Here is a 72,089-nt window from a genome sequence, read left to right on the forward strand (position 1 = left end):
TTTTTATTATCCAACATCAGATTGATTGATAGTCCAGTATTTACAGTAGCTGATTTGTTGAATTGAATTTTCTATGACAAGGCTAATTATTATTTTATATAATTATAATAATTATATCAATTTTATTTATAAAAAAAATAAAAATAGTATTGGAGTATTGTAGAATAGACTTTTTTTTTTTTTTTTTAAAGAAAAGACATCTTTACTTTAAAACGTGAATATAAAATATATTAATGATATACAAATTCACAATTTATTTTACAACTTAAATAAATGCTCAAATGTTAAATATATAAAACACACTGGGAGTGAATTGGGATTGCAGTATTCCTCTCAAACACTGGAGGTCGCTGTTGTACATATTTCACATGATAATAATAATAATGATGATGATGATGATGATGATGATGACATCACCTTGAACTTCCTATTCCGTCCTTTTTCAATTTGCAACTGTAGCCCCGCCCTCGCGAGTCGCCTCTATTAGTGAAGGCGATTATTAATAGAGCAATTCAACAAAGTTAACTCAACAAGTCAACTTCAGCTGCAGACTTCAGTGGAGTTAAACATGATTCGGCTCTTTTTCTCTGTGAATTAGTCAACTGTGTGTGAGACACAGAGGATCCGTCAGGATTTGAAACTATTTAAAGAGGATTTTTTTTTTTTTTTTTTTTTAATAAATAAATACTTTTTTGAAGGACTGACGCTGTCAGGGTTTCAGTGATGGCGGGATGTTGTGTGTCAGCGGAGGAGAAGGAGAATCAGAGGATCAACGAGGAGATCGAGAAGCAGCTGCGCAGAGACAAGAAGGACTCACGCCGGGAGCTGAAGCTGCTGCTGCTGGGTGAGTCAGTGATGGAGTGATGGAGTGAGGGATGAACCACAAACAGCAGAGTCTGTCACTCACTCACATTTCCACAATGTAAAAAAACAAAAAACACGTGTGTAAAGTCAGTCTGAATGAATGACACGTGTCATAAAATGATCTTTTTTTTGTTATATTTTGTTACACATGCAGTTATTTTATCTTCCTGCTGCTTCCTGAGTGAGTGACCACACCTGGACATACAGGTGTCATGACAGCATCAGCAACATTACTCTTCTTTATTATTATTATTATTATTATTATTACTACTACATTATAGCTGTTATTTCATTATAACAGACAATGAGACATGATGGTTATAATTCCTGAAATGACCTATAAAAATGACAGGTGAACAAAAAAAACCTGTAAAATGAGTGATCACTATTAATAAGAGAGTAAGAAAGCTTATAAGAGAAAGTAGTAACAATTAACACTTACTATAAAGTAAGGAGTACTAAACAGGAAATACAAAGGTTTTAACGTATTGTTTGTTGTTATGTTACCGCCGACGGTTTCAAAACTATTTTGGGTTTAAAACATTTAAAAGACGCGAGGAGGACCCAGAAGTTTATCTATCTCTTCTCCTCATTTCCTTTTCTCCTTGTCCCTCTTTCTTGGCTCCGGATGTGGCACAAACTCTCTGTGGCAGCTGCGATCCACACTTTTACACACTGTTTTTAATATATATTTACTGTACATTTGCCTTATTTGCATTATGCCACATAAGGAAAAGAGAGATTATTTGTTTACAGCAGTGTTCACGGTTCAGTTCTCTCTCCAGAGTTTTGTGTTTAGAGATTAAAGTCACTCTAATCTCAGAAATCGGACTCTAATCTCAGAATGTAAACTCTAATCTCAGAAATTAGACTCTAATCTCAGAAATCGGACTCTAATCTCAGAATTTAAACTCTAATCTCAGAAATTAGACTCTAATCTCAGAAATCGGACTCTAATCTCAGAATTTAAACTCTAATCTCAGAAATTAGACTCTTATCTCAGAAATTGGACTCTAATCTGAAAAATCTGAGTCTTTTCTGAGAATTCTAACTCTAATCTCAGAATTCTTTCTCTAATCTCATAAATTGGACTCTAATCCCAGAAATTAAACTCTAATCCCAGAAATTAAACTCTAATCTCAAAAATCTGTCTTTTCTGAGAATTCTAACTCTAATCTCAGAATTCCTTCTCTAATCTCATAAATTGGACTCTAATCTTTATTTATTTAGTTTTTTTTACTTTTTTCAAAAGATCTTTTTACTTGTGGCACTAATACTCCTCCGTATCCTAGCCATGCACGAGAGCTGGTAGTTTTAGTGTTTTACAAACTCAACTCGGTTATTTTTAAACGTGCTATAGAAATACATTTGGATTGGAATTAGTTCCAGGTCACCGTCGTAATCCTTCCATCCACGTTAAATAGTAAAAAATGACTGCTGGCTGCAGTTACAGCAGGTCTGCAGTCCCTGTCACAGTCAGAGGTCAGTGTTGTACCTGACAGACGTGACTCACTGCTGCAGGCGCGCCACATGCAAACAATCATGCAAATCCACGACGGAGTGGGACCTAGCCATGGCTTTGTCCTCCACCGCCTTCTCTGGCAAAGCAGACGAGTGTCAGGTGGCTGCACAGAGTGGTGCTGCACAGAGTGGTGCTCCACATCCCCATGTCATTTGTTTCTCAGCACCACTGTCCGCTGCATTGGCCAATGCATTGTGGACGATGGTTAATAAACATTTGACTGTGGATTCTAGGAGCGTGAACGCTGCTGCACCAGGATTACAGTTAGAATATAATCACACCACAGTATATTATCATTAAACTGAGGTTTTTTCTGTTTTTTTTCTTTTACAATGGAGGATGAAGATTTAAGATTTAATTCCATTTTATTTGTATGGTGCCAAATCACAGCATACTATAGGTTCTATAGAGCGAAGAGAAACCCAACACTTCACACAATGAGCAAACACTAGGCATCAGTAGAGAGGAAAAGAAACAGACTCAATAATGTTCCGCATCTGCCTGGACAGGTTGGGGTGAAAGGACAAATGGGGGGGAAAGAAAGGAGGGAGGGAAAGGGAAAAAAGGAGCACATTTGAAAAAATATCTATGTCAAGAGAAGACGAGTGCACCCAGGGACGGCAGCTTTGGATAGAATTTGCCAACAAAACAAGAGTTTGGACTTGGACTAGTACTCAACCATTGTGATACTACATTTTGTTTTAAATGGTCTCATCAGAGTGACTCTCAGTTCTCAGCAGGTTTCATTAACTTGAGCACAGTCCTCACGTCGGCACCGAGGCAGAAAGAGTGAGCAACACATCGCTCTCTTTTGTCACTTCAGTTCAGCCTTAAACATGACTCTACAGCACATCGTGCACATCAAGCCTCTGGTCATTTAGTTCACCTGCAGATATCCGTGCAAAAACACTTGCTGTAAACGCACTATATGACATATTTGTGAAATATTGCACCTACAAGGGTGCATTTTGTCTTATGTTATTTCTTCTGCCATGAAGAAAAATTGTTCTACAGTTTTGATTTGGTTTTCATATTCATATAAGTAAACAAAAAAAATAATACTATAAAAGGGTGAACAAATTGTGCAGAGATGAGGAAACCAAAAAGGAGGCCATGGAAGAAATCTTCCCAAAATAACATATATATAAATGGGTAAGAAAGGGCAAGAAACGGCAATAATCATACTTCAACTTTACAATATAATATGTTATACTGCATCACAGAAGGATCCTATTTTATAATTACTTCACCTATATAATCAATAAGAAAATAGTTTTAATATCACGGCTAATTTCATAATCATATCTAGGGTGGTTAAGTCACAGATGTTGGATAATTAGAAGGTTAATCACTTTTTAAACATGTATTGATTTTAGTATCTTTAGCTCCATTGCTTCACAATCAAAACATATTCTCTTTGTGTGATTATCTCGACTATACAATCGTAAAAATGACTACAAATCAAATCGAACAAACTCAATAATTAAGTGATGATAATGACGACAGTTCCACCTTCACAAAAGCACAGCAGACCAGTGCCAGCTCATGATTTGCCTGGCGTCAGGAGAATTTACCCGTCTGTCCGTCTTGTTCAAACCATCTCCAAGAAACTTGACTTGTAAACAAGGTGCATTCAAATGCAGAGGATTTGTCTAAGCCTCGTGTTCACGATGTCGAGACTTAAAAGTATTCACGAGGCCATGCAAATACATCCAGGAAACTCAACACAGAGCTTTAACACACTTTTGCCGACACACAAACAGACACGCACACACACGCACACACACGCACACACACGCACACACACACAGAGGTTTGTGCAGCATTCGGAGTGAGGACACTTTATTTAACCAGGTCAGAAAAGTCTCATTGAGATTAAAGTACAAAATTCACATATCTGTGCTTTAACTTTTACTCCTCTACAGTTCCTTCTCTAGTCTCCTTGAGCTGCTATAGTTTTCACCCATTCAAAATCTGGACTGTACCAATCTTAACAGAAACAGAAACAGTACAGAATATGAATGTGATGCTGCGTCTCTCTGCTGTTAGAGTGTCCAATCTATTTCTATCGTCAGCGACTGAAATCTGACGTTTAAATGTCACGTTAAGCCCGTGTTTGCTCTCAGGTGGGATCTTCTTTACCGGCAGACGTCCTTTTGACAGTCAAATGTACATTTGAATGGCTCGGCTTTGCCTGCTCATCCCTACGCCAAGTGTTTTACTGGAGTTCGTCACAGCAAATGTTTGCTCTCGTGGTTTTTGACTCTTGGCAACGAGCTGCACAGAAACGTGCGAGACGTCGTAAAGCGGTCACAGGTGTATGTGTATTTGGCTTATTTTACTCACATAAAAAGGTGCGTTGGAGCAGGAGAACCTACATCTTTGAATACTGTGCTTCTACACCTTTTAAATGAAGACATTAAAGGTGCATTATGTAATAAAACTGGCCATAAAATCCTCCTAATATGTCACAGAGACTCAGGAATAATGTTCATATAACAAACTGAACTCACCAACAACAGTACAGACAAAATATTTGCATTTAAAAAAATATTTTGCAGACTGCAAATCTCAGCTGCCGAGCAACCACGGGTTGCCAGTTACGTCGGAAAACGAAACCTAAAAGACCTCTGTATATTGAATTTGAATGTAGTAACCGTTTTTGGCCACATTCTTACTTATGGCACCTTTAACCATCATCATATTTACAAAAAAAAAACATGGTCAATGGTCAGGACATTGACACAAGAAGTGATAAACCACATTCATCCACATTACACACGCATAAAAAAGACCGTAGATTGTATTTTTAAAGGCTTGACCGTATCCCGACAGGTACTGGAGAAAGTGGGAAGAGCACCTTCATCAAACAAATGAGAATCATACACGGAGGAGGATACTCGGCTGAAGACAAGAAAAGCTACATCAAACTGGTTTACCAGAACGTTTACACGTCCATGCAGGCCATGATCCGAGCCATGGAGCCGCTCCACATTTCCTTCTCTGACCCCCAGAATAAGGTATGGACAGAAAACACCTGAAATGAAAAAAGAGACGTTAAAAAGAAAGGAAGGAAACGCAATAAAATAAGTCTACAAACGTAGAACTCACTTTGGGTCTTGGTGTGTGTCCTGGTGTGTGTCCGTGTTCTCAGAACAATGCAAACTCAGTCCTGGATGTGGAGGTGGACAAAGTGGAGCAGCTGGATCACGCCACGGCCATCAAGAGTCTGTGGAGCGACGAGGGAATCCAGGAGTGCTACGACCGACGCAGGGAGTACCAGCTGTCCGACTCCACCAAATAGTGAGCATCGATTGTTGTTATTGCCGCGGTAATGTTCACACAGGGAAGCTGAATGGGGGGTTTGTCAATCCTGGTCCTCAGGGAGCCACTGCCCTCCATGTTTTAGAAGTTTCCCTCACTCCAACACACCTGATTCAGATAAATGGGTCGTTATCAGGCTTCTGCGGAGCTCTCTGATGAGCTGACTGTTTGAATCAGGTGTGTTTGAGCAGGGAAACATCTAGAATGTGGCCTTTAACAAGCATCAAAACTCAAAAGCTTAAGTTTAGTTTGTCCCCGTTAGCTGTCGTATAAGCATGATGGGCCAAAATGGCAGGTTCTGGAGATCTAATCCCAACAAAAAAAGTCATATAATCACGTGATTGTACACTTAAAAAAACCCAAGTCGAATTATTTAATATTACATTTCTGCCAAAGGAAATTAATTCCACCTAAATTAGACAAACTGTACCTTTAAAATGGGTTATACACAAAACATGTTATCCGTTAAAATTGGGCATTTTTGTAACCAGTGTGAAATATGACCTATTTCTTATGAACCTAAGCATAAACAGATAAATAAGGATTGAATAAGGAAAGTAAAAGTCAAAAGTGTTGACATCAGTGCTCATGAAAACCAACCATCTCTTCAGCTATCTCACCGACCTGGAGAGAATTTCCCAGCCGTCGTACATGCCCGACCTTCAGGACATCCTCAGAGTGCGAGTGCCGACCACGGGAATCATCGAATATCCCTTTGACATGGAGAACGTCATCTTCAGGTGAGATGAGACTCGGCAACGTTTCTGTCACATCTAACGACCGCGCGATCCCCTCGTACAAATGACACGACTTATGATGGCAGGATGGTGGACGTTGGGGGTCAAAGGTCAGAGCGGAGGAAGTGGATCCACTGCTTCGAGAACGTCACCTCCATCATCTTCCTGGTGGCGCTCAGCGAGTACGACCAGGTCCTGGCTGAGTGCGACAACGAGGTGAGAGGTCACACTTTATGATTTACACGTGTCGACAAAACATCGTTTACATCTTTTTCTTACTTATCTTTGTTGAACTCTTGTTTCAGAACCGTATGGAGGAGAGCAAGGCTCTGTTCAAAACCATCATCACTTACCCGTGGTTCCAGCGCTCGTCCGTCATCCTGTTCCTGAACAAGACCGACATTCTCAAAGAGAAGATCGTGTACTCTCACTTATCCACATACTTCCCTGAATTCACAGGTTTGTTCATCATTATCGTCGTCGTCTTCTTTGCTCAGTACGTTCACACGCACAGTTTAATCAAGCTAAGTAGATCGTAGTCCGACTAAGACAGGCAATCGGACAACTTGCAGAATATACATGCGGAGGAGGAAATCTATTTATTGGCCGTGTAAGTCTGACTCCACCTCCGTAGGTGGTGCTGTAACTCTCTATAAGCTTTTGGGGAAAAAAAGGACATTTTGGTGCCCAAAGCCAAGTCTGACTCCAGTCAGACTAAGCGTATACATGCAAGAGAAATCAGACTATGAATTACATTATCCAGGTACGTTAGTCCGACTAAGACTAGCTCGATTTTAGTCGGACTAAGGCGTTAACTAGCTCGAGTTTAGTCAGACTAAGGCATTAACACCAAATTATTGTCTTAGTCCGACTAAAATCGAGACTTTTAACGCTCATGTAAACACACTGAATGTTTTCGATGGATTCAATTCGACTATCAACTATCATCCGGTAATCCCGCCTTCTGCAGCTTTAATTTTGCAAATGCCAGGGTCTGTGGAGTAGTAAATAAGAATGTACCTGTTCAACACACGTTTTTGTTGGACAATTCAGAGAAAAATCTGCACACCGTCACAGAGAAATATCGTCTTCTTTGCCTGTGAATTGCAGGACCGCAGCAGGACCCGGGAGCAGCTCAAGAATTCATCCTGAAAATGTACCAAGAACAAAACCCGGAAAAGGACAAGACGTTGTACAATCACTTCACCTGCGCCACGGACACGGAAAACATCCGCTTTGTCTTTGTGGCGGTCAAAGACACCATCCTCAGACACAACCTGAAGGAGTTCAATCTGGTGTGAAATGAAGGAGGAGAAGAAGAATGGAGATAAAAAAAAAAAAAAAAAAAAAAAGCTGCAGGAGCCAAAATAAGTTAAAGACTTTTTAGGCTGAAATATTTTTCAAGATCTTCTGCACCTGTGCACATCCAGCCGAAGCCGATAAGACGACACATAACCCGATTAATTATAACTTTTCTGTAGAGATGAGAATATGAGCGTTAGTGTGGACTACTTTCTTACAGTGTGTGACAGTTGGTATGACTTCCCTTAAGCCGTGTGATTAAATATCGTCTATCAAAGTTGTTTTTTCTTCCCCTTCTCACACTGAGCCACCGTCGTCATCTTTACTCAGGAACATCAGCAGCCACCGAGCTCACCGTGGTTCAGATGTAAATAGTCTGGAGTTGTTACTTAGAGAAACTGGAAATTTCTATTTATCTTATGTCGTTTTCAGTAAAGAAACCGTGTATGTATAGAGTTTGATTTGCATGTTTGAGATTCTGTGGGTACAATAAATAAAAGGAAGAAACTGAAGTATGAAACACATATTTTATTTGATTTATTCTTTTTTGAAAAGAACAAGAATAAAGTGTTAAGCCACTGCAGTGAATATTTCCCTCCTCAAATCCAGAAATGACGACATGGCAACAGAGATATTTTTTTTACTTGTATTAAACTGTTTTAAGCACCCCCCCAAAAAACAACTAAAAGCAAACCATTAAAAAGAAGCATCAAAGTCAAGATTAACTTAAGAATTATTAGCATTCATTTCCTCTGGGTTATTCTTCAGCATACAGTAGTTCACATTGCATATGTGTGGTATAAAAACATAACAACCTGCAACGCCATTAAACAGATTATTACGTGGGAATACATATATGTATGCAAGTATATACGTATACACATACATTTATGTATACATATATATTTATGTATACATAAATATACATATGTATTGTATTTATGTATACATACGTATACATACATATAGTAAACCCAGTAGTTGGACAGGTATAAGTATATAGTATAAAAATAGCATGCATCTCTAAATCACACACGGATCAATGAACAAAAACAATGGATAAAAATTTCAAACAAAAGAAGTAATGGTGTGCATTATGTAAATATGTATACTTTATTTTATTGATTTATTCAATTATCTGTTGTCTTAAAGCTAAATGTTCTAGAACGATTATTTGGCTTTAATATCATTCAAGCTGTTTGCTAGCAGCGTTAACTCTGACACACACTTCAAAACATATATGTGTGTATACACACATATATAAATATATGTATATGTATATACATATATAGATCTATATATGTTGCGTGAAACTGACTGACATCGACTTAATGTGCGTTTGACAGATCATGACGAGCCAAACTATGAAAAAATAGAATTCTTTTTAATTTCACCAGCATTTTAGATTCAAAACACATTTTTACAAGATGACGTTAATGTGTAAACCCAGGACTAAGAGTCGATTTAAATAGAATAAAATGTTAAACATCTGTCACACGTGTGCAAAAAAGGACAAACGAGTGCAAACGGAGCAAACGAGTGAAACGTGATCAGCTTCCATTCATTCCGAGTTTCTGTGGTACATCGATGTAGGACAAAAGGTCAGCCGTTCATTCGTTAGCATGCACACGTACAAACTCTCACCCCTCTGAACACACGCAAACATTGGACAGACATCATCTTTGCCGTATGTATTTTGCACTTCTCACACATGGAGGTAAATAAAAGAAGCATGCTGTAAAGAACAAAGGCACTGACACCCACACAGACAGACTGTGTTTGTGTATGTGTGTATATGTTTGTTTCTTTTTGTTCTTGGGGGTTTTTTTTTGTACTGCAGCTGGCGTCCATAACGTTGCTGCCTCACTGTCCTCTTTTTTTTTTCACAAACGCGTGTTATACTTATTTTTATTCCCCTTGATGATGATGATGATGCTGATTCAGTATTTGGGTAAAGTCTCTCTCGCGTCCTCCAATTTGGCAAGAACCCACTGAATTTAAAGAAGAACCAGAGTGACGTTATCATCAATAAAGCAGAGACGTACCGCACTGCACCAAACCGAACTGTACCACGATGGAAACACGGCTTAACATAAGATGAACATACCTTGGCGATCTCTGGAGACTTGAAGTTTATGATCTTTCCAAACTCCCTGGCATGGAAGACTGACTTTACTCTTTCCTGCAGGACACACAACAAGGTTTAAAGCTGCAGTGCGGAAATGTTATCGCCCTCTTGTGTACTTCTGAGGAATTGCCAAACACTGCTAGTCAAAACACACACACTCTATCCAGACTTTCGTTTCCACAGTCATTGGTAAGTTATGTCTTTCAACCAGATTTCTCTTAGACAACAAGATAAGTTGTGCCTCTTCTAAAATGTCATAAAATACATCAATTATATGACTAGTTTGTTCAGAATCAGGTGTATTTATCACAGATCGTTTGACGTGATTTCCTTCTCATACATCCCTGCAGCAGCACGGTGCATTAACAGCAGTAGAAACTCAGCACAGAACAGCATTATTTGTCCAGAATGTATCCAGGAAATTTGGAGCTGCGTGATGGAGGAACAGCAGGAGTGTTTTTTTTCCAAGTTCTCTAATTTGAATATTTTCTGGTTGGGGAACATCCAGATTTCCAGATGTGGTAAACACAGTTCATACACATTTTCAACATTTTATGGACCAGAAAAAAAATCACTGAATCAGTCAATAATGAAAATAACAGGTAGTTGTAGCTCTATTTGGATGTAAGAGACATTTGCTTCTATTTAAAGTGTATGCGCTAAAGCTTTCATGCAATAATTTGCTGAATATTATTATGAAAAATACTCTTGAGAAGAAACATTTAGGGTTAATACCTTGGCCTCAATGCGAAGTCGCCGGCTCTCTATGATGATTGGCTCTTTGGTGAACTCCTCAAACAGATACTGCCATTCACAGGTCAGCTGACCAAACGTGCCTTTGGTCACAAAGAATATGCCCCTGAAGCAGAAAAAGACAAAGATAGAATTAAAATTAGGAGAAGAACTTTAAATAAAGAGCGATCAGAAATATTACAGTGTAAAAAAAAAAGATAACCAGCTCACCTCTTGGTGATCATGAAGAAGTCAGACTCATTGACCTTGGCGTGAGCAAAGTATCTGTACTTGGCAAAACGTCCGTTCTCAATTTTCTGAAAAAAGACCAGGTGAACATTTAAATAAAACAAAAAAACAATGTCTAAACTAAACTAAAATATGAAAAAAACAAGACATAACCAGAAGCTACCGATGACCGACTTAACTGGAGTGGAAGTGAAACATGTTTGTGGAGGGAAAATCAAAAGATGAATCAAAGAAAAAGGAAGACATTTAAAAACATTTTATTGACAACAAACAGACAGACAGGTTGATAAAACAACAAGACAAAAAAATGTGATGGATTATTGTGTGACGACAGGAAAGATTTCCTTGGTAACAGTTTCTATGAAGCCAATGTCTATAATGCATTATAACACATTATAAACTAGGAAACATACAGTTACATTGTGTTATAATGTATTCATAACATTCAGAAATGTTACTTTCATTGGATAAAGGTGGGAAAAAAAGCAGTAAGGTTAAAGGATAAAAAATAAAGACACCATTTAAGGTAATAAGCCACTAATAAACATAAAATTAGAGCTGTTTTTTTTCTTCTTCTAACTGACAGACAGACAACAAACTGCAGCTGTCACTTCTATTTCCTAGTCTTTATCCTCATCACCAATATCCTCTGAGGCAGTGCTACGACATTCACTGAGGGCCAATCTCATCTGTGGACACGACAAGAGAAGATTAGTCAGCTTCCGAGCAGAGAGAGAACCACAGTATGTTTCTGTCAGTGGTCAGCTACAGGTCACAGCTACAGCAGCACAGGCTCATGACACTGCTAATGCACCAAGGGTTTACTGAAGGTATTACAGGAAGTTTAGAAACTAGTCAGAAAAATTATACATCAAACCTGAAATTGCTTCATTTACCAAAGAAGTGAGAGAATGAGTGGCCTCTTTTAATCATTTTATACCTATTTTGCTGTCAATGGCTTCCCATGTATAAAAGGAAGAACCATAAAGACAGTTTAACCAGCTACAAACTAAGTGTCATGACAATTTTTGAAACAGGAAGTTCACAGAGGCTCATATTGGACGACACCAGCTGTCAATCACACTGGAGTCCACTCACATGTGCAATGCTTTGTCCTCAATGTTCCTCTAAACGGGAACAGGAATAAAAAAAAAAAAACTGATACCATGAACTCATGAAAGTATTTACCGACTCATTTTCTTTTCAAACTGAGGTCTTTTTACAACCGGCGAAGTCGCCCCCTGGTGGCTATCTGTTACTTCCATCCTTTTTCCTGGTCTTTTCCAATTATAAAACGTCATACAGTGTATGATTAAATCACAGGAGAAACAACACATAAAGGTAATCACCAACACTGAACAAAGGCACGTTCATTTGTCACCTTTCTGTAAAGTTACCACTTAATCCTGCACATAGAATCCTCACTGGACTTTGAGCAAAGTAGTGCAGCTCTGACATAAAATACTCAAATGCAAAAAAACCTTCAACCCACTCCATCCAGCAGGACAACACAACAACACAATGACCCACAGCCTAAAGCTTGTAGATTTTATGAAGCAGAAGTTTGAAACAAAGAAGCAGAACAAAGGGAGGACGATGATGTCAAATCAAAGGCTAAACACAAAACTTCTCTGGCAAACCTAAGCTACAAGCCGAGAGCTGATGATGCAGATGTTTTTTTCTTCCCTACCTGGAGCATCTGACTGCCGAAACCTTCCTTCTCCTTATACGGTCGTATGACGCCGTCCTCGTGGATGAAGCGAGGAGGACGCAGAGACTGAATGTCCTGCGACGTCTCGGCAGCTCTAAAAACAAGATGACAACACAGAAAGGCTTTGTGAGACACAGCTTCCTTTTGCACTAACACATAAACAAAAATCTGCTTCTGTAAAAGTTTAAGACACAGTTTGACAACAGCAAAGAAACAACTGAAAATGTAGGACGTTTATTATAACTCACTAAAAACACTTGCCTTAATATTATTAAGGCAAGTGTTTTTAGTGAGTTAAGAAATATTTTAGATTGAAATTATATCTGAACTGTCAGTTTGTTATGGTTTGGTTGGACACACACCTCGCTACCAATAATGTTTTTTAAAAGCTAAAGGTCACTGATGTACATATTTTACATACAGTAGATCAACTTTAACAGTTCAAATACAGGATAACTGTACCTCTTGATTCCTTGGAAAGTACTGCTGGCCATGTCTATAATGCCTCCCGTTGGTCTGGCTACTGCACCGACCAGACCCTTCCCAACACCTTTGAAGAAGCCTGCGACGCCTTCCTCCTGCGCTCCTGGAAAGTCAAACATCGACAAATATGATCATGCTTACGGGAAATTGACATGATAATTGGAGGCTTTGGGGGCAGATATAACTGCAAACAGTGACAAAAAGTGTGGACAAAGTGTGACTTAAGTGACTTTGAATGTGGCTTGAATGGTTGTTGGTCTAAGTATTTTAGAAACTGCAGATCTACTGACATTCTCATTCACAACTCAGAAAATATTCCAAAAAAATATATGAGAAAATATCTAGTGACCAGCATTACTTATTAGACAAAGTCAACATACCTTGGATGGGTTTGGTAACAATCCCTGTGATTCCACTGACAAATCCCTGAGAAGAAACCAGAACAGGTTTATCAACTCATTCAGCCGATTTACAGTTTCAGCAGCCCGTGTGAAACATGTGAAGACTAAATGCTGTACATACGGACACCAGTCCTTTTCCTCCTCGGGCGAGTCCTTCCTTCAGGCCGCTGGGTTGTTTGTTCATAGTCTCTCGTCTCTTCTGCTGGTATTCCTCATCCATAGTTATGGCAGCGACGCCCTTTGCCATGGCACCTGTTATTCTGGAGGCCGCGCCTGCTATTCCCCCTGGACGACAGAAATGTACATTTGTGCTTAAGAAGAAGAATTGCCACTATTTTACCAGTATATTCTGCTTATACTGAACAGAAAAATAAATGAGTGTGGTCTAAAATTGAGGCCTGCGATAAATATAATGTGTACATAATGCCAGTAGCATATACCTAGGATATAAACCCTATTGATGCTACTGAATTGTATCAGCTTCCATTGTATCGAGATAAGATATTCAGTGCTCACCTACTGCTCCTCCAACCAGAGCCTTCACCCCAAGAGCCATTCCTTCAACAAACTCCTCTGGCCCCTGAATGGCTCCCTGCAAAACCCCAGAAGAAAATAACACATGAAGACGCCACTGACAACACTGTTATGAGTGTTTAAATATTGACCTAAATGTAAATTTGAAACCTAGACTAAACTGAATAGTGCTTTTAAATAAACTGCTACAGTATTAAACTAAAACAAGCCGACAACAAACCTAAACCTTTTATATAACTTTATGTTTTTAGTGCTGATTTGCAATGTACCTTGAATGCATCTTGAATCTGCCTTTGAAATCTTTACCAGAAAATGTGATTTACTTAATTTACCGGTGAGCAACACTTTCTTACTTGATAGGGCTCATAGAAGAAGGCCTCCACTCCCTCAGACAGACCTCTGATCAGCCCAAAAGGGTTTCCAAGCACATCCAGGCCAAGTACCAGCACATACATCTGTTTAATAGCCTGAAACACAATAAAGAGTTCTCATACTGGATACCTCATCTTACTTAAAAGGAAAACTAATAGTAAATGACACAGAGAAATGCATACGTTGCCACTTGTGTTACCTGCTTTGAATAATGTCTGATGACCTCCCACTGTAGCTGCTGAGTGGTGCAGAACTGGAAGTTCAACTCAAAGAATGCCAGTCTTAAAGAAATTGCATATAAATCAGTCAAGATGTGGTATCAACAACAAATTTAACAAAAAATAAACTAAGGTTTCGTGTGTGGTCCAGGGTGTTTTTGTGCATTCTCACTTGAAGACGACATCCTGCGCGTCAGTGAGAGTTGCTCCGATGCTCTTTAGCAGCAAATTGAGGGACTGCACAGGGATAATTTCTCTGTCCCTCTTCGATTTCAGCCCGTCTTCTCCTCCCGTGCTCAGAGAGAAGCTCAAGTGCAGCTGAAAAGAAAAAACATACTTTAATTTGTTAAAGCTGCAGTGTGTGATATTTGTTTGTTTTTTGTTCTTTTTAGTTCAGGTGTGATTCTGCCTCTGTTTGGTCTATGTGAACAGAAACAATGTAACATTAAGATCTGAAATAGGCTCTGCCATGCAATACTATCAGAGCTGACAGGGCAGCAGTTGTGAGTATACAGGGGCAAGAAGCATTTATCCCGTCAGAGTTCAGTTTTGTCATAACCTAACCTGTTAGCACATCTAGTACATCTACTATCTTGCTATTACCTACGTCTGTCTTGACATTAAACCAATCACTTCCTGTGTGCAGCATAAGAATGTTGAAAGGCTTAATAAGCATTGTGTGACCTTCTCACTCCTTACATCTGTTTACATATACAATTTACACACTACAGTTTTAAGACAGATAATCATTCTAATCAAGATCTAATTTTCTATCTTAAAAGGGGTGTTGATGAAGAAGTGCAGCAGTGAGAACATTTAAGAACATTAAGAAAACGAGCATTTTCACATACTTTGATTGGGGAAATGTGAAAGTACTCATAGAGGCTGATGGGAGAGGTGTCATTAACAGAGGCGTGTTCCAGTTCTGTCTTGATATACTCAATATCCTTGTCGAAGAGTTCCACCTACAGGAAGAAAAACAGCTCAAATAAACATGACTCTGAACAACACAATGAGCATGTTGACCGTGAGAGCATGAGCGTGTGACACTGACCTCTTGCTCTGTAGTTACGATGCTGGCATTCTCCGGAGTGAACAGGTCCAGGATGGCATACAGGAAACCCAGATCGACTTTCAGATCCATCTCTTGAATCAACACTTTGAAATACCTTAGGTGGAGAGACACCTTTGTTAGACCCAATCTTATAAAATAAGACTTTAAGGAACAGAAAAAAATATGAAAATCTGTATTCCCTGCTACAGGGAGGAAAAGTAAATAATCATGTGGGGGAATGCAATGAGAATTACTTGATGCGAGAGATATCAGAGTGCCCTGCTGCTCTGGTAACAATGCTGATATCAGTCAGAGGTTTGGGTTCTGGAAGAAAAAAACAAAATAGATAAGAGAGACAAGAATATTGCATTTAAAAACAACAAAACGCTAAATTAAACATAAATCTGAGACGCATTAACAAACCTGATTCCATGGCGATCGATTTTGGCAGTTTCACGGGGTAAAAGACAAAAGGGAAGATGGCTCCTGGCAGCTGATTCTGGATCTGCAGGAGGAAGGATGATGTAGGTTCAGACAGAAATGCATGTGTTTTATACTAAGTATCGTTCCAATCAGCATTCATAGAGCCATTATAAAACAATAGATTGTAGGTCAAAAGGCTAGGAAAACCAGCGCCAACCAACAGCGTTTACTTTACAATACTCCAAAGTGAAGCTGCTTCTTCTCCTGCTACTATTTCCTGACAATTGGACAACTCTGTCCATGTAAACAAGGAAGTTGCAATTTCTAATCAAAATGTGTTTTTCTTCTCTTCACCTGTATGCGATGGATCTGGACTCGGTAGGCACTCTGTCGGGGTGAGACACTGTACTCCAACTTGACGCCGGGCAGGAAGTGCCTCCTGAGAGGAGCGTTACATGGCTGCAGCATCCGCATATCCATGCCTTTGGGGGTAAAGGACACCTGAGAGACAAACACCAGTCAAAAATACACCACAAAAATGTTTAACCCTGAAAATACTTGAATGCCGAGTAAGCGATTCCCACATTCTTCTTGTTTCTGCCGTACTTAAGTTCTCCTCCTACATTTTTTATTCACACACACATCAACAGTTTCCTGCTGCTATTGCTCTATATTCTTTCAGAAATAAAGAATATTCAGAGAATTACCTGGAAGTTGTTTTCCAGATCAACGATGGCATTGTCCAAAGATCCAGATTCAATGTAATGTTTGAAGCTGGTCTCCAAAAGCTCCACTTCTTTCGTGGTCAAAGTCTTCCACCGGCCCTTCTTCTTCGGCTTTACTTCCCACACCACGTCAGAGCTACAACCAGAAAACAGATACAACAGGATATAAACCGTGCACATACTTTGTTTATATCTGTGTTTACACAGCTATAATACAATTTATGATATAAAAAAGTCCAGTTGTTATACGCAGTAACCAACCACTCAGGTCTGACCATTTTAGTACATGTTTATAACACATTTATGCTAGGTTATCTTCTACCTTGTGATGCCAATAAAGGAGACTTCCTGGCAGATGCTGCTGTTGACCAGCGACACGCCCATGTTCTGCAGCGACAGGATGATTTCCTGTTCAGCCAGTTGAGCCTTCTCGCTGTCGCAGAGCAGCTTGTAGATATTTTTCTCCTCAGTAAACAGCAGAACACGCTGGAGTCCTTTCCATCAACAAACAAATCCAAACCATCCTGATTTAACACTTGCTGTGAACTGCTCGTTCTTCATTGTACAGAGTTGAGATTGTGAAGATACATTTTAGTCTTAATAAGATTGTGTTAAGTCTGATTACAGAATGTCTTTCTGGCAGTCCTGAGGATTTAATTTCAAGCTCTTTGTACTTTACCTTCATAAAAGGACAACACAAACAGTTTTCCCTTGTTGTCCATGTCCTCAAGCAGGTCCTACAAGAAAAAAAAGAAAGAGGATTGGGCACATGGTTCAAACAGACATGACAGTGTCTTCTTTATTCACATTTCCACATAACAAATGAGTAAAACTGGGTACCTCCTCGCTCTTCAGCACCCCACTGTAAGAGCTACACTTCCAGCAAAGTTCTCGTGACCCGGTGGGTTTAGCCCAGGTGTAGTGCACAGCTTTACCAGGACCCAGTTCCTCCTGTTCTGTGGTCGCCTGAGAACTGCACGCACATGAAAACCCACCCACAGTTAACATCAGGAACATCAACTACTAAAAAAGAGAAATAAATAAAAATCAACTGAGACGACAGTGAGCAAATAATTAGAAATGGACAGGATAACAGTACAACAGAGCCCAGCCACCAAGACACAACCAAATCCAATCCAAAGAACCCGTCCGACAGAGCACGCAAACAACTCCCACGAATAGACAGAAATAAGACACAACAATGGCCAAATACCCAGAGGTCCCCAATACCCCTGCAGGAGGTTTGGAATATGAATGTTCGCAATGTCTCTGACACGACAAAGCAGACATACTGTAAAGAAGATGAAATAAAGCAAGAAAGAGTGAGTGAGGGAGCCATGACCTAAGGAGATGGAGATGGAAAAAATATGAGAACACGAGTCAATGCAACAAAACAACAGGAAGAAGCAGGAGGTGCGATTCCTTTGGCAGAATCCCATCCCGTCAGGAGCATTCCAAACTAGTACTTCTACAAGATAAAAACCACTCGAAAGGGGACCAAATAAACAGTCATAAATGAGTTCAGATGTATAACCTGCTCCTTTTGCTTTTAATCCAATGATCCTCAACATTCCAGATCAGTGTATGTGTAAAAAAAATCATCAAATACAGTGCAATTGTTTTTTTTCCCCACAAGGCCTAAGCAGTGTTTAAATATTTGCAAGACAAGGAGCAGATTACACATATTTAGACAGTTAGAGCAGAAGCAAAAGTCTTCGCTTGTCTTCACCTGCACTCTTGGACCTGACCACACTCTGCACTCAAGTGACCTTGACGAGTTCATATCAAGTGACTTTTAAGAACACCAGCGATTTATTAGTCACTTTAAAGTTGTTCTGCGATGCTCAGAAGAAATATTCATGTTATGCTTTAGTCTACCACATGGTGTCACTCTTAGCTAAATAAAAAGGTACCTGGATTATGTATCTGAGGCTCATACAGTCATGACGTCCAACTTTTACTCAGCAATAAACAAATAAGTGCAACTTGATGTGAGCCTTCCAGTTTTTCTACCCCTCCCGTCTTATTTGCTCGCCTTCCTCTCCCTTGAGTTCAGAGTGTGTCATAAGAGTTTCCCCCTTTTCATTTTTTTCTACCTGTCCTCCTCCAGTGAGAAGGAGAGGTCGAGCAGCGAGTCAGCCACCCACGAGGTTTCTGTCCGGGTGCTGCATGACCCACAACACAAAAACATAAGCGGCTATCAGCAAAAACCAAATACTGTTGGTCATCATAAACTAAAAGGTTAAAAGGACGCTGCAAAGGGAAGGAAAAGTAATTTGACAATTTAGCAAAATACAGTACTATATCCCTGAAATGCAAATATGAATGATGGTGCACTTCTTCAGCTTTAGGAGAGTGAGGTACATTCAGACTTCAATTCATCAAGACACTTGCACATGCAATCTGTACAGCCCAAGAATCATATTTTGAAATAAATCAGTGGGAAGTGTTATGTAAGAACTCTTTAAACTCACATTTTTAAGACAGACGGTGGGCTTTTATGTCTTAAATTCAGCTTCAATTAAATGATTATGCATTTCATTCTCAGCATAAAAGTTTATGAATATTTTTTTGGTGACATCATGCCTTTATTTGTTCATGCATCCTATTTACTGGCCCATCTGTTTTCTCACCTCTGATGAAACTGAAGAGTCTGGTCTTTGGTGTGGTTAATGATGAGGAAGGGGGCCGCACCATCATGGTAGTCTGAGAATCGGATTGTTGCCGAGTGGTCTGATAAGTTCACAACGACAATGATCCCGCCCACCTGCGGAAAACAGGAAACAAAAACACCAGACTATATTGTTTATTTTGTTCTGATAGATTCAATAGATTCAATAGATTGTAGTGGAAAAAACATTATCCCTGTGTTCTTTGTTTACTCACAGAGTTGTCTAGATGCAGCAGCAGGCAGTTCTCCGGTCGGGTGAAGTCAATCGTCCGAGGAGGCGATAAACAACCTTCTACTTTGATCTTTAGCCGCTTTGTGTCATTTTCAGGCCAGAAAGGAATTGACGACTAAATGCAGAATCAAACAAAAACAGATAAATATTTTGGTAAATGTTACACAGCCAGTAAATCAGTATTTCACAAACCTGCTCTGACTGTGCCTCAGTCCAGTTGTCTTGCCCCTGCTCACATATGAAAACACTGTGCTTGGTTCTGTTCACCAGCATGTAAAAGGGCACAAAGGTCACGATGCGGGTCAGACTGAAACTGCTCGCATCGATCTTCACACCAACCTGAGGTCAAGACAGACAACAGACAGTTTGATTACACAACCTGCCATAGATTTAAGTAAAATTCAATTGTGTTTGAATGAATGTCATCATCTGTGGTAAAATCCTACCAGGTAGTCTTTGTATCTGCCTTTACATTTCACATCCCCATGGCTCCCGACTGTGTCCAGGGAAAACTCGTCAGAGGCATCACTGTCGGAAATCATGAGGCGGACCTGAAGGATGAAAACGTCATAAACGGTAAGAATTTACAAAAGGGTATGTGATGTAATGGAATGTGATAACTTTTTGGTAGGGAATTAATCAACTAAAAAGAGAACAGCTTCGGCCACGCCATCAGCTCTCAAGTGTATAATCACTGTTATGGTACTGGTCCAAATAAAAACCGAGATAATTTAAGAGTGACTACAAAAAAAGTCTCTTAAAATTTGTTTATTACACAACTTCAGACTTGAGGTAAAACCATACTAGACTATGTCCATCTTTTATATACAGTACTAAAACATAGCTTCCCCTCACCTTATTGTTTTTCAGGAAGAACCGGGGTTTGAAAGAGAAGAGCAGGGGCATGTCATAGTCCATCGGGTGTTTACGGTGGATATCATCAGCCACGTACTGCAGTAACCTGCCCGTCTTGTTCACCATCCAATATGGGGAGTGGATTGCAATCACCGTCTGTCCGAGGTCATACTTAACATGCACTGCTATATCCAGCTCGGCCCTCTTTATCTCCGTCCCTTCATAATCTTCGTCATTCTCTCGTAGAGACTGGAACACAGTGAAGGTGATCTCTTCCTGGTTACTCTGGAGACTGAATCACATAATCATTTTAGGAAATGAATTACACCCAAACTATCTCAAAATAAAGTGACTGATACTTTATAATGTACACGTGTACATAAAAGAGCATTAAGTCAGACCTGTACTCAGAAGACCAGTCCTGAGCCAAGTAGTCGATCAGTCGCAGACCGAGTTTTGACTGGTTGATGACTGCGCTGTGAAGTTGGGCAGAATGACCCGTTTTCAAAGTAGCTTCAGGCACAGAGATGTCATTGTTCTGTTGAAGAACAGACAGAGAAACTATCTGAGCACAACAGTGACTTTGAAGTATTATATTTAGACTAGATGACTTCCATATGTTTACAATCGTGTCTTTGTGGTAAAACAATATTATTCCCCCAGAAAATTCCTATCTACCAGCAGCTGTTGCCTTCATCGGTGACACGGAACAAGTTACAAAAGGTGCATAAGATATATACACTTGGTTTGAAAGATGTGCGTTGTGATTCTGATACCTACCCTTAGTTCGTATGCGATGGGGTAAGGCAGCAAGTTGCGCAGCAGAATGGAGGGCCAAAGGTGAAGCACATAGGGCACGTCGAAGTTATTCTCAATATTCCTTGTGTCTTTGAATGCCACGTCGTCCCTTTCTGGCACAATGTTGACCGTTATCTTGCCATCCGGGTTTGCACTGCGAAGGCAGGTCTGCTGAAGGGTCTCGGGCTGCTCCTTGCTGATGTCTTCGTAACTGAAGCCTTCTGAGCACTCGAACTGAGGAACCTGATCGTCGGCACCCTCTTCGATTATTGGCTGAAGGCTCAGCTCAGACCTGAAGGGGGCAGCAGACAGTGGATGTGGGTGAAGGGGCGTGTAGTTTGTTGTAAGTGGGTCAGTAAAGAGGGTGTGTTTTAGAGAGACAGAAAAAAAAGAAAAGTTGTTTTGTATGAGTATATATGTTCAGGCTTGTTTGTGTGTTTACACTAACCGGTATGAGTCCAGAGGCACAGAGAACTCTTCATTTGGCAGAGCAGTACCCAGACACAGTGATCCCTCCAAAACTTTGAATGGTATTGTGAAATGATTGATAATCTGTATGAAAGGAGAGAAAAAGAAAAGTATAAACCTTGAGATTTGTAGCCTATTATCATATTCTTTTAGAATTATAAGTGTTTTGTGTAATCTGGAAGAAACAGCATATCATCTTGATATATATAGTATTTGCAGCTTCTCATAAAACAATCTGCTTAATTGATGTGAATAAATATTTGATTAGAATAGTCAAGGGGAGTTTACTGGGGGGAGCTTGCAGGGAGAGGCAAATATAAGATCAATATGATTACTAAAATGACAAAGCAAATATTCTCAAAGAAAATCCTGGAAAATTACCTGGAAAGGAGAACGGATCTTTATGTTTTTGCTGCCCTTCACGGAGCAAATTTGACAAACCAGGAAACACGTGACTCCAGAGTCTAGATGCGTGACACTGTACAGCCCTCTGCCCACTTTGATCAGGGGAATCATACTGGCTGAGGTGTGTCCCTGTGGAGCTGGAGATAGAAGAGGAAACACAAATAAGCATAATATGTGCAAATTCAATAAAAAATTGTTTTTATCAAATTGCAATGTAGGGCTGGATATCAAACCTCTGTATCACCTAATATTCAAGAAATGTGTTGTCATTTAATAGAGTAAGCCAAAATGTATGCAGCATGCCTTATGACCAACATTTAACAGTGCATAAGATTGGCTGTCTTGACGCGTGTAGAGGGTTAAGTCCAGAAACAGAGCTCATTCCCAGAGGGAGAAGAGCAAGACAGGGCTTAAAGTGTGTGTTGTGTTTTGAGAGTAAAAAGGTCTGTCTTAAGAGCACAAAATAATCTACTGCAAAACCAGGCCAGCTAAAATGAAATAATTTCATCCTATTGTGTCATGTAATTCTTTGCAAAAAGGATTTAATTAAATTGGTATAGAAAAAAAAAGCATAATTTAGAAATCCATATTGATAGCGCATTCAAACATTTAAATCAATACCCAGCCCTGCCGCAATGTCAAGATGCCTGACCAGTTTGCATTAATAGATTCTATGTTGGCAGCAATGTGCTGTAGCAGATCACCGAGGCCTCAAAGTTGCTGCCCACGGGCCACTTCCGGCTCGCGGGCAGCGAAATAACCGCGAAACAAAAGGTGCAGCAACAGCTTCAATTATCTGTTTTTTAGCATGTGTACAGATTTACTTACTGGGCTTTATATAGAAGTCCTTCCCACTCAAGGAGATCATGGCTGAGAACTGGTCATCTGTTGTTGTGGAATAGTCCATCCCCAGGGTTTCACCATCCTCAAGCTTTACAGTGCAGTTCGTGCTATGCTTGGTGATGGCAGAAAACATCTCGCTGTGCTGGACTGAAACTGGCACACCGAGGCAGTTTTGAACCACAAATGGAGCTTCGTCCTTCTGAAAGCCCTCGGATGTCTGTTGGGCGGCTTCTGCAAATGCCTGAAGAACAACAAGAACATGTCTGTAATAGTATATACCACAGAGGAATGCTCATCCTCAAACTCTGTGTCCACATGAGCTGCGTTCTTACCGTGCCCAGGTTACTCAGCATCGCCAGTCCACACTTGGAGAGCGTGATGTTGAGCTGATCTTTACTGCTGATGGTGATGACAGTCTTATAGTCTGGGACATTATAATCCACTTCATCTGACAAATACATGCTCTCCGCTGGCTTCTTCTTCATCTGGTTATATGATAGTAAATACATTTATTTTAACAATTTAGAAACACAAGCATACATGACTCTGCAAACCTGTGTGTGTGAGTGTGTACCTTCAGTTCAAGTGTCCATGGTCTGAATCTGTCTCCCGTCTCATCCTCCAAGGGCTCAAGCAGCGGTTCCCACACTCCCATTATCTCATTGTAATAATGAACCTTAAGGTAAAACACAATACAACAGAATGTCACATAAACAACCGACAGCAGTATAAAAGCAGACATCAGACTGAAATCTGACATTTAAACATAAATATCATTTTAAATTGTAACTTAAATTGTAAAAACTTTGAATGGACTGAACATTATTAGTGATATTGTATAAAGTTCTACTATAGTATATAGCTGCATGTGTGTTATGTGTGTATTACCTCCATGTCGAGCTTGCTGTGTAAGTTAATGAGTGTGGACCAGTTTTTCACATCTCCTTGGAAGGAAGACTTGGCCAGAAGCATGGGGACAGTGCGATGTCCCACACCAGCTTCCAGTGTTAGACAGATTGACTTGATGGCCAGCTGCAAGTATACGAAATGACACACACAATGTCAAACTAGGGCTGAAACAACTACTTGATGATCAATTATTAATCTTTGCTCCATATAACAAATAAATTATTCAAACTGAATCATTTTCGTTAGTGGACAAATAAAGGAGAACATCACCATTTCCATCAACATTTTTCAACATTTTCTTACATTTTTTGGACCAAACGATTCCTTGATTCATCGAGAAATAGATTATGAAAATAATCCTGCAACTCTATATACAAACCTTTTTCCCGTGTACAGAATATAATATCTCGTGTTTTGTGATATATGGGTTACTACATAATAGTACAAAAATACAAAAACAATTGACGACCTAGTCTATATTAGTAAAGTTATACCTTTAATGACTCTCCTTGTGGTATCAATGGGGTCAGTGACCTCGTGTCTTCGTCCTTCTCTTCTTCTAGAAACCAGAGTTTGAGCAACTTCCAGTCCCGTTTCTCCCACAGATCAATTGGGACTGGTGAGTCCGGCTCCACTGGTGTTTCCGCTGTGGGAGTCAGAGCTGACTGGATGGTGATTACTGTGTTGATGATGATTGGAGATACCTGTGCAGAGTAAGATATCGGGACATAATACTGTTCAGCCCCCAAGATTTTAGTTCAAAGGTAAATGTCCAAAATCTCAAATTCATACAGCACATTCTAGTTCAAAGACGACTGGCTCAACCACTCATTGTCCCAAATTTTTAATGATCCCTTTATTACTTCAAGGAAATCAAGGAGTTTATCCTCCTGTCTGTTCAGTTTACTGCACAATATTATACCTACCTTTAATGTGAGAGCATTGATGGACACCTCCATGGCCTGAGGGCAGTTCAGGGGCTGATTACTCTGGAAGAACACCTGGCACGGCAGCAGCACTGTGGTCACATTGTTTTTCCTCTTTTCTCTCAAGAAAGGACAAGCCATCACCTACAATAACAACCATTATCCAAACAAACACAGCAAGTCAAATATCTATTCAAAAAAAAAAAAAAAAATAGCACAGTCTCATACAGAAGCAATTCTAGGTGCTTTACAGAACTACTATAGTGACAAAACAAACCTTGAGGTCACTGATGAGAGCAGTCATATTTGATCCCTCTGCGCTACTTTTCATTAGTAGTTCACAATGAGTCGTCATCACCAGGGCCGGGGCGTCGGCCCGCGTCAGGTCAGCCACAAACACGATCTCCGGGTTACGCACTGTAACATTCATCTCTGTCTTTGCCACCGGTGTAGGGGCTTGAGCTGAGGGCAACAGAGAAATTTGAGTATCACAGAAAAATAAATCAGCTCATGCCATTGTCCAACTTGACAATTTCATAATTTCCTCAGTAACTCAACTTTTAGAATTTCAAGTAATAATTCATGGTATAAAGTAGCGATGGACAAGACGAGATTATTCTTTTTCAATTTTGCTTGAAATGACATTCCTAGCATAAAGCATATTACGTTACTGAAATAGATACAAATGAAAAACAAAGACATTTAGATGACTTTACAGCATCAAAAGGAATCAGAATATTTTGCCTTCTGACTTAAAGTGTTAAAATTAACTCACTGGACCCTTTAGCCGTGTTCTTTTTCTCTCCCGTCCCACCGGTGCTCTTCTGTTGTGGCACTTGGCCAAATCCCTGCTGGGACGCCTTGAGAAATATGTTGGCCACAGTGAGCAGGAACTCCATGCTGGCACACACGTACACATCCTGCACCACTGTATCCAAAACGGTGCCTTCGCGTCCCTGGCGGTAATTCATCTCCACCATCATATTCTCTTCTGCACCTGGACGCATTGCCACCATCCTGGGAGGGAGCATAAAAGTGTTGTTTAAGGAGGAGGAAATGGTGAACTGCACTGTGCTGATCGGTGGAGGATCAGCAAGAAAAAAAGCGCCCTCTATTAAAAATCAGGGAATTCTTATCTGTCTATCTGATCTATCTTATCTGATTATCTGCCAATTATTATGTTTTTTTTACTTCACTTGTTTACTTCCTCTCACCTCTCACCTCATACCGTAAAACCAAGTACTACAAAAAGTGCAAATCATCTGACAGACCAGGAAAATATCTCATCATGACTACATTTGATTTATAGGAGGAGGAAGAGGGGTAGTTGATTTAAAAAAAGGGAGATCCAACAAAGGTCTGCTGCCACATGTATTCCAAGGGTGTTTCAGTAGAGAAAGAGGTGTGTACATCATGCACCTTGGCGTGACCATGTTGATTTTCGGTCTCTTGTCATCAAGAAGGCAGCTTGCGAGTTGGACTGAGGCCGTCATGGAGCTGTCAGAGAACATGTGGAGCGAGGTGGACATAGAACACAAAGTAAATTCTGCCAGCTTCAGCTGCTCATTGTGCGAGTCCAGCTCCTGCATCTGCACAACAACAACAAAAAAAGCATCTGTGTTAGATAGACCAGCCTTGTAAAATGAAGAGTGTGCTTGACCTTCTGATAGTCTTGTGTTTTTTGCATCACCTCATTCACATTGGGGCTGTACACAAGCAGCGTCATGGAATCAAACTGAAAGTCCAGTTTGAGCGTGCTCTTCAGCTTGCTGTTCACTCGAGTCTCCACAACAGCGGCCGTCACCACTGTATTCTCTGCAACACCAAGAACGGGTTTAATATTACACTGTGATTCAGTTACACTTGGTCGAAAATGTACACAAACAAACACAACCACATCTTACTGTCGGTTGGTCCACTGGTTCCCTGTCGCTCTTTGGTTGCCATGGAGCCAGAGGGCTCAGTGGAGGGAGGGGCACTCGGGGTTGAATCATCATTTGATGTCTCTGACAGGTTCTCACTCAGAGTCCTTAGAACCACGATCATGTCGTCCTGACTGAGAATCAGCTATTTGGATGGAGCAGTCAAAGAATTAATATAAAAATATTTCATTCAGATATTTCTGCAAGTCTTAAAGGGAATTAAAGGAAAAAACAACAGTAACTAATACAATAAAATCATATTAAAGCTAACGGTAACCAAGGGCACACATTCTCATTTCAGCACTCAAAGAATACAAGGTCATAAAAATGAGTGGCACTTCCTGGAGAGAATTCACCACTACTGGAACAGAATATGAGAGTGCGCAAGTGTGGAATTCTAGATCGATGCAGGCTCTTGTTTAAATGCAGAAATACAAAGTGGCTCTCTGTGGACGCTGACCACAGAAAGTGTAACCCAGCCCTAGTCTGCAAGACTGTTAACCCTTAATCATTAATTAACTTATAAGAAATGCTGGGTATGGTTAACCACTCTCTCATTTTCACTCTAGCATATGGGGAAACTTACAGTAATGGGCTTTAGATGAGCAGCAATCTCAATATCAGGTATACTGTGGTACCAGTTGGATGAAAGATTTCTCCGGACTTCCAAGTCCAGACTGACAGGCATCAGCAGCTCAGTCTCCCCCTGAAACTCTTCATTTACGTATGTCGTCCTGGAAGCAGCAACGGCACAAACGTTATCATGAGAATATCACATGACTGTAAATAATCCAAAGAATCAAATGCACACACATTTTTTCTTTTTCCTTTAAACTGTTCACTTTGTAACCACAAGTAAAAAAAATGTACTGCACTCCTGACCTGTACATCTTAAGGTCAGTCAGTCTCACAGCCATTATATCCACAACTGGAGGGATCTCAGCATCACTTTTAAACGGCTGCTTCGAGAAACGGTTCTTGACCGACAGCAGACCAAGGTCAGCCACAATGACGTTGGAGGACGTGGAGGACTGAGGAAGGAAGATGACCGGCGCATTGAAGTGGACATTCAGAGCGATTCGAGTGCTTCGCTCTGCCAGTTCCTTCACACCAGATGCCGCCTTTTCTGCAGCATGGACTGTCACCTCAGCCAGGGCCTCCTTAGCCTCCTGGAAGTTGTTGATGAATGCCTGAAGAGAAAGACAGAGGAAAACAAATATTTAGATACGAAGCTGGTAGACTATCCATGGAAAACAAAGCGTTCATAAGCCATTTTGTATTTCTTACCAATATGGAAGAGACAAACTTGTTGAGGAAGATGACCTGAATGCATCCCACATTTAGACTGACAGCAGTGTCTACTTTAGACATGTCAAGATAGGCATCTCCGTGTGTGGCATCAGTATAGTTAACCATGCGGAACGAAAACACTTCCTTATCTGCTATGGTCACGGCCTATGTGATAAGAGACAATATTAAAGGGTTTAAAGCAATTTGAGATGCGTTTTGTTAATGGACACTCATTCATTATTTTATGTAATCCAAGGAGGAGGAATAAGAAGTACAAGAAACACAGGAAGAAAGAGAACATAAATGAAGACATAAAGATGTAAAATATGGTTATTTTCAGAACAATACCATAAATAGATAATACTATGAGTTGATTTGTTTTTTAATTTAAAAAAGACCAACTGCTGATATTACCTTCTTGTAAAGGGCATCTTTTTCACAGTTGATGATGACAATGTTTCTCAGATTGGCCAGAATCTCCATCTCCTTCTTCCTCATCAGAACCTCAGAGACGAGATCTGGATGGTTCAGAAAGTGAGACACTGGGTAAACACTTTTTTTTGGACTACCAGGTGCAACGCATGGCATCATATAACTACTACTCAGGTTAACATCTTTAGAGTCTAGAGATGGAACAAGGCACAACGTTTACTCACCTTCAATACAAATTTCAGCAATCCTGAGTTTCTGTCCTCGAATGAAAATGTTCAGGGAGCGGAGATCGGCTTTGATATGCAGATTCACCACATCTGCAACCTTTGACTTCTTTGAAGCAGCTAAAAAACATGGGAGAAGAAACAAAACACAATTTCAGACAATGAGAATCAATGGTGTTAAACTGGGAAATTTACCAAAAATTTAATTGAAATTAGTTACTTCTTTTCTTGATAACAGAAGATCCCTCCTTCTTCTCTACTTTCCTCTCTCCCTCTATTTCATCTACCTCAGGAATAGTGGGGAGTTCATCCTTTGCTCCCTCCTTAGTGGATGGAGGAAGGAGGTTGTTGAGATAGTTCATGGTATTCAGGAGAGCCTCCGTATGTAGGTGAACATCGAGGGATGTAAAGGTCACCTGATGGAAAATAAGGACATTACAATGATGCAATTTGCATCACTGACATGTATGTGAAACCTGCTTTAATAAGCCACATATTTAAAGACTTGAAATACAGTTGAAGAGAATAAAAGAAGAATTTAACACTGGTTACTAGTTAATTTTAACATCTCCTCACCTTGATGAGCTGCTCTGTACTGTCATGTAGAGTCTTGAACTCTGGGCCAGTCTTATCAGCCTAGGTAAGACAAGCAATCCTCATTTAAAAAAACAATAATACTGACAAAACACTCCTGTATATCAACGTGTAATGAGTAGATATTAATGTAGAGCAGGGGTCACCAACCTTTTTGAGACAGAGAGCTACCTTAAGGGTAAAGAATAATATGGAGGGCTACCATATAATATTTTTTTGTTTGTTTACCATGTAAATGATTAATATTATGCATTCAACTGCATACACATTCATTCCAGTGCTTACTCCTAACGATTACCAGTTTTTATAAACGATATCAAAGATATTTTATGAACGATCATACGGATACATGCAAGTGAGGTGAGGTGAAGTGAGCCCGCGGGCACCGTATTGGCTGCCTGCGGGCTACCAGGTGCCCGCGGGCACCACGTTGGTGACCCCTGATGTAGAGTATACACACGTACTCTGATATAATCAAGCATAAGCAAGTCATCCGTCGTGTTGTCCAGTGTGGTTATCAGCTGAACCGCGTTATCTTCAGAATCTGCACAAGCAGGAAACAAACGAGGAAGAGATTAACACTGACGGCTGACATTAATTTACAAATACAAAAAAGTTGCACCTACTTACCCACATACTCAGGACACATAAGGCAGATCTCTCGAAGGTATGTGTTTGCTGTCATGTCAAAAGTGCACATTTTCAGCTCAGTGCCCAAACCCAATATGTCCAAGTGGAGCACTGTTATCTCCTGATCTCCAGACAGGCGGCACAACTGAACGGAAAACTAGACGAAGAAAGAACATTTATTTAGTAGAACAATGTTGGTCTTAATGTATAAGACATTTATTTATAGTGTAGTAAGTAACACACTATAATGCGCTTTAAGGCGAATAATAATAACATGTCATTACCCCAACAGAGTATGTCAAAAAGTTTGATTTTAAAAATGGTCACAACAGAAGAGTAAAGGCTCTCTCCGTACCTCATTAATTTCAAAATTCAGGATTAAGTCAGTCATATTCTTCTGAGCGTCCTCCTTCTGGAGTTGTTTCTTGTATAAATCCGCGTAGCGCAGTGGCATGGGTTTGTCCGGGAAGAATGGGTTTTCACTGATGGGAGAGGTGGGAGCATCGTAGAACAAATCTTCCTCTGAGCCTGAGAAGTGACATAAACAAAAACAAACAATCATACTTTTGCAGTGGTGGGATTTGCCAGAGGCTTTATTCAGTGGAGAGAAGATACTGTATTATCATGATACATGATACTACTAAATTAACCCCACCCTGCACAATAAACAAGCTATATTATTCATGTTTAATATAATGTAATTAATTTAACATATTGATCTCTTTTTATGCCAATTGGTAACATACTATCCCTTCATCATCCTGGTCTCATAGCATAGCTTTGCTTTTACTGTAACTGTAGTCTACAGGATGTATGGAATCATTGTAGTTGAAGTCACGTCCACACATGAAAGATCGTGTTACTAATATGTCAATACTTATACTTATATAATAATAATAATAATATATATTTAATATTGCAATACTATGCTGTATCAACCACCACCACAACCCCACCCCCCACAATGAGGTACTGCAATGATCTCACACTACAACAAGACCTGTGTCTCACCCAAAGATGTGAGGCTGATGGTTTCACACGACTCGAACATGAATGAAGCACGTTGGTCAGCTAGGTTCAGAGGTCGTCTGTGAGTAAACTTTGGCGTGAACTGCTGCTTTGCCTGTGGAGGAAATGAAACCAACAACAATGACTGTATTCATCTGATGGTGTTGTTATTAATATACAGCGACTTCAATATCTACTTAGTGTTATAAAGAAAATTTTCTTTCAACATACATTTTGGTCAAAACATTTTTTTCCCATTTTCCTCCACTAATTTCTCTCTTTCACACAGCATTTAGAGAAGGCCATCTAGTAAGAGTAGTGTCGTTCCTACCTTTGCAGAGGAGGCTGGACCAGTGTGTGCAACAGGTCTAGACTTAGGTAGCGGTATACTGTCCACCAGCTCCAGCACACTTCGAAGTTTATCGTCAGAAATCCGCAAAGACAGCAGAGGAAGCTCTCCAGACATCTTATACCTGAAACACAGATGCAGAACAGTCTTCATCTCTTCTTCAATCTAAGGATACATTTTAATAAGTTTCTAGTTTAAAAGTAAACAACTTAGAAGTACACACAGATGACGATTACATTTTTTTTAATCAAACTTGCAAATCAGGTTTTATTTGTATGCACATACTTAGCCATGCGGGAGTCTTTGACAACCATCGCCCTGCTGAAAGCCATTTTTAGATCCACCGGCTCCAAGATGTGCAGCAGTGACTGTTTCTGCTTACGAGCCATTTTCCAGTCATCATCTATTAAACACAGATCACATTTTACATTTATCTGTATTGCACACACACAATCTTGAGAATTATTCAAGGCAAGCTCTCATGAGTTTTACCTGGTTTGCTGTAAATGAACTGCAGGCTACTAAGCTTGATATCAAAGCTGTCATATGCTCTGGACATTATGTCTTCAATGTTGCTGGGACACGCTGACAACTGCGGTAGCTCCTCCCTGCTCTGACTGGATATCTGAAAAGACATATTTTCAATTAATTACATTTCCAAAAACTTAAACATTATGCCAATGGAAAACAAATTTAAAAAAGGGTAGAAACATGCAATTTCCTTACCTTGAAATGTCCAAGATCCAGCAGTAGGATGTTCTGAGTCCCATTGTAAAATCCCGTCTGTGGAATGATTACGTAGGAGGCCATCAAGTTCACCTTCAGGTCAAGCACTTTCTGTGTTTCGATCACATACATAAGACCTACAAAAAAAAAAAAAAGGCCATAAACATAACGATTGTAGAGACACAGTAATGACAAATACAGAACTATTATGATAAAACTAAACATTAGCACTACAGCCTGCAGCATAGCTATTAAATGCTTAGAAAAAGTATTGCTATACAAGAAATATCTCATAAATTCATGTTATGTTAACTGAAGGGTTATTCAACAACTAAGTGGGAAAAATAAACTGTTGACAGAGGAGTCTGTTATCAACTTAGATAAAACTTATTGATGAAAACACTGTAACTTCAAGGAGTCAGAGTTTGAGGAAAATCTTAGCATAAAAACATAAATACAACAATTTAAAAATGAAACAGAACAAAAACAGAATAAGTTAAGAACACAGGATAAAAAGATCCCAACATTTGCCCATCAGGAAGTCAAGAGCAATAAGCCCCTGAAACACGTGTATGTCTGTGCATGTTAGTGCAACTGACCAGTAGATGTCCGATCTTTGAACTGCTCCAGTTTCATCAGGGTCGCGTTGGTGAGCTCATCGAGCCGCAGGTCATCAGGAGGCATGAAGAAGACTGCCATGCCGTTCACGGTTGTCTGTACACAAAACAGAGATTTTATTTGTTGTGTATGTTTTATTCCACATGCTTCAATGTGACTACATTCATACACTACTCACTGCATCATAGATGATTTCCAGCGGTTGCGATTCCACGCGAAGTCGCTGGTCAGCCGACTCATCCAGAGGGTTGGTCTCAAACAGGATAGAAAGGAGAGGGGTCCCCGTTACTGTGGCTGCTTTCCTCGATGAAAGGAGGGTCGGTGCAGGTCGGCCATTGGCCAGGCCTGTGACTTCGAATAAAGTCAGCTGTGCTGTAACTCTGATTAAAACCAAAAAAACGAAAGAACAAAATGTCAATGCCACAGATGCCAAGTACAAGAGCAAAACGACTGGACTATATTGTCAAATATCCATCTTGGTGAAACAGTAAAAGTAGTAGTAGTAGTTTCATTGTAGACTTCAGACAATCTGATCTATCAAAACTAAATTTTCCTAAAGTTTCTAATAAAATTCACAGAAAATAATGCAGTGAATATTTACTTAAATGTTTAATTCCTGCAATGTGCATCCAAACTCTTTTAACCAAACAGTTATGATACTATACATAAAACATCTTCAGGAGTTCAGAACATATAACAACTGGAAGTGATTGGTTTCTTCTTATTTAAAGCAGGTCCAGCTCCTGAAGATACAATGACCAGGATGCACTCACACACACACACAAACAAAAAAGACAAAAAGGTTATGACAAACTTCATGGCTTGCGCTCCAGGTCTCTGCGTGAGTGTGGAGTTGAGCTCTCCCACAGTCACCCTGATGATCTCATTTTTGTCGTTCTTGTCTTGAAAAGACACGGTCAGTCTCTCCATATGGAAATTGACCTTCATGTCCTCAAACTAGATTAAAGAATACAGAGCATTATCAAACTCTGTGGTCATAGTAGTATGGATTAAGTGGGATAGAAAACCAGATTGGTGACAGGGGGGTGTGTCACTGCAGAAAGAGACTCACATTTTTTGGCAGGTTGGGGTTAACGACAGTCTCGCTGTATCCAATGGCAGTGTAGAGTTTGGATTTCTCATCAGGGGTTAACAGCTCATCAAATCCTGTGTGGCCAGGATACAAAAGGATTAGCTCACATCATGGCCTCAAACTACAAAACTATAATGCATTTCTCTTTGTCCTATGCATACTCATTTATGTGCATGTTCTTTTCAAGATCCTAACTTTTATTTTGTACATACCACCACCACCACCTCCAGTTTTGGCATCTTTTGATTTTGGCGCTTCAGTCGGTCCTCCCCAGCCCCACATCCAGCTCACCCAACCCTGAGACTCCTCTTCCTCCATCTTTAACCCTGGTCGATAAATACGCAGGCCTGCCTTGCTCGCCTTGGGATAAAGAATAAAAAGAACATTTAGGTAGTAAATCCATCTTTTTCTTCCCTGGTAACAACTGACAAAGCACCTACAGCTGTTGCTTTCTGTTATTTTAAAACTACATACATGTTTCCCACTTTTCACAAAACACACCCACACACACACAGTGTATATATACACACAGAATGTGTCAAACTCACTATCAACCTTTAAAATTCCACTCCTGGTCGACCTCCACTACAAACGCAAAATGGGTAAATGCAGATGACAAATATAGATGAGCTTACCTCCACTTCAGCCTGCTGCCGGGCTAATGTGATATTAAAAACATCCAGGGTCTTCTCGGGCTCCTGAGAACAGAGATACAACACAAATTGATTGGTGCTTTCAGCAGCTTCTTTTTGCTCCTCCATCACTTACTAAATGCCCATTATGAAACACATCAAGTATAGACGATAAGTACAGTGCATGGGGGGGGGGGGGGCAGTGGAAAAACACTTCATCTAAAATACTAAAGGCAGCTTTCATGGTGCATCTCTCTGTATAACAACATCCATCTCCAGTGCCATCAATTCCTTTATGAGCTTGGACACTGGATTTGGGAGTAAGTAATTATGAATAACGGAAGAGTAAATGCATTGCTGAAGAGATACTGGGAAGGCAAGATCTTTACAATTGCTTATAGCATAGTCTATTAGCTTTACATTTCATACCGTCAGTGTGTGATGTGCTGTATCGTCAGTGAAGTCAAGTAGGTATTTTTTCCAGTGTACAAATCAAGCAGAAAAAACTTTCACTAGCATTACTACTCCAAAGAATACAAAAACTCAAAGCCCAACACTAAAAGTATTCTATGCATTACAATTCACTTCATCTTTGGCCCACCTCTAGCTGTTTGAGCAGCTCCTCACTGGGCTTCTTGCTGGTGATTTTTGTCTTGTAGAGCTCTCGGTAATGTTTGATCATCATTCTGTGCCGGCGAATGTGCTGCCACGACCACATGTGGAGACGTGGCTTCACATCTATCTCCAGGACGCCTGTGATTACATAATTCCACCTACGAGGAGGGCAACACACAAACGTACACTGAACAACATATACCAAAACAAGAAAATCTGGCAAAGTGTCATGTTGTGCGTGTTTTTTCTGACCATGTGCAAGCGTTCCGATGAACATTGACTTCAGGTCTGAACTTCCTGTATGGCAGGTTCCGGGACATCATATCCACAGAGCCCAGCACCTCCAAGATGCTAATGTACTGGAATGGGAGGAAGTCAGCAATTACTCAGAGGCACAGAGTACTTACACAAGTGCAGATATCCTCTCTGAACAAGTCTTTCACTCTGTGCACTTTTAAAGTACGATTCAATCTCTCTCCCCTTGTAATTCTTTAACATGTCCATTTCTGCTGTACTCTTTTGAATAAATTTAAGTTTTAACTCGACTCTTAAATAGACAACGTTATATACTGTACAGTAATTACTTACCTGGGATCTGTTGAACTCAATGGCCACTTCACAGAGATTGACCATCAGGTCCAGCTTAGGAGAGGAGAAATCCACATCTGACCTGGGATTCATACGTAGTTTAGCATCCGCAGAGATGGGACGGAAAACTGTGGAGCAGCAGCAAGAAACCAAGCTTTTTGAGTTGTACATGGTTTTGTGGTCATTTGAACTCAAATGTTGCTCTGTTTAGACGTGCTGAAATCTGGTTAAAAAAATTTGTTTGTGATGATGACACAAGCACATTTCTTTCACACAATGCAATGCAAGAGCATAAATATAACACTCCAACTACCAATACCTTTCTATACTAATTCATATGTGTCAGGTGCTTTAAGTGGTTTTTAAATGCTTTAATTTCATGCAAACTAACAGTGCGAAAGTGCAATGAAAGGAATGAAAAGAAGACACTCACTGAAGTCAACACTGTCAGGAAGATAGCTGTGGACTTCCATGCTGCTCTTGAGACATTGCTATAAAAAGACACAGAGAGGTACGGTCATCAATCTGCCTCTGCATTACTCAGTGTTTTCCTGTCTCTTTTGCATGCTTTATACGCATTACTTTCTACCCATTAATACTTCTCCACAAAGAGACTTTGCTCTGCTGCCCTACATTAGTGCAATAAAACAGCTCAGTGTGCCCACAATAATTGATACCAGACCAGAGAATAAGATTAAATCCAGGTTGGTGGTGGCAAGATACCACACAGCAATAACATGGAGTCTCACCAGGGCCTCATCAGCACTGTGGTCGGAGTAGAGGATTGAGTTGACATTCCAGTAAGCAAACAAACTGTCCAGTTGAATCAACTGAGAGGAAGGAAAGCACAAAGCAATTAGAGAAGTGCAACTGATAACTGTGACGAACAAACAAGAGCTGACAGTGTACATTGCTTTTTCAACTTTGGATCACAGACTAAATGCAATACAGAAAGATTTTTTTCTGTTGATATTTGTACAATGTTAAGACTCTAAAAAGAAAATGTTGTTGAGCAATAACGTGAATGACTTACCTTGAAGAAAAGCCTAGCATTCTCATCGAGAACAGTTGGATTCCAGTTCTCATCAGCTGTCTATAAGGTCAACATTTACATGGTATTATTATGATTAGTTATTAAATAATGAGAAACACTTTAGCAATGAATTTAGCAAATAATCTGACATTGGAATGAAACATTACCTGAAGGCTGAGCTTTTTAAGTGACACTCCAAATGACAAAGGACATTTTGGATTGGTGATCTGTGCAAACATGAAGAGAAATACAAACACGTTATACTTACAACTTTGAAAAGACAAATTGAATCAATTTGAACCTGAGCGTAGTAGAAAAAACTGGCTTTTAAAAACTTACATCATCTTCATATCGCACATGGATGTTGGAGATCTTGACCTGCAGGTTTTTGATGACCTGAGTGACAAGCTTTTCCATAAAGGAGTCCTGCTTCTGCATCGCTGGATTCTCTGTCAAAACAAAAACAAACATGAAAACTGAGTGTGAGGGCTGAACACAGGTCCTGGAGGTATTAAAACACTTTACTTTACAGGGATTTTGGAACAAATTAGAATTTGTTTTATTTGCACACAGACGAATTAGATACAGCGAATTTGACCTCTGCATTTAACCCATTCCTTTTTGAAAATGGCAACTGCATATTCATTTCTGTTTCTGTCATTTATTTTAAAATGAATAAAACATATCAATGTATTATTTGCAGCATCACTGCTGCAGCTACATGCAAGTTATGATGCTGAAATATGATTTGTAAAGTAAAGCAATCGTCTGAGGCACTTTCCTTCATGCTTATGACAGGACTGAGATAAGTTTGTTTGTAATTCGCAATTCATTTATATATAAAGGGGCAGTGCACAATTAACCTTGTATAAGAAGAGATGCATTGCACCAGGTTTTAAGCAAAACGGTTATTTTTGGCTGTAGACCCAGAACAGGTAGTTGGAACAATAAAGTAATAACATGGTCAAACAAAACAGTAGAACGGTGCATTTTTTTTCAGCAGTGTTTAACCTCGGAAAATACTTCATCATCAATTTCATCTACTGCTAAAACTCTGCCTCACAGAGAGACGGTGTTTGCAATGGGAAACCTGTTAAAAAGGAAATAAATAGACAGGAAAGGAATGCACTGAATATTTGCCAGTCTTGCAGGTTTACACAAACAGACACACCCTTATATCAAACCCTGAACCCTAACCTTGTTCAGCAACCTTCTGCTTCGTCTCTTCTATCCGCTGTAGCTCCCTCTGACGAGCTTCGTGTAGCTGTTTCTCCTCCTTTTCTGCATCATACTTTATACCTGGAAAGAATTGGATCGATGGAAGTTATTATGGAAATGATGACATACACCATAGATTAAGCTGGAGTTTCCTCTATGTTCTGACAAGAACTTAACAGAGAGAGATGCTTCCTACTGTAATACTCTGAGCTGTGTTGACATTATTACACTGAACTTTATATTGCAGTTATTTGAATTACATTAATATTCACTGCAAAAGCAGTTCAATGCAAACACCTTAGCTATGAGAAATAATAATGTTCAGTACTATACATTATTTAAAACATGTTTCATGTTATGTAGATGTACATGGATGCTTCTCTTACTTGCTGTGGGAACTATAAGAAGATAGACACCATCCAGTGTGGCCTCCACTGACTGAGTGTAGAGATTTTTCCATGGAATCTTAAGTTCCAGCCGACCTATGAACGTAAACACAAGGTGAGGAAATGGTTCACTGTAACAAAAGGTCAGATGTCACATTAGTTCATTAGCTACAATCTCACCTATATGACCAGCTCTCACTTTAAAAGGGATGTCAAGCTCACTCTGCAACAAAAGCACATTTAATTGTTGTAGCACAAAAACAGAATTATCAAGGCCGGAAAGACACGACGGGTGATAACACATTTGTGTGTGCAACTTACCAAGGCATTTTCTTTTATTTCAAGATTTGTAAGAACAGCATTCCCTGTGGTGAAAGGATTATTGATTTAACATTTGTTATGTGTACATTGCGATGAGACATATAGATTAACATTGCATATATATAATGAGACTGGCAGAAAAACAGAACTGTCCAATTTAGACAGAAGATCGTTGGCCTTTGCACCCTATGACCCAATCCAACACTGAGGGCATTAAAACACATATATTATTAAAACATTTATGACATACACATCATCCAAACAAGCCCAAGGAGACTAGACTGAGCAGTATGTGTGTGTATATACTATATGTCCATTTTAGGACTTCCTCCCATCTGTTGAGTAAAGCTGAAGATACAACAGTGCGGTGAAAACACACATTTGTTTACAATTTAGTGTATGTTCAGCAATGGCTCTGGAGCCTCAGAACTGTGTCACACCTACTGGAGGAGCTTTGTGCTGGAAATGACTCTCGGTGTGAGAGACACAAGTCATAACCTGGCTCCGTGAAAGGGTGTGACCCCTAAGTGCTCGCTTCCCTCAAACTATTTATGAAACCACTGAGCAAACAGCCACGAAGCCGACACCACAGAAGCTAATGTGTGATCACTGCAGCAGTCAGGAACGACCCATGCTCACTGAACTGTCTGTAAACCAGTATTTGGCTGCGTAATGTCTCATGACTCGACTCTAACAGATAAAGTGACACTGACAGCTGAGGGAGCCTCTGTCACACGCCTGGGGAGTAGCCCCCGTTTGCACTGGCTAGCTATCTTAGCAAATGAGCTCTTCTTAGGACAAACAGTGACGTTTACGTGTTCACTTACCTCCCCAAATGCCAAGCTTTAGCTGTGAGCTGTCGAGGTTGACAACATAATCCCCCAAAAACCGGTTGAGGACGTCTACTACCACGCTTTCGAAGACCATTTTGTCGTTTCTGTCACCTTGTTGTCGTACTGCTCACATTATAGGTGCTCAATAGTTAGTTATTAGTCGTGTGGTGGTGGTGGTGGTGGACGACGACATTTGGCATCTGTATTGCCTCCTCCTTGCCTCTGTTTAGCCTCCTCTCCTTCCCTTCCTAGAATCCCTGAAGCCTCACTTTGAGTTGTTTGCTCTTGGGTGGTTTTTTTTACGACAGCAGACGTACGTAATGTTGCATTACTGCCCTCCTCCACGCTGTCCTTTGCCACCCGTGTGTGTGCCCGGACCCGTGAACTTCCGCTTTAAACTGGTCCACATCAAAGGATAGAAGACGGTCTCCTTCAGCCACTTTTCCCGTATAATTGTGTTGATGTTTTGCTGCGTTTTACGACAGTCAGCAATGTTGCATTACTGCCTCCCCCTTCTCCTCCTCTTCCTGTCTTAATTCTTCTTCTAATAATAATTCCCGGCAGTACATTCCAATGTAATGCTGCCCTCCACAGTTCGAAGTTCCTTTACCTGTCTTTCTCATCAAACTATCACCGACGTACCCAATTGTAAAGGCTCTCCTGAATACTATTTCACATTTGTCTGCCTTTTACTCAAAATTCTGTTGTTTTTGTTGTCGTTTTAGGACACTTCGCATGAAAATGTAGCATTGCTGCCCCCTTCTGGATTTGTCACGCTTGTGTCAGAAGTCGCTTCCGGGCTTTAGCTTCTTGTTGAACACATCAAATTAGGGTAAACAAAGTGAATAAATGATGGTGGTGGCTAGTTTTCTTGAGTTAGTAGCTTTCGCAGGTATTGCCTACTCGGCCGGTTGTAAATTTTTAACGTTTGTTATCCATATATTGGCAATGTACCCTGGTTTAGAAGAAGAAGCGACCACCAGAGTGCTGTTAAACACCTGGAAGATGATGATGCGGACTCACTGAGAGGTACTTCCGGTTAAATTCGTTCGTCACAAACGTGTGTGTGTGTGACGTACATAAATGTGAAAACTTAAAGCCCTGAACACCATCCATCCATCTATCTATCTATCTATCTATCTATCTATCTATCTATCTATCTATCTATCTATCTATCTATCTATCTATCTATCTATCTATCTATCTATCTCATTATGAACTCATACATCACATATCCAGCAGTAATCAGTAGTCTTTGAATTAAACATTTATTTATTTATTGTTTAAATATTGTTGATGTCATTTTCATTCTTTAAATCAAATGTCTATGCTGTGTTAAATGGACATATCTTGAGCTGTTTGTTTTTAGTTTTTTTAGTTAAAAGTTAACACATCAATAATTCATTAAAGAAATCGTGTAAATATTGATGAAAACCAACAACATATTTTGTTACACATACACACATAAATATAAGACACAGTTTTCACACTTACACTTTCACTATAGTTTTCACACTTAGACCCATTTATGAAGATTAAGTAACTGAGACAATGGTTTGGTGAACACCCCGACCACTGTCCCCCTCCTCAGTGTTCCAGCTGCAGGTTTATCCACCACCTTTAATCTCAGCTCCAGTTCCATCAGATCCTCCCGGCTCAGTGCTGTGAAATAGAAATCTTCGTTAAACACAAGGCTGCGGCAGTTCCTGATGGTGGCGCTCTTCTGCGGCTGCAGCTTTCCCGGTGTCAGACACAGATTCACTGCACAGTTCAGAGTTTGTTGGTTCGTATCACTCCACAGGCCTTCCACAGACACTACGCGGACTCTGACTGTGTACAGGGATGAGAGCGTGTTGGTGGAAAACGTGGTGCTCTCCGCAGAGAGTCGAACTTTGCCACGACCCAGCAGAGGGACGACATGCTCTCGCTGAAGTCTCTCCTGGCACTGGAGGACGTCTAGTGGGAAGAGGACAGGTGGGGCAAGAGTGAGTGAGTTTGCAACAGAGCTGGGAGGGCTACTGGGAAAGGTTTGCAAACTTAAAACCTCTCTCCTCAAACTCCCCATTTCCTCCCTGCCGCCAATTAACAAAGGACATGATGTTGCTCCTTTGAGACGACCACCGCCTGACTTGTCATGGAAGGAGGATTTAGTGCTGTAAGGGGAACTGAGTGGTGAAGAGTCACTGGATGTTTCACTTTCAGTGCTTCCTGTCTCTGACAGGCTTTTGCTCGACAGCAGAGGGAAAATCCCTGACATGGTTTTCTTCTGCACCCTTTTGACCCTTGCCAGCCGAGGAGCTGCAGCAGCAGCAATGCTTCTGTCAAGCATGTAAATGGGGAGCTTTGAATGGAATATAGATTCTTTCCTGCGGGTGTTTGGGCTCTCGTATATCCCAGCCAGCCCATAACCCTCTGCAGAGAACGGCAAAGGTTTCTTTGTATCCTTCCAAGCCACTGATACATCGCTATTCCTTATCACTGCATCCTTCGTCATTCCAGAGCAAGTGCTGCTCTTCTTTGGTGCCTGGTTCTGACTGAGCTGGTGAAGAGCGGTCGTCTCCGCCTCCCGGCTTCTCCTGCAGAGCCTCGGGGGCAAGCAGAACTCTGGTATCTTGTCTGGAGTAAGGATGTTGGTGTGCAGATTGTGAGAGAGTCTGGTCTTAGAAGAGACAAAGATGTCCTCCTCACTCTTTCCCATGATCTGACTCAGCTCGAGTGGAATGTTCTCAATGCTCTCCCTGATCTTCTCAAGAACCCACATTATTCTTTGATGTTCAAATAACTGCAAAATTACCAAAGAACAACTCGCATTATGAAGGCATATTGGACCAATTTGAACTTGTAACAGAATAATAGTTGTATTTGTATAATATTAAAAGCTAAAAAGAAGTCATAATCCAATAGTTATCAAATATTTTCCTCTCACCTGTAAAGTCTGTGCTGTGTCCGTCACTGAGGAACTGTCTGTGTGATGGATGTCCTGGTGGCTGGTGCTTTTAAAAGGTGAGGGTCCCCCCCCCCGCATCCGGAAACAGGCAGTACACGCACATAGTCACACAATAACGCACCTAAAAGACAGCATATTGAGTGCCCAGCAGAGTCAGGCTGGCAAACGTAATCGAGTTCATTCATGTGCAATCGGTTGTACTGCGAGAATGTGAGCATTTCCGGCAGTTGAGACAAATGACGTTGTTGCTGTTATGTGTCTTTCTATCACGCTGTACACAAGGGAAGACATAGTAGTAACTGTGTTACACAAATGTATGTTATATTCAAACAAATGGGTTCAAGCAATGCTGATTAAGCTTATCAGCTCCATATGACTATTTCTGTATTGTGTGCTGCACACAGGAAGTGATTTGTTTTATGTCAACAGACATTGAGGCAACATCGACTTGCAACGGTTAAGTGAGACGGCTGCAAACTTGTGAGAGCATGTTTGAAAAGAAGGGCCCACAAGTTTTGAAAGTACATTTTTTTGCCTCTCAAAAAATCTTTTTGTTCAGCAGTTTGGCAAAATAAATGCTTCTTCCCTACCCCTGAGCTGCTGCTGTGTACACACAAACGCTCCCTCAGTCAGGTCTGATAGTATTGCTTGACAAAGCGTGTTTTCAGATAACGACAGCATACAAATAGTGTTACATCATAAATGTTGATGCAGACCAATCAGAGGCAGAATAATCACAACAATCACTAAAAGTTAAGTTTAATATCTAAAAGATAGTGTGTGTTATTGTCCATAACACCACCCTATTAGATGATTTATGACCCTGCTCATTTGCCCGCGAATGGACAACCTTCAAGTACGAGTATGGCGGGTTTATTGACAGAAATTGAATATACTACCCATACTCAAGTATGCTGTTATAAGCAAATTAATACCTTTAATGAAAAAATGACTTTTATTTGTGCTTTAAGAAACCACTATCTTGTGCTGCCATGTTTTTTACAGCAGCTCAAATGGACAAACATGCAAGAACATGCAATCTTTCTTGTATGTGAAGGCCACCATAGTTCCCTGACATACTAGAGAAAGGGTGAGTATAGAGGTCTCCGTTTGTTACAGTCCGCAGTCTCTTCCCTCACGTATCATGAATTCCAAGCACACTTTGGTCTTTAACTAAGCCTATAACAGGATAGATGTCTGATTAAACAACGCACACATGCATCGCTGCGGTCACAGTGACGTCAGCGTAATCTGCTCTTGCGGGAGCTGATCTTTCGTTCAAAGGATGTTCAAAGGCACCTCGTGCAGGCCCACAGACGTCACCCTTTCACTACAAAGACCTGTTGATCTTTTAACCGCAGGTCTGGACACATAACTGACCCATCATGTCACGTGTACAGTAATCTTATCCAGGTCAAACTCAGTTAATTCCTGCTATATGACTTTCTACTACTTAATTCATCTCTAAATGTCAAATGGAATTAATTCTGATAATGTGTCTCCAATAATTAGAATCACATTCATTCAGTGGTTTTGAAAGCCTTGGTGCAGGTCACACTCAGTTGTACATTTTGTTAAGTGGTCAGAGAGATTCTGACTTCTTTTTTTTTAATTTAAGAACGCCTGGCATCCTAAGTACAGTTGTCAGTGTCATCTGTGAGGTTGAATTTCTCAACCACAAGAGGGCGTACATGCATTACAGTCACTGTTGCTCACGCTCAAGCTTCCATTTGTTGTGGTTCAGACAGTAGTTATTAGTTTGTGCAGAATTATGGTCACTGTGACAATTAAAGTTACTAAATGTGGAAGGTAAGAAATTCAAGGGGTAGGTGAATATGTGTAAAGTCTTCACAGACACTCACATTCAGCACTTGCCCTGTGCTTCATTATAAATGACCCTCTGTTATTGGTCTAATTAAACATTAGTAAGTAAGTAAGTACATGAGTGAGAGAGAAAGGGGAGGCTGGTGAATATGAAGACAATGGGTACATTTGGGAGGAGTCGGGGGGGCATCTGAAGCACCCAGAGGTCAGGAGGCTTTTTGTGGCAATGAAGACTGACTTTATTACTCTAATAAAAGACTCAGAGTGCTCTCAGTAATGGAGAGATAAATGACCAGGAGTCAGAGAACGATCTTCCCTTTAACCGCCATCACAACTGCAATTAACGCTAACACAGAATATGGTGCGTTGCCGCTAAACGCTCCTCTGCTGATGAAGTGCATTAGTGTTGGAATCTTCCTGCGCCACATTTTTAAAATAATATTACATTACGTTTTTTTATTCCGTGGGCTTAATTTTATGTGATTTGTTATGCCCCAGTTATTTTCTTCCCATTCTAGCTTTAGTTGAACTAATATTGATATTGATTTATCCGCCAAGTATAGCGTGAATCTGTGTCATAAGATCTGTAATGCAATAACCTCAAACGAAGCAGGGCTTTCAACATACATCATATCTATTCATTTACAGACAAAGCTTTGTTAATATTAGAACAGCTGCAATAAAAGGCTTTTAAATTTCATTTAAAAAGCGGGCTTTTAATTTCCTGAGATTTAGACCAACACACCAAATTAAACAATCCACTGATGAATTAATTATTTCACTGCATGTACATTATAATTCATTTACCACATCTCTCCACGCTCAACACTGTCACTTCAATTTTTTTAATTTAATTAAAAAAAAATTTAATCACCGTTTTTTATCATAGTTGACTCTATCCCTCACCGCGCTTCTTTTTGGAGGGGATCTGTCATTTGTTTTTAGAGATGAGAGAAACAATCAAACTGATCCTTCATCTTGCAACAAGACAACAATCCAAAAGACTGTGCCAAAACATCCAAGGAGTTCATCAGGGGAAAGACATGGAAGGTTTTAGACTGGCCAAGTCGATTCTTCAGACCTAAACCTGATTAAACATGCATTGTACCTGTTAAAGTGGAAACAAAAAAACAACCTGAAAAAGCATCAGAGAAGAAGAACGCTAAAGTCTAATCATGTCAAAGGTCGCAGGCTTGATGCAGTTATTGCAAGCAAATTGTTTACAATTAGATATATTACGGTGTTTTTAAATCAAGTCCATATGGTCCTATAAATTTGCCCACCCAAAAAAATGGTGTTTAATTGCAGACAAGAGTGTCTTCTAAGTTGTTTAACAGCTTGATGTAAATACATGGAAATAAAAGCTGAAATACTGAATACATTTGGAGAGAACTGTACATACAATGAAAAAAACAACATTATTTATGAAGAAGATGGTATTTTAAATTCATAGATTACACATAGACTACTCATATTTGTCAGAGCAGTTGAACCAAATTTCCTTTAAATTTAAAAGTGCAAAGAGTCGCCGTCTAGATCCAAGGCAATTTTAGCAAACCAAATCTTTGTCATTAAGCTTTTCTTTTTAACACTGCCAGTTATTATAGGTTTTGACATTGTGCAAAGAGATTTCAAATTTCAAGTTCAAACTTTCAGCAGGAGGGAGAGAGAGAGAGAGCTGATGATACACTTTGCTAATTTCCAATTCACTTTAATCTCTATTATTGAGGAGGCAAATGAGCCTATATATACGCAGCCGTTCTCTCACAAAGCACTTAACCTCGCATAAAATTGCTGAAGTTTTTTGGCCAGAGAACTTCTTTGTCTGATCTCCTCAGCGAAAGTGAGAAAGTGGGGAAGTCGGAGAGGAGAAACAGTGGGAAGGAGGCCAGGATGGATGAACCACTGACCCGATTCGAATTGATAATAAAATGTAATAATAGCTAATAAGGTGTAATAATTTGGGCCAATAAAGATAGATGGCAGATTGAAGATGATGTGAGTTGCGTCAGAGGACCTTACTTTGAGGACGGAGCAGAGACAATACACTTCAGCTCTTGTTGGGGCAGATAAAAGTTGACCTCAGATCAGTGAATCATTGTTTAATTATTAAGAAGAAAGGGAAAGGCAGAGAGGAGGACAGAGACTGGGGGACACAGAGAGAGAGAGAGAGACTTGTACTTAATGAAAGGTCCTGCAGAAAAAAATAATGACAGTTTTTGAGAAGAGGTCAGACAGGCTTGACAGATCAGGTGAGGCTGCTTTTAGTTATAGAGTAAGTGAGAAGTTCAAAAAGAGTGAAACAAAGGCAATTGTGGTACATTATGGAGAACGGAGAGAAGAGTTATAGCACTGTGCAGTGGTCCTAGGTGACCTGTCGTTAGGACTCTCTGCCTTGACAGCTTCTCTCTGTCTCCAGGCCTGATGCCAATATGCTAATCCTCCTCAGATGGTCTTTTCATTGGCTGATGCTGACTCGGGCTGACATGTGCCAGATGACTGTCTCCTCGTCCTACTATTAAAGACCAAAGCAATGAATATGGTAAGGCGACCATTACGGAGATAAGAGCAGATGTAGCCGTATGCCCACTGCCTGCTCGCCGTGAATCACGCTGCCGCTGTATTGTTAAAATATTATTACACATGCCCGTACCACAGGCACTACAGCACATGGACGAATAGCTTTTTGAATTGGGGTTGCACAGCCTGGCTGTGGAAAGTGAAAAAGCCACTCTCGTTATTAAAAACCAGAGTGCCCTTGAGCAAAATGTATAACCCCCTCACAAGTTCAATGGGGAGCAGGTCAAGACTGTAGTGAGCAAGGTCCTGAAAAACTAGGTTTGCTCTCAGTGAAACATCTTTGGATAAATTAAGGTATGTATATATATATATATATATATACATACATATATGTTAAATTGTGTGTGATACATGTTATATAGTGAGTGAAATTATGAAAATAAATTTGAAAGTTCATCCATAATCTTGTTTGATGACAGGCCTCAACTAACGATTATTTTCATAATAAATTCTCAATTAATCGAGTACTTCTTTGGTTACTAAAAAATGTTCCCAAATTTAGAAATAATGATGTTCTCAAATGTCTTCTTAGACAATACTAACATTAGAAGATGATCCATTTAGTAATTGCTGAATAATCATCCAATTCAATCGATTTCTAATCTATAATCTGGTGCAATGCATCAAATGGTAATGTATGTTTTAGCTGTATGCTGTCTCTTTTAAATAGATTCAATTAAAAACAAAAAGTACAGTTAAAAATGTAGTGTGTAACCTAAATATAAACAAACTGTCAAATTAGTTCACACAATGCTAAGTCTATCGGCTCCACATGGGTTAGCGTTTAGCCGTGTTTAGATGTCGCAGAGCTGAGGTGATTCATTTTAAGTCCACTCAGATGGAGGCAACAGCAACACTGGGCTAGTAAAGTGAGACATCTGCATGGACTGAAAACACAAAAAGCAGCGTGCACAAAAAAACAGTGCACACACAAACCCTCACTCAGTCTGGGCTGATAGTATTGCTTGACAGAGCTTGTTTTCAGATGCATCATAAAAATAATGTTGCGTTGTTTCTGTTCATAAAGACCAGATAAAGAGCGAATAATAACAATGAATAATATCGTCACTGAAAATGACATACTGCAGCTTTAACCTTGAGCATCCACAACTTTTAAGAGACTTGTGTGTGTTTCTTTTGTTACAAGCAAGAAAATGCTTGAGGCACCTGAACAGTGACAGGCACCACCCAACCATCCATCCATCCTCTGTTATTTTTTGTGTCTTAATATCATTTAATTATTACAGAGTACGTAATACACGACACACTCCAGTGTCCATATAGTCAAAGATATAATAGCAACAGATCAGAGACATGGCATATCTGTCTGTTTAAAGATCATTATGTTCCAATGTTCCTCCTTTCATTTGCAAATTGTGAAACAAGCCAACGCATTTTCACTTTTAATAATAGCGGCTGCGTATGAACGACAGATTTTGCTTTTCCGGTGAAATTGTTTAACAAAGTTAATAGTTGTTCTAAGCCTGTCCGCTCACATGTATTATTCAAAAATGACTCGGCTGATATACTTTTTTGATTGTCTCTGAAGCTGTGGCTGAACGAGGAATACTTGTGAGGCAATTATGTGTTCAGTCAATTAAAATGAATTTCAGTCATCTGGACGCTGAGTACACTGAATAAAAGACTACTCTCTGGAATAAGGAATAATATTAATATTTAAGGTTTGGTTGTGTTTGTGTGTATGCGTGTGTGTGTGTGTGTGTGTGTGTGTGTGTGCTTGAATCAGGGCAAACGGCAGATCAAATCAATGAATTAAGCTGCTCATTATGATGGCCTGCTCTTGCCTGTCATTAAGAAAAACGCATGTAGAATTTGCCACCTTCGCCCCTTAGAAGTGTGGGTAATTATCACTAATGTAACATCATCTATTCAAGGCGGTAACGTGTCGTTTCTGAGGGCTGATGGTAAAACACCTCTGACCTAAATATTTTATTCATTCACAAAGGACCCGAGTATTCATCTGAAACTCATATTTCATATGATGAACAGTTTTCCATTAATCACGAGTTCTCTTATATTATTGTCTCATACGTTTTTTGGAATGGTGCAACATTATATTTGAGTTTTTCAAATGAAATAACTGTAGCTGCTTTAATAAAACCAACTTATAAACATGTTTGTAAGTCGCTGTAAGTCCCCACAGTTTTCTACATTATTTTCTTTAGTTTTTGACAGTGATAAGTCAGATTTCTTTGCAAGAACGTGGTATGGAGTTTACAGATTTTAACTCGTGACCTTGGTGATAAAGAAAGTCGCAAACATTGAAAACAGCAGTGTGATTTCTCCAACACAATCCAGAAGTCTTGCGGTTTTGTGTACATGCAATTTTCAGTTTAAACTCGAATTTTTAAAGCTGCAAGAACGGATTTGATTGTGAGTTTTGCCACAAGTTACAGATTGATTTTGGCTGAAAGTGAAAGAGATATGTGGACTTTTAGAGCAAAGAAAACAAAATGATTATTAAAAAGCAAATCATTGATACTAAAATGTTCCCAATTCCAAAAACATGTACGTCTTGGACATTCAATTCAAATATTTGTTGTGTTTTATGTCCCAAAACACCTCATATTTTGTAAAAAATAAACCTCAACATCTATAAAAGGATATGTAATCAAATGTAGTAAATAGTCATTTAAAAAGACTCTTAGGGATTCTTAAACATATTGGCCTATTTTTCTACTGACTGCAGAGAATTGTGGAGTTCATTTAACATTTGCTTTGACCCAACCAGCCACAGTTTCTCCCCTATAACAATTCTAAAACATACACACACTTGCTAGTTCCTTATTAGTCTGCACATAAAACCCAAAGTGCACATTAGGAAGCATCATGTGATATTATGATTCCAGAGGCATTTCACTCTTATGCTGTGAAGACGGAGGATCAAGGAGGGTAATAATGGCTGCATTATTACTCCTCTTATTGTGTCTTAATTAGTGGCATTTAATTATACGCTAATGCAGAGAGGGCTATTAAAGACACTGGGGCCTGCTGATCGGGGAATTAAAACAGCACACACACACACAGTGGCACAGACACACAATTGTCACACAGACACTTGTCGTGCCGTAAAGATTTCAGTTCCCTTTAACTAGGAATTAGAGACACCCCGCAGATAAAGTGTGTGTAAAAAATGTGTAAATGTGTGTACATGACACTAAGTAAAAACGGATCATCTATGAAAATTCAGGTGTGGAAAAAACAACAACCCAGAGAGAATCATTAGAAATAAATGACGAAATGTGTGCATCTTTCTTATAAATGACACACAAATAGGTTTTTAATTCCCCCACTTCCACACCTCTTCCTCCACTGGTGCATCTCAATTATTTGTTCAGAGGCCGGTGTGACAATGGCGTCAGCTGCGGGAGCCTTTGGGATGCTAAACAGGAGGACAGGAGGTTGAACAGAAGTCACTTTCGGGAGGGCGAACCTGGTGCTTTGTGCCGCAGCATCAAAGCAATGCGTTTAAGCCGTGCAAACAAAAGGAGCGAAAACTTGATACCAGCTTGATCCCCGTCTGCTTTTGAAGTTTGTGAAGCTGAGCTTTCGTCCAGCACATCCATCTTATAGTGCACATTACACACACACTCCACAGGTGATCCATGTCAGGATAATGTCTATCTATACATGTCTAAGGAAACCGGTGTGCCATAGTGAAATGATGAACCTGAGAAGAACATTTTTTGTGTTTAAATGTTTAATAATCAATATTACAGTTCCTCTGTGACTAACCAGAGGTGTCCTTCATATTTTTTTAGGTGAGTCCTAAAGAATTCTGATTTAGCATATAATAAGTATAATTACTGCATGATTACAAGTTTCTCATACCATCATTAACTTTGTACAGATAGAGACAAAATGTGACTTACATTTGAAATAAATAAATCTGTCATGACTTGAAAGGGGATCTGATGCCTCTGTAAGTGCAGGTAAAACATTTAGTCAAATAGATTTCATAGAGCTGCTGGTGATTCTTTTTAAAAATCATGGTCACTTAATACAGGAATTTAATAACTGTTTGAAAAGATATAATTAACTGCATTTATGTCCAAACTTGTTAGAAACTGTATGTTTTATCTTACCTCAGATTAAATTAATCTCAATTTAAAATGTATTGAGGTCTAATCTATCCAACAGTGGAAAGAAAAAAAAGTGTGGAAATGTATTCAAATAATTACAACACCAAAGAAAATTAGCTTTTTTAAATTCTTTATAAATATCTCCAGATAAATAGTGTTATAATACAAGCATAACATTTTCAATGCACTGCTAAGTAACACACAACAAGTGCAACAGGCCTAATTTAAAAAAATGACACAAGGGCCTATATGTCTTTAGGCCTGTTATAGATGAAAATAAAAATAAATAGAAGAAGAGCAAATCAAAAATAAACAGCTGTTGATTTGTATTTCGGATTTTTTTTTTTTTAGACTGCCTCCTCAAATCTTTCTTTGGGTTTAGCGTCTGCTCGTCTGATTGTATTTATCAGTACCACATACTGTGGTGAATGCCCTCACACAATTGTGCAAATAAATGATGATTTCAATCCACACGAAAAAAATCATTATTACACAGTTTTGCTTACAACGTTAACCTTATAGTTTTTACAACTCTCCTATCTGCACTTCAATGTCAGATGACGCTCTGATTTTCTACGCATCAACAATGTCCTTTCTTGTCTGCATTTATTTGCAATAATGACCCGCAATTTACCCGGTTAGGACAGCAGAAGAGCCGGGTGTAAGTGGTTGCCTTTCCCCTCCAGCAAATCACTCTTCTCCATCACTGAGGTAGGAGAGCACAGCTGCGCTGGACCGGACTGCAGCCCGGTCAAGCCGGGCACGGGACCCAGGGACGGGGTGGGTTTGATTGGCACGGGGATCGCGGGAAGGTTTTGCCCGTTGGCGTTTTGGTACAAGCCCTTTGCTGACACGCTGAACGGCGCGTACTCGGATGAAGCCGGCATTGGCACGCCACCCATGGGCTCTGACAGCATCCCGACGTGCGGCCACATGGAGTTGACCACGCTGCTGAGCTGCGGGGGCACGGGGTAACCCAGGTGGTGCATGACAGAGGTGAGCGGGAGCCCGCTGGCCATCACACCCTTGTAGTCCCGTCCTATAATGTTCTCGATGGTGAACGGGTGTTTGAACCCGCCGGGCTGTGCGCAAGCAATGCCCCCGTAACCCTGAAAGTGAGGCAGCCGCCCCACGGTGCTCGCCGGACCGACTGAGTGGTCGTGATGGCCGGACGCTGCGGCCAGCTTGCTGCCCGGGTGGTGATGGTGGTGGTGATGGTGAAAGTAGTGCATCATCGGGGAGCTCTTGCAGGCCATGAGCTCAGCGCGAGCGATCTTGAAGCGCTTCCGTCTCCTGAGAAAGCTGCCGTTCTCAAACATGTCACCACAGTCCGGGTGCAGAGCCCAGAAGCTGCCCTTCCCGGGCTGGTCGGGCCGCCGCGGGATCTTGATGAAGCAGTCGTTAAAGGAGAGGTTGTGTCGGAGGGAATTCTGCCACCTCTGCGTGTTCTCTCGGTAATAAGGAAATCTGTCCATGATGAACTTGTAAATGTCACTCAGAGGGAGCATCTTCTCTGATGAGTTCTGGATAGCCATCGCAGTCAGTGAAATGTAGGAGTACGGCGGCTTCTGGTCGCTGTAAGAGTTCTTCCCAGGACGGGGCATGACTGCTGGTTTCTTTAAATTTAGATTTCGAAATTAAAATTCCTCAAAGTTGTGTTTTAAATGCTGTGTTTACGGAGCTAACTCATATCTGACGGGTCTGTCCCAATCTTCCTCTGAGCCACCACATTCAAAAGCGGGTAAATTCTCCTACAGGTGCAGGTGATTTAAGAGTATTACGGTGAAGCCTGGAGGCCCGATGCTGTCACGTAAGATCCTCAAGAGGCTGCTGTGTCCGGATCAAGAAGACGTTTATCTGCCTCTTCTCTAACTGATGCTCTTTGCGCTGTGCGTAAAAGTCGGTCTCTGTGCGTAAAAGTTGGAGTTGGCTCTGTGAGTTGGCTCCCTGCTTCCGCAGCGCTTCAGAGATGTGATGTGATGTGATGTGATGGGGGGGCCGGTGTGGTGAGGCTGCTGCCTGTGTGTGGTGTGTGGTGTGTGTGCTCCTCTGCTCTGGTGTGATGCTCCCACTCGCCGAGCGCTGTTTTTGTAAGACCCCCGCAGGTCGCCGGCTGTGTTATCTATTATCCAGACACTTAGGGGACACGTTAGGGGAGGGGAGCAGAGGGCTGTGTGCGTGCGTGTGTGTGTGAGAGAGAGAGAGAGAGAGAGAGAGAGAGAGAGAGAGAGAGAGAGAGAGAGAGAGAGAGAGAGATGGGTTTAAAGAAATGAATAAAAATGAGGGGTGGGGGCGACGATGTGTGTTCCTTCACGTTTTTTTGCAATGAAAAATGATCCTAAAGTGCCAACAGGAAGAGAATAGACCTTAAGTGATCGGGTTCAAGTGTTGAGGTGGACATGACCTTTAACCTCTCCTGTAAAAAAAGTTATTATGAGAATACATTTAATCTGGTATTATTTTATAGTTTTATATAATGTTTTATTTATATGTGTGTGTGAAATGATGACAGAGAAGAACGATTGTTTAAATTTAATGTGTGGAAGAACATCTGGAAGGTTTATTTGTTTAATATGATTTATAAGTTGGTAGTTTTATAATGGTAATCTCTACATGACACAACACTAAAACAATATCAGTCTTCCCTGAAGCATTTGGACAGAAACAGGCCTGCCAGAGAGTTTGGATATTATCATAGAGAGGTAAATAAATAAGTAGTGAATGTCTAAATGCAGTTTTTTGTGTGCATTTGCAAAATTTGCTAGACTGCACTTTCAGACTTTGCAAACAATAAATCATGTCTTCCTTTGCGCACAATCATCAGCGCGCGCTACTCCTGTGCTCTCAATTAGCCCGTACACAAACGCGCGCGCACGGAGACAACACACACTACACAGTGTGTGTGTGTGTGTGTGTGAGTCTGAGGGAGATACGCAGTTGTTGATTAATTGCTGCGAGGGGAGTCCGGCGGCTGTCTGTCTGTTCAAACACTCTCCGGTGAATCCTACAAGGATGTAAACAAACTTCAGCCCCTGCTCTGAATTCTGCTCAGCGGAGAACAACAAAAGCTGCTCCCCGTCTCTCTCTCTCTCTCTGTCACTCCTGCGTTTCCTTCACATGGCCAGGTGTCATGACTGGGTCCTTGACGGCTTATGTCTTCCCAGTGCCCCCGCGGGCCCCAGAATACATTACAATAATTAAGTCTTTCGTGATTTAGCCTCCTAAGAGAGAAGTCCAACAATGTAATTAAGGGCGAGCTCACTGTATTAGTTATGAATATTCAAAACCGTGTCAATTAATTAGCCGGCGAGTGTCTCCCGTTATGTCTCAGTCCTTCAAAGCCACTCAAAGGGTCAACTGTGTCGACGGTGAGCATATTTTAAAGGCATCATGTAATTACTAAGAAAAAAAAAATCACTTTTTTTTTTTGTCCCTGCTTCACAAAGAAAGAGTGGAGCTCACATCCATTTCACATAAAAGTGATAGTTTTTTGACAATCGTGAAACTCTGAGGCCCACAGAGGCCAAAGCGGGAAAAAGCCTCCTCTTTAAACGCGCGGGAAAGATCAATATTAAATCTGTTTTCACAGAGGGGACCGTTAAATAGACACCGTGGCTGATCTGCATAACAAAATTAATTAGGTAGTCTACCGCACTGTTCGCCTGCACCCAACTCCTGGACAAATAACTAGTTGTAAAGCACACCTTCTGGGCATATGGAACATATGCTGGAATTATCCTTAATTGACTAATTACATAAATTACTCATTAAGTTTACAGCACATCAATTATAAAAGATGTATCAATTAATTTTGCATAAATTACAAGCGGCACGCTGCACTAAGAGGGCGGCAGAGGGAATGAGGGTCGCCAGAAGGGGGTCTGCTCCAAGGTGTGTGTGTGTGCGCGCGCACACGTGCCTGCACGTGCATGAGCGGTGCACGGTCGTCTGTTTGTTTCCTGTCTCTAATAATTATTTGTTCAGCTTAAGGGCAAAGATATTCTTTTCCTGTCTGCCACTCGCAAAGGGAAAGTGTGGGGGTAATGGCAATTATACTAATAATAATAATCTTAAAGACCTCTCTCCAAGTCGTAAGGGGCGCAACGTCGCGGAGAGAGCCATTAAAATCAATTAGGAGGCCTATTGTTTTCAATGGAAAATTAAACCTGCATAACTGTGGTGCAGATGCTGTAAGCCCTTCTTGGTAATGGGAAATAATTTAGAGGCAAAATAGGACAGATATTTCGGATTCCCCCCATAAAAGAGCGAGAAAGGAGGCACATTAATGGATTTAGGCTGCTGTTTGTGTGCCTGTTGCCTTCAAGACTCACCTCAGTCACCTCACACATGATTATATCATCATCAGTCATCACAGTGGTAGTCATACCCAAACTCTCTAACCTCAAACCTCCAGAAAATTACACAAGAACATGCATTTATTTTTACAAATATATGAAAAATGTCTACTTTCACACCACTGTTTGTTCACTGTATAAAACAGTGTCCTTTTAAGTAACAGTTTAGGTTTTCACCTACCACCAAAACCAGCCTAGGACGTGGACACTTACTCTCAAAGATAACAAGGCTGCCAGCAGGGAAACAACCAGGCTGATATGGCTTAACTAAAGGCTCCCCTCATATAATCTGCAGCTGCTCGAGTCTAATGCAGAGTTGTCAAAATCAAAAGCTTAAAATTATAGCACATTATTGTGTCATGATATCGCAATAAAGATATGCATGGTCATATTCCAGAGTTCCAAAGTAAAGGTGTGTGTTTTCATATGGGGGCGAGGCGTACTTCACAATAATATTAATAAATAATAATATTTATGGTGCCGAATAAATGTAGTTAGACCAAAAATGGAGAAATAAAACTAAAACTAAGTCAAAACTTCTGTGGACAACTGTAATTAAGCTTCTGTCTATATTCTTTTTAACCATATATATACAGAAATATATATATGTATATATATACAAAAAAAATATATATATACATATATATATATATATACACATACACATACATATACATATACATATATACACATACATACACACATACATACATATACACATACACATATATACATACATACATATGTATGCATATGTTGCCTCCATTCATATGTTTAGGTGGTTGAAATCCTTTCAGTTTCAACTATAAATGACACAAGCTAAAAATAAAGACACATTTCCTCTATTCACTTTGGTGCGGAAGAGTGAGCAGCAGTCAAACTTCAGTTCACAGCATTTTCTTAAAATATCATGGACTAAAAACAGGCATGCCTCTTAGGCTGGCTCTCGTCAGTGCTAACAATTGTGTCAGTACCTCAAACAACCTGAATTATCCCTCTGAGGACTTAATAGACCGTGGTACCACTAACAGCATTTCACCACTCACAATGATTAGCACATTCTTCCTTCTTCTCCTGTGATTTAGTTTATGGTAGGACATTGAATGAGGTGCCAAAGTTTCCTCTTCCTTAATAATCTTTACTGTATGTTCTGCAAATCAATAAATCTCCCATTAAACTACATTTCCGATGATACTGTAATAATGTTTATACTTTATCATTCATTGAGACCAGAATCCATAGTTCTCAACCAATACCTAACCTTGTTCTTTTTAATTTATTTTAAAAGGTGCAAATACACCACTCTGTTCCTTCTGATTTCATTCTAACATAAAGGAATATAGTTACTTTATTACTGTAATGCCAATTCAATAATTTTGTCATTAATGAGAGGCCAAATCTGCAAGGATAGATAGATAGATAGATAGATAGATAGATAGATAGATAGATAGATAGATAGATAGATAGATAGATAGATAGATAGATAGATAGATAGATAGATAGATAGATAGATAGATAGATAGATAGATAGATAGATAGATAGATAATTTTTATAATCTTGACTCTTGTCCGGGATGCTCATATAGTAATAAAAGCAATCCAGTAAAGGCAGTATGAGTCAAATGTATGCACATAATGACTTCTGTTGTTCTTAAAAATAAGTATAATCTACTCTGACAGAGTGATTTACATGCTGTTTTAAATGTAGTTTCATTTTGGTGGATAAAAGTGGCCCATCATAGCCAAGTTGACCCAGAACACCAGGGGGCTCCAAAATCCCCAAGCTCACTGGTGTGATTTGGCAATTTCATCAACAATAGATTTATTGAGCACCAACTAAAAAGAGAGGTTTTGTGTGTGCCAAACACTCCTACATTAGGTTATGTCTAATACACTATTGTATAGCAATGATAAGTTTGAGCAAGAAATTGCCCAACACACACACACAACGAGTTAACCAGCCCTGAAACTTTAATATTTAAATTGGACCGAGGTATTAATCACTTGGTCAGATTGCCACTGGATTTATGTTCTGTTTCTTGTTCCTCTCAAAACTAAGCAATAAGGTAATTGAGCAAATAAATAAACAGTATTGTCTGACCCCAAACTAATGACTCCATGTGTTTTGGCCCCAGGGTTGCCCCATTCACCTAAATCATACACACTGAACATTTAAGGACAGTGTTCAAGTATAAACGCTTACTTTACATGACCAGTAATCCTCATGGGGGACAGAGTCCTAATGAGGCAGAGTCTCATTTCTGACAACCTGTTAAAGTTAAAGGGATATTTCACCGTTGAGAAGATGGATGTCTATTAAAACTAGGTCATCTATGTAGTATAAATGTGAAATAATATTTGAAGCAAGTGCCTTCTTGGCTGAGAAAAGCAGAAAAATGTATTTATCGCTCATGTCCACGAAAGACACCAACTCCCAGAATGCACAGCGCTCATTTCCAGCGAGAGTTCACACGCCGCCATTGTTGCTCCCGAGAGACACAGACGCGTCCATTAGCAGACAGCGTGATACACGGACACAAATCCCCGAGGGGAAAAGCTACATATACATTCCGGATACATAACGGACCTGCAGGTTACACAGGATTGTTCTCTACTGTGCTAAATTATACCGGGACGTGCAGTAAAAACAAGGAAAGGACAAGCAGTAAGTTCCCATTATTTGCCGGTCAGAGATTCAGAGCGGTGCTGAAGCTTGAAAGCTAAGCTATGCTAAGCTTGTTTGGAGTGAAGAAATCGAAAGAAAAAAACCTGGAAGCTAGCGGGGTTCACAGTCTACAGTTCCAGCAGGAAGACGTAACTGAGAGGTAAGACTGGCGATAATATGCCATTCTATTTCTGATCATAGTATTCGATGTGATATAGTTGTCGGCAGTGAAGCAACAACTTTGTAAACGTAACGTTTGATAGACAATTACACACACGTTATATACACGTATTCTGTTAGCAAAGTAAAGTCACCTTGCTTTCGCTGGAGAATAATGTCAGTGTTATTCAAATGTTTTATTGTTGTTCATGTTTGTTCAAGACGCCTATATAGACAACAGTATAATGCTCACAGCTCACCCAGTTGGTATATTTAGCTGAAATGTTTGTTTTCCTGAAAAGAAGTAACATCTTCGTTCATATTTTATGTGTAATTATATTCCTTGTCCTTTACAGCTGAAGCCTGGTTTAATCAAGTCTTGGAGAAACTCTTCACAGCATCCAGCTCTGCTCCTCTTCACCACTGTGACTCCTCCAGCTGTCCCACATCAGATTCTGACACCGCTCTACATGTTTCATTATTTATTTTTTGTTTGCATATTGTGTTAGACATGATTTTAGATATGGCTCCTTGATTATTTTTAATGTGTACTCTTGAATATGATGGTAAAACATTTTCCTTTGTGAATAATAAAGTTATTTTTTTTCACCTTCACACCCTGCATGCATTTGTACATTTTTGTAAAGTAAAGACTTGAGGAAGGAGGCTGAATAGTTACTGATTTTATTAATTCTGAAATGTTTATCAACCCTTTTCTCCAAATTAAATCACTTTTCATCTAATAATACTAAACCACAACATATATGAATTTAGATTTTTAATATTAATAGTCATAAAAAGAAAAATCAGACTTATTATCAACAGTCTTCATAGACAGTACTGTTTTCAGGAGCTGCGTATGTTCTTCTCAACAACACAGTCAGGTAAAACAAGACGATCGTCTTTCCCCAGTCTGTGGATCCACTCCAGTGATGGTAAGGTGTTAGGTGATATGACTGTCTGTAAAACAATGATTATAGCGTTAGCGAATCGAAGTATCTGTTCTTACATGTAAATGAACTGTAAATATGCTAACGTTAGTTCAGCTGGCGTCACATATAAACATGGATAAATGCGGTGGTAAAAAAAAAAAATACTCACTTTATATTGAGGCGGCCGTTTATCCCGTTTCCTTCATCCACCGGACCAGCGCCCGCTACCCCCGTTGCCCGCCCGGCCGAGTTGGAGCGAGCTGCTCCAGGTCCGGCCAGTGCCAGGCCGAAGTGTGTGCAGCTTCGCTCCGCTGCGGCAGCCAGAGCCCGCGGCGGCACATTCAAGTGCCCACAAAAAGTTCTCCAGGTACCCGGTTCCGGCCGCGGGTAACGCCAAAAAGCAGGTCCTTTCCCTCGCAGCCATATCAGTTTGAAAACTACATTCTGTCATTGTCTTCTGAGTTTACAAGGCCAAATTAAAGAGAGCGAGAGCCGGTGGTAGCTTTTAGCAAAGATGGCGGACACTGTGTTTTCATTCTGGGAATGAAGTCTCGTCTATTCTGGGAAGTCTCGTCCCCCTGTGGGTGAGTCAAAAAAGTGCAGAACCTAATATTGTAGTTCTAATCTCGACGTTGCGCAATCCTCCTCTGACGCGATATGACGCGTTACGCGTCATAACGCGTCAGAGGAGGATTACACAAACGCTTTTATTGTAAAATGAGGGGAAAAATGAGGGAGGACAGCAAAACTTCTAAAAAATAATAATGCTTTTCTAGCAATACAAAGCCACATGCTAATCAGTGAAGTATCCCTTTAAGCTGAAGATGTGAATTGTGATTAGGTTAATGTTAACTGGCTCTTCCAATCAATGCAAGTCAATGCAGTGTCCGAAGAAGAATAGCTGTGCTGACTGTAAGTCAATCCAGAGTCTCAATAAGAATATCTACACACACACACACACACACGCAAACACCTTAAAGATAAATCTCTCCCTCTCTTTTACACACACACAAAGGTTTGTGCTGCTATTTGACTTCCATTCATTTGGACAGCCTCGAACAATGCATTATCCATAACCTTGACATTTATAACTTTAACCAGCTGATTCAGTTAATGCCTAAATCTTAATCTTAACCTAACCACAATTGAAATCTTAACCCTAAATATTAGAAATTAGGTCCTGCCAGAAAAGGCCATAAACAAGGGGTACACACACTAACCTGATTAATACTTATTCTAAAACCAGTTCTTAACTCTGAAAAAAGTCCTCTAAAGTTGTGAGGTCCAGCCAAAACGTATCCTTTCTATGGTTACGATTGTGTAGTTGTATGTATCACACACACACACACACACACACACACACACACACACACACACACACACACACACACACACACACACACACACACACACACACACACACACACACACACACACACACACACACACACACACACACACACGATGGGCTCCGATTATGATCACAATGCGGCAGAATGAAGAGGAGAAGCTGAAAACAGCGGGTGCTGAAACGGTGTCTTAAGAAATGAAAGGAGACAGAGGTGCTGTCCATGGTGCTGGAGCGCCACCGTTTTCACATAATTACGTTCTTAGCATTGGTGGATTGGTGGGCGGTGAGGCTGTGTAACCTATAGGAATTGGATAGGTGTGTGTGTGTGTGAGTACTGTTCACACAGAGAGGGGGAGGGGGGGGTTGGTTCGGAGCGAGGGGATGGATCCATAACACAGGGAGCGCGACTGAGAATCACAGGGAGCGCGACTGAGAATCACCGAGCGCGCCTCCGTCTCGGATCTCCTCTTCCTGCCGTCACACCCACTGCTGGGTGGCGAGTGGGTTCACCCCGGAGAGAAGGAAGGGAGAGAAGGAAGGGGGAGGACCGACACACACTCACACAGAGTGCTGCAGTGCGAGCGCAGCGGGAGACACGGAAGCGCAGGCAAAACACGCACACATATATACATACACTAACGCACACGCGCGCGCATAACCGCGGCCTTATCGATGAAAACTTGGTTTATGGAGAGATCTGCAGCGGCACCGTAGCGACGCAGGCCGTCATGGAAGAGTATTTGCGGAGGGTCCAGATCAGACTCGGGGTGAGTTCATATAGCTTCAGCTTACAAATGAACGACCATGACAGGGAATCTGCTACTGCTGCTGCTGCTGCTGCTCTAAAGCGGCTCTGCGTTCCTGTTGCTGAAAAACGCTAGGAGCAAAACGCCTCTTGCGTCTTTTCCCGTCCTCCGAGCACCTGTAGATTGACAATATGACCGCAGAACGAGGGACGGGAAGGAGGGAAGGAAGGAACAATAACCGTGTTGTGTTTCCAGGAAACATCAGAGTGTGAATTTGAATGAGGGTTCTGATTTCTAATGAGGGGGAGGCGTGACATCAACAAGTTTAGCCAAAGGCTGTCCCTCTCCCTGCTATCTGGTTGCTCTGCAGATATACACTGACTCATAATTTGCATTTGATCCAGGGCTGAATGTCTGTTTCACACATGGAAAAAAAGCCCCATGCAAATAATAAACAACGTAATTTACAGGCACTAAATGACTGCAACTGCTGTGCAGCAGCGTCCAGTGTCTGCAGGCGTACACGTATATATGCTTATATTTCTTTACATATAGTCTTGGTTTGTATACATTTAGCCGGCAAGTCGTGAAACATGATGTGCACAGGCTTTCACACAGGGGAGCCTTTCATGGATCATGCACATAATACCCCGAAGGCCCTTTGAAACGGCTCTTTCTGCATGTGTGCTGTGATGAGCGTACTGTGATATTAGTTGTAGAGCATGGGCATAGTATCTTTTACACACGGTTACATCATTTCCCTGCCAAAGGGCATTTGCAATTGTTTTGGTTTCCCCTCAAAATGGATGCACTTGGAGGCATGTTTGCTTCTACAGTTTCATTGAAAAAGCCCTGATGGTCATTGGCAACAGGATTTATCTGACACACCTGTCTGGCAGCCACTGAAGAGCTTATTCACTGATGATGTTTCCGTTTTTTTCCCTCATTTATTTCACTTGACCAGGGTTTTTATGTATGAGAAAAACAATCACTTTCCCAACATACACATATTTATGTATCTACAGTCCTACACTTACTCTACAGTGAGAGAATGTCCCCACTCATGTGTTCGTTCAGTGTTTTTAGCAATTGTTCTTATAAGCTTTTATCTGCAAATTGATAGATAGAATTGTAATTTTTGTTAACTTTAAAACATTTTCCACAATCATTCTTGATCTTGCAATTCTTTTAAATCATTATTTCCATAAAAAAAAATATAGTCAGCATAATTAATATCAGTATAATCACATAAATAATAGTGATCATAGTGAAAATATATTGATAAACACAGAAATAACACACACAGGTAAGTACAAATACAGAACAAAAAGTGGACATAGTCTTTCTGGGGACAGCCCAGATATATGAGTATACTGAATAACCACCAGGGGGCGACTGCACAGGTTGCAAATAGAGCTCAACTTGCATGAAAGTCTATGGGGAATTGTGTCATAAACTTCATTTATGACACAAGTTAACATGTTCTTAATACTAGTTAACACTTTCAATTGATAGTTTCCGGTCAGCAAGTGAATGAACATTTGGTGATTTGTTTTGTTGTACAATGTAATATATGTAACATATAATATTGATATAAGTCCTATACAGAGGGAGAGTTTGTGTGTATACAGTGGCAGCACAGGGTTGGACAGGGTAAATAATTGTTTATCTCATCAAACTGATCCATGACCGGGATTTTTGATCACAGAGAGCACGTGAACTCATTTAATTATAAAAAAAATAAAAAAAAATATGTGAACGCAACAGACGTTTGGAGATATTTAAAAGCTATGCTCTTCTGTTTCGACGTAAAGACAGGGGAGGAAAAGGAAAGGTAAATCACAGATGGAGGTGCAGCAGAGTAAGAGAGTGATAAAGAGGACAGCTGATGATTGTCATGGATGTTCCTGATTGTCATGATTATCACCCATTTCCCTGTGGGACACACACGGACGGATCAACTCAATCTCTTTCTCTTTCAGCTCTCCTACAAAAACTTTGATGACTTGCTCTTTCTCTCTCTCACACACACACACACACTCTCTCCACTCCCTGGATGGCCATCATCCAGAATACCCATACTCCTAATTGGTTTGGCTCTTAGTGCTTACTGGACCTGTCTGTCTATGTTTGTCCGTCTCTCTCTCGCTCTCGTTTTTTTGTTCAGGATTCTTTGCTCTCACATCACTTGGCACAGAACTGAACCACTGTGCTGAGTAGACTTTCAGCAAATGAGTCCACATACACACACAAAGTTGGTTTTTAGGAGTGCTTCGCGTTTGGCTTCGTGCTTTGTACAACATTTAATCATTAACGGCCATTTTTTAAAACTTTATGCATGTCTTAAATGTGCTAACATCCATTACCTTTAATTCCTGTAAGTGTTTACAAAATCACATAAAACAAACTGCTTGTTGCTCTACAGTTTTCCTTTTACACCATTATTCAGCCACGTCATTAATACAGGTAACTGGTTCTAACTGGTCACTCTTCTTTTAAACACATTAGATGTAGATGATAAATGTTTCAGAATTTATCTTGAACTTGTTTTATGGCGTCCACATTTTTCCTGTAAATCTCACCGGTGATGTTTTGCTGAAAATGTAAATTTAGGTAGCTTGGCATTTAGGAAAGGAAAGGAGAGTGAGACAGGGGATGGAGAGATTGCACTCAGATTGAAGGATATCAGATGGCCATAGCACACGCACACGCACACGCATGCATGCACACACCCACAGGACAACAGACACTGAGTGGCCTTTTCTACCGCTAATGCATCACTTCCTTTTCTTTGGCCGTATTGATTTATTCCAGCTGCAGACCTCCTCCCCCTCTCCTTCTCTCTCTCTGTCTCACACCTTCTCCCCTTCCACTTCTTCAGCACAGATCTTCAGTTTCTCTTATCTTATGCCTTCCATCTTTTCACCTGCCTTCTCATCCTCTTTCTCCTGGTCCCTTTTCATGCTTCTGATTTAAAAACGTGCCACCTCTGTGCTCTGTGCCTCAGACTACGCATTCACTGCTTCCTCCAATCTTATTCCAAAGTACTTTTTTAATAAAGATCCAGCCTAAAGAAAGTATTATCCCCAACCTTAACCATAACCAGCCAATGCCTAAACCTAATCTTAACCTAACCAGAATTCAAATCTTGGCCCCTAAATCTAACCCATTCCTCAGAAATTAGGTTCTGCCTCATTGGGACCAGGTTTGACTACTGGTCCTCAAAAGTCAACAAATGTGCTTAACATTAGCCAAGAATGTCAGACTAACCGGTTAAACACAAGTCACAGCATGTGTGGTGCTTCAAACGTTAAAACAAACTGCTGACCATTTTTACAAAGCACACCATATACTGATTTACTATCAAGGAAGTCACTTTGACTCCATTACTCTCAGCTGAGTGCTTAGTTATTGTTATGAGCCTTAATGATATTTGAGGTACACATAATGTATATTATAGAGAATGGCTAGAGTTATATGGCTGTAGTCTCGACCTGGAGACAGCGGTGGCTGCTCAAGGTTTTCAAAAGCACTGCTACCCGAGGACAATCATTATTCATCGTCCTTTACACAAAAGTTGTCCATCATCAGATTCTTTTTCCCCACAAAATAACTGAAAGATATGGACTTGAGCTGTAAAGCTGTAGTGTGTAACTTAAATCCAAGGCTAAAAAGAGAGAGAAGAATATCATGTCACCTTTCAATTAAAAGGAGATAATTGTCCACTGTAATGACATGAGAAACACAATTACTAAATTATTTCCTGATTTCTGAGTCATTTTCTTTAACCATTTTACCAAAGTGTGGATCTTTGTGCTACCTGGTAGAATCTAGTCCCTGTCTCCTCGTGGTCAGCTTCTTCCCTCACTCCTCCACTGCTCCATCCTCTCCCATCAAGAGCGTCCTATACAAGCCCATTAAGACGAACCACAGAGAGACATGATATTCATTGTCTCCACATTTTTCTTCTTGATTAATGGTGCAGGCTGCAGGGAAGGCATGTACACGAGCGGGGAGTCAGTCTATTGGTTTTTAGATAAAAAACAGACTGACACAAAACACACAAGGTGCAGACTGTGTAAGGGTAACTGGTGATTTTCTTCTAAATTACCACCGCTTCCCTCTTTTCACATTTTTCGCAAAAGACAAATACTGATTGACCTGCATTTGCAAGTAATTCTGAATAATATCTCTGTTTAAATACCAGAACACGGAAATCAGGCAGGAAAAGTCGGTAAATCTTTAACAACACGTCTGCCATCCGGAAATGCCATAAGTCACAGTCAACAAACAAAAGGGGGGAAACTTAATTTTCTGCCTTTTCACCCAGAGAAGAATGTTTAATCTGTGTAATGGAGCTGCCATTAATGTCCACTTAACATAAATGAGTAGTGTTTGCCTGCACTGTTTAGTAAAATTAATGGAATCCACCACTTTTGCCTGATCGAGCAGATCTTGTACCGCTTGTTTCACTGCTGCAGCCGATTGTGCGTCTAATGTCGTACAAATGGTTGTGCGTTCTCTTTTAAGCACGATCTAAACTTAGCAGCAGCGCGGTACTTTTATTATTAATGCACAGTGTTGATTTCAAAGTGCCGCAGTCATCCAACACAGTCATTCTGGTGCGATGAGGTTTCAGCTGATATACTTTACTGTAAATGAGTTATCAGATCAAACAATAATGTACAGTACTGTGCACCTGCTTCCATCGCTGAATGTTGGAAAACAAAGAGATTAAGGGATGCATTAACTTTGATCTGTATGGTTATGTTTGTTTTTCCAGGCAGAGGCATCGGAGGATCCCGTCCATGCTGTTTTAGGGGGACCAAAGCCAGACGTTGATACTGTGGCTTCAACACTGTGCTTAGCCCTACACCTCAGCCAGGTAACATGAATTCTGCCTGTGTGTGTGCTGTACTATGACCCAGAACTAATGTACACACTGATTCTGCACAGTAGTAAACCTACATACAGATTGCCAAAACACTGTAGTACAATAAACTATATTCTTTAAAATATAGCAGTTATAGCTATAGATAGCTATATATGAATTAAGTATACAGTAGTTTTTTTATGGCCACTGAGTTGGCAACAAATCTAATGGAACATATTTCTTCTACTGGTGTTTTCTCTCTTTCACTGTAGTCAAATTAAGTATATCTATAAATCACATTTAAAATGCTATACAGAGAGATAACATAGACATTACTTATACTGAAGTATACAGCTATAAATATTAAGATATGAGCCCACAAACATATTTTTGTCTTAGTTCTTCCATTCGGCAAATTATGCAATATAATACACATCCACACCGCTTATATATTCTTTTCCACTTTTCCAGATATAGGTTTACAACCATAGAGCGAGAGAGACATAGAGAAAATACTGACGTTAAAAACAACAATAAAAGGGGGGAAGAAAACACCAGTATCCAGCTCCAGTGCTGCCGCTGATCTGTCCACATTTGGCCAATTCAATTTTGACATATAAAGCGCAGTAGAACCCACAGATCGAATCCCACATCACACCATGACTAGATTAGACAATAATCAGATTGCACCAGTGGGCCACAACCTCCAAGCCAGCTACCAGCCCCACAGTCACGGCTGACCAGTGTGTGTACAAACATCACACACTCCAGAGACAAGAGAAGAGAATATAAAAATAATTATTAGTAATAATAAGTAATAAAAATATGTATTTTGTAATCTGTAACGATCGATTTTGTGTCTGTGTAATACAGAAGGAAACATCTGGTGGATTGTGTCTGCCCGTGTTGTGTGGCCGGCGATCTGACACCGTGTTGCCTGAGGAGACAGTGAAGTATCTTCAGACGGTGAAAATAAGCGAGAATTTGCTGCTATGGAGGGACGATGTCGACCTCTTAATGCTTCACCACGCAGGAAAACTCTCACTCACGCTGTTGAGAGAGGGACTTCTAGAGAGGTAAACACACTCATGTGTGGAGTGCATGTAAAAACACACACACGCCAGGTCAGTTTGTTTATACTTTCAGCTAATCGTTAAGTGCATTACAGCCGAGACATTAGACATTATAGAAATCCAAGAAGCACGGTCAGTGGGATAGGTATAGACCGGTTATCGATTTGCTTTTTTTATTTTTTATCCGACAGCCGATAAGAGATCAATTTATTTATGTATTCATTTAAAAGAGGGTTCCTGCACTTTTTGTTAGAATTTTGAAACGTCCAAGATGTCTATTGTCCAAGATAAAAAAACAACTACCTTTAATATGTTGGAAATCTTAAAAGCTTTTTAATAAAACATTTAAACGAGGTGTTGATGTTTGTATTATTCAAAGATTTGACGACAATATCTTCACTTTTACTGAAAATTAATATCGGTTCCAATTATCAGTTATCGGCCTCCTTGATCACTAATATTCAGTATCGGCCCTGAAAAAAACATATTGGTCCATCGCAAACTGATTAAACAAATGACGCTGCAGCACACACATGTATCACAAATATATGCAGATACTGTGGATTCTGGCAGTAAAATAAAGATTGAGAGTATGTTCGGGGTGTGTATAGTTCAGGCCTGCGTGTGTTCATCCCTCATGACCCAACCAAATGCCTCACAATCATCATTTCCCCCCCCTTTGCAGCCATCTATAACATCCACCTCCCCCCTCTGTCCTCTCACCCTCTTAGCTCCGAGCATCACGCTTTGGAGTCCAGCATCCTGCGAGTGGTCCATCACGACGGGCAGCAGGACACAGGGGACGATGATGGGGCATCGTTCGCGGTGAAGACGGTCGCCAGAGAGATTCGTCAAGAGGCAGCGGAGCACGTCGGGCCAACGCTGGGGAAGACTCTTGGAGGTGAGGGAGGCGCAGGCGCAGGGGGGTGTAATGGGGCGATGAAGGAGGACACACACAAATCCCCTGACATGACTCGCTTAACACTCACCAGGAGAGATGGAGAAAAAGAGAGATGAGGGCTGGTGAGTGTGAGTAAGGCAGAGCCCAGAAAGACATACAGTCCACAAATCTGAATCTATTTTATTTATTATTATTATTTAAGTTAGTATTTTGAATAGATCTTTCCCACCAAAACATAAAAGAGATGAAAGCGACATTGAGTAGTAAATGCAAAGTGTGTGCGAGCAAGCGAGTGAATTAAGTTAAGTCAGTAGAAGTCTGCCAAACAGCTACTCCAGTTGTCAATGTTAAGCAGCTGTGTAAAAACTGGGCAGGAGAACGGATCTCTCGTCAACTGCCTCTCACTGTGATCTACAGATTGACAAAGACTGGCCAGCGAGACGAAAAGTGGATTATTGTGGATAAAGTGAGAGGAGCAAAGTGCAGAGACCGAGAAGGAAAGATTATTAGAGCAGCAGAATGACGTACAAAGAGCGGTACAGTTCTCACAGTTCTTTATGGCGATTGTTTGGACAGTTTATTTTCAGGTTCATTGATTCTCGAACAGTTAGAAGCTAGATCATTTTCCTGTTACTTCCTGTTCCTCTCAGGCTTTGTCCAAAACACTATTATTACCGTCTCCAATTACACTGCTCGTTCAGCCACTGAAAGGTTTCAAAAAATAAAATTTTCTGCTGCAAGAATACATTAAAATACGACCATCAGAACCCTCAGCTCAAACTGAAACTGACAAATAATGCTAAAACTTCTCTCTGACAAATGATGAGGCAGTTTTTGGTGTGTTTTTCTCTTGTCCCTGATGATACAGTTGTGGTCAGCAACTTAATTAAAAAGTGCATCAATTAAATGTGTGTTAATCCAGTCCAGCTCAGCACTACAAGTTATTCAGTAATTATTGATCAGTATTGGCATGTAGTGATTTCCATTTGTACTACCTCAGGAACAGCGTAGTACAGCCTGACGTGCAGGCTACATAAAAACGAAAGGTCAATGTTCTCAGTGAAAACAAGAAAAAATGAATGAATAAATAAAGCAGACACTCGATAAATATATACCTCAGGCAATATATGAACCACTCAATGTAAATGACTCTGCCTGGCCCAAGACCAAACTGTGTTGTAGTGCTGATTACTTGCCCCGCACGAGAAGTTCAGGGTTATAGATTAATTTCTAAGTTGACAGAAATGCATCGTCAAATCACTACAACTCATCATGTTGTAACTCTCGTTATTATTATGATTATTAAACCTGCACTGAACCTATGTGCACGTGTAAACAATATCCCCCTTTCCACCAACATTTCCAGGAACTTTACCTGGGGAAAATAATTCTCGCTAATTTGTGTGGTTAGCGTTTCCACCGCACCTCAAAGTTTAGGAAAACAGTGCTTGGTCATTTCCTCCCTCAGAAAATACACTCAAAAGAGCCTGGACTTTGTCATCCGTCCACTTTAGGCACTTTACTTTAAAGTTAAACAGCTCCATAATCAGTATTCTTCAGCACACAGTAAACGTGTAAAATGAGAAAAGTTCCTGTGGTGGAAAAGGGGCCAACAGCAGGGATATACCCTGGGGGATTCACCTGTACGCGTTTGTGTGGTTCCAGAGGCCCTGCGGCTGCAAAGTGAGGCTCTGAGGATCAAACACGGCCGACAGTCACCACAACTAGAGGAGCTCATAAGATCTCTGGAGCTACTGAGCGACGTCACCGCAGGTCAGCCAGATGAGGCGAAACTACAACGTGAGTATTCTGAATTTGCTTTAATTCAAAAACACCACCGTTTACACGTAGGCGAGCGATTTGGAAATATATCTAAAATACAGCCCTTATGCAAGTTAATGAAGATAACTTTGCATTTCTCATTTCTGTCATATTTACAGTGTACATTATGTGTGTTAATAACAGACAACAACAGTAATAGATAGATTATGGAAAAAGTTAGGATGCTACAACAAAGGACAAGGAAACTGATCATAACTGGGTGAAGCAGCTGTCTCTCCCCTGCATGTTAGGGTTCATGGTTGTTAATGGTCTAGTGTGTCACAATTAGGAGGGTTTACATTGAATATACTATGTGCAAGTCTGTTTGTATAAATGTATAATCACTTTAATACTATTGGCCTTGCCATCCCTATAAATCTGCTCAAGTGAGATAAATACTGCTGAATGGACTATAGTCACATTAAAGATCTGGAAGACAATGAAGTCTACATTTGGCAACACCTTAAACAATTTAAGCACTCACAAATATTGAATTCATGAGGGATGTGTGCCCTCTAAAACAGACACAAGGTTCAGAGGATGGTCAAATTAAAGACGCACAAACCTACATCAACTAAATGAGGCTGACGACTTTAAATCATTTGCACAGTGAGTGGAGGAATTTAAGCTACCTAGCACAGATATCTTCAGGTTACAGTATGTGGGAAGTGATATGTACTGAAACATAATATGATACATTGGCCATTGTGACCCACTTATCAGCAACCAGAAGTTGCAAAGCAAAAGTTGCATAAAAATCCAAATCCAAGACTAAAAAAAAAAGTAAAGCAAGTTTGTTTGAATTTGGTGTGTGCATACTGTTCAACACGGATAGTTCAGATGTGTCAGTTCTTATCTGGAATATGGAGTAAGATGATAATTCTGATGTCCTCTGAGGGCGGAGTCCTCGGCTGGCCACACACACAGTCAATCGTCTCAGGGGTTGGCTCGCCACTGAAGCCTGAGATGGTTCAGAATGATCCAGTCCTGATAAAGCAATAAACCATTCTACACATGTAGTGCAGAATGCATAGTTAAAATCTTTGCTTTCCACGTATCACAATATCCTTTTACTTATACCATCATTCAAAATAACTTTTAAGTGGTTCTACAGTACTTAAATCATCAGGAAATTAGTTGAAATGCATCACAAGGTATTTTAATGCAACTAAAGAATTATGCATCATGCACATATATCACATACATATTTAATTATTTATCTATTTTAAACAGCTTCCAAAACATGGTTAGTTTACAGCAGATTTAAATGGAACATATACTCTTTGAAATAAAATGTATTATCCAACAATCAAATAAATAAGGTAACTTGCATCCGTGCCATAACATCTAAGTGTACACAATGACTTAAAAAGTGAACGAGATTATTGTAATGTACCTTTAATGCTGTACCACACGCTCAATGATAGCTAGTTTAGCCGAGTTATCTACTCTGACACGTTAGGTGTTAGCATTTTCTAACATACATTAGAAAATAAATATTCAAGGCAAATAACAACGATACAATCTGTACCACAGTAGGGTTAAACATTAGGCACACACGTCATAATTCCGATTGGTTTAAGGAGAGTATGTGAATACAAGCATTTTGTGGTCATGAGCTAGCATTGACATTTAGCCTACTAGCAGCTAAAGGCTATGCAATGCTTACCGGCAATCACAAAAAAAAGGGCTCACGCAGTCAGGCACAGCTCCTGTCATTCAGGTTCACGAGCAAAAAGTAATTCCTGAAAACAAAAAAACGTATTAACAGCCAATGTGTGGTAAATTAATCATAGATTTGCGACTTTCACGTTATAATTTCATACCGGCTTCTTAGCTAGTTTGAAGCGTGATTTATAGCAGAGACTGACCGGAGAGCGCCCATGTAAATACAGCGGATGCGCCACCTGCTGGCCAGGTATCAAATTACACTTCTAAATGACTATAAGCAGTATTGGAAACGTTACTTTAAAAAGTAATTCATTACAGTTATTAGTTACTTCTCCCAAAAAGTAACTGAATTGGTTACTGAGTTACAAATGTTAAAAGTAAGCGTTACTATGCTAAAAGATTTTGGACCTCACATCCAACCCCTCTTTAACAGAATTTAAATTTCAAGTGCATGTTCAATTATTTATGATACATCTGAACATTATAATGAAATGGACACTTAATACATTCAATTACTAACAGAATCACTAATTCTTACACACTGGACCAATAAAGTCCACCTTTCCGGAGCGGTTATTCACACTTGTGTTTGTTGTTTTTCTTCTTCTGTCTGTTGTGAATCTTTTTCGTGTAATTTTGTGTGTGTGTATTTTAAAACTGTCAGTCTGTTTGTGTGTACTGCCTGGGTGT

At 40.3% G+C, this 72,089-nt stretch overlaps 4 protein-coding genes across 4 annotated transcripts; 1 reads left to right on the forward strand and 3 right to left on the reverse strand.

The window, feature by feature from the left end:
• Positions 1-723: 723 nt before the first annotated feature.
• LOC310940354 (guanine nucleotide-binding protein subunit alpha-14-like) lies at positions 724-7,748 on the forward strand (the record flags this gene model as incomplete). The annotated part of the gene is made up of 7 exons (XM_083905304.1): positions 724-844; positions 5,222-5,406; positions 5,541-5,689; positions 6,322-6,450; positions 6,534-6,663; positions 6,753-6,906; positions 7,558-7,748. The coding sequence occupies 7 exons, from the start codon at positions 724-726 to the stop codon at positions 7,746-7,748; spliced, it is 1,059 nt and encodes a 352-aa protein (XP_083761430.1).
• A 509-nt stretch (positions 7,749-8,257) lies between these two features.
• vps13a (vacuolar protein sorting 13 homolog A) lies at positions 8,258-39,824 on the reverse strand. The gene is made up of 75 exons (XM_083904799.1): positions 39,393-39,824; positions 38,566-38,609; positions 38,425-38,467; positions 38,245-38,340; positions 37,838-37,939; positions 36,980-37,089; positions 36,808-36,867; positions 36,641-36,700; positions 36,357-36,437; positions 36,041-36,098; positions 35,608-35,735; positions 35,272-35,378; positions 35,006-35,177; positions 34,408-34,470; positions 33,985-34,132; positions 33,752-33,846; positions 33,494-33,636; positions 32,858-33,059; positions 32,661-32,775; positions 32,062-32,198; positions 31,828-31,960; positions 31,621-31,738; positions 31,318-31,459; positions 30,990-31,101; positions 30,334-30,506; positions 29,979-30,135; positions 29,813-29,892; positions 29,331-29,390; positions 28,975-29,170; positions 28,755-28,874; positions 28,513-28,616; positions 28,096-28,263; positions 27,691-27,998; positions 27,395-27,542; positions 26,791-26,953; positions 26,577-26,701; positions 26,306-26,475; positions 25,662-25,903; positions 25,164-25,348; positions 24,887-25,030; positions 24,455-24,664; positions 23,940-24,083; positions 23,626-23,727; positions 23,384-23,536; positions 23,037-23,292; positions 22,185-22,345; positions 21,784-21,887; positions 21,318-21,627; positions 20,939-21,075; positions 20,538-20,829; positions 20,129-20,233; positions 19,875-20,021; positions 19,666-19,797; positions 19,413-19,546; positions 17,620-17,752; positions 17,459-17,516; positions 17,102-17,273; positions 16,762-16,915; positions 16,409-16,555; positions 16,055-16,136; positions 15,886-15,955; positions 15,632-15,746; positions 15,429-15,542; positions 14,750-14,895; positions 14,559-14,640; positions 14,341-14,454; positions 13,970-14,045; positions 13,575-13,738; positions 13,433-13,478; positions 13,032-13,155; positions 12,549-12,663; positions 10,841-10,926; positions 10,613-10,736; positions 9,857-9,931; positions 8,258-9,740 (listed from the first exon to the last, which is right to left on the reverse strand). The coding sequence occupies exons 1-75, from the start codon at positions 39,490-39,492 to the stop codon at positions 9,690-9,692; spliced, it is 9,747 nt and encodes a 3,248-aa protein (XP_083760925.1). The 5' UTR covers positions 39,493-39,824; the 3' UTR covers positions 8,258-9,689.
• A 1,090-nt stretch (positions 39,825-40,914) lies between these two features.
• Positions 40,915-42,159, reverse strand: LOC310939985 (C2 calcium-dependent domain-containing protein 4C; the record flags this gene model as incomplete). Its single annotated transcript, XM_083904879.1, has 1 exon — positions 40,915-42,159. One exon carries the CDS (start codon positions 42,157-42,159, stop codon positions 40,915-40,917), a length of 1,245 nt encoding a protein of 414 aa, XP_083761005.1.
• Positions 42,160-51,490: 9,331 nt separating this feature from the next.
• foxb2 (forkhead box B2) lies at positions 51,491-52,456 on the reverse strand (the record flags this gene model as incomplete). The annotated part of the gene is made up of 1 exon (XM_083905414.1): positions 51,491-52,456. One exon carries the CDS (start codon positions 52,454-52,456, stop codon positions 51,491-51,493), a length of 966 nt encoding a protein of 321 aa, XP_083761540.1.
• Between the last annotated feature and the right edge of the window lie 19,633 nt (positions 52,457-72,089).

The sequence above is a fragment of the Microchirus variegatus genome, assembly GCF_963457635.1.
Source record: "Microchirus variegatus genome assembly, chromosome: 18".
Taxonomy (NCBI): Eukaryota; Metazoa; Chordata; class Actinopteri; order Pleuronectiformes; family Soleidae; genus Microchirus; species Microchirus variegatus.

Excerpts from the sequence above, each read along its gene's own strand:
- vps13a (XM_083904799.1), bottom strand. The coding sequence starts at position 39,492 with ATGGTCTTCGAAAGCGTGGTAGTAGACGTCCTCAACCGGTTTTTGGGG. Across the intron at positions 35,736-36,040 it reads TCCTGACAGTGTTGACTTCA|TTTTCCGTCCCATCTCTGCG; the intron begins GTGAGTGTCTTC and ends GCTGCTCCACAG. Across the intron at positions 17,517-17,619 it reads GGGTGCTGAAGAGCGAGGAG|GACCTGCTTGAGGACATGGA; the intron begins GTACCCAGTTTT and ends TTTTTCTTGTAG.